Source organism: Schistocerca americana, chromosome 3 (assembly GCF_021461395.2).
Source record: "Schistocerca americana isolate TAMUIC-IGC-003095 chromosome 3, iqSchAmer2.1, whole genome shotgun sequence".
Lineage (NCBI taxonomy): Eukaryota > Metazoa > Arthropoda > Insecta > Orthoptera > Acrididae > Schistocerca > Schistocerca americana.
Genome location: NC_060121.1, coordinates 259218516 through 259290604, shown reverse-complemented (window position 1 = coordinate 259290604; position 72089 = coordinate 259218516). Strand labels below are relative to the sequence as shown.

At 43.3% G+C, this 72089-nt stretch overlaps 1 protein-coding gene across 1 annotated transcript; it reads left to right on the top strand.

The window, feature by feature from the left end:
* Positions 1-15847: 15847 nt before the first annotated feature.
* Positions 15848-42010, top strand: LOC124607170. Its single transcript, XM_047139384.1, has 3 exons — positions 15848-16706; positions 32408-32707; positions 41385-42010. The coding sequence occupies exons 1-3, from the start codon at positions 15874-15876 to the stop codon at positions 41521-41523; spliced, it is 1272 nt and encodes a 423-aa protein (XP_046995340.1). The 5' UTR covers positions 15848-15873; the 3' UTR covers positions 41524-42010.
* The last annotated feature ends 30079 nt before the right edge of the window (positions 42011-72089 follow it).

Here is a 72089-nt window from a genome sequence, read left to right as displayed (position 1 = left end):
TTCTTCTGTTACCCAAGGGTTTCTACTACCCCTCGTCTTTTTACCTATTTCATCCTCTGCTGCCTTCGCTATTTCATCCCTCAAAGCTAACCATTCTTCTTCTATTGTATTTCTTTCCCCCATTCCTGTCAATTGTTCCCTTATGCTCTCCCTGAAACTCTGTACAACCTCTGGTTCTTTCAGTTTATCCAGGTCCCATCTCCTTATATTCCCACCTTTTGGCAGTTTTTTAATCTACAGTTCATAACCAATAGATTGTGGTCAGAATCCACATCTGCCCCTGGAAATGTCTTACAATTTAAAACCTGGTTCCTAAATCTCTGTCTTACCATTATATAATCTATCTGATACCTTTTAGTATCTCCAGTGTTCTTCCATGTATACAACCTTCTTTCATGTTTCTTGAACCAAGTGTTAGCTATGATTAAGTTATGCTCTGCGCAAAATTCTACCAGGCGGCTTCCTCTTTCATTTCTTAGCCCCAATCCATATTCGCCTACTATGTTTCCTTCTCCCCTTTTCCTACTCTCGAATTCCAGTCACTCATGACTATTAAATTTTCGTCTCCCTTCACTACCTGAATAATTTCTTTTATCTCATCATACATTTCATCAATTTCTTCGTCATTTGCAGAGCTAGTTGGCATATAAACTTGTACTACTGTAGTAGACGTGGGCTTCGTGTCTATCTTGGCCACAATAATGCTTTCACTATGCTGTTTGTAGTAGCTTACCCGGACTCCTATTTTTTATTCATTATTAAGCCTACTCCTGCATTACCCCTATTTGATTTTGTATTTATAACCCTGTATTCACATGACCAAAAGTCTTGTTCCTCCTGCCACCGAACTTCACTAATTCCCACTATATCGTACTTTAACCTATCCATTTCCCTTTTTAAATTTTCTAACCTACCTGCCCGATTAAGGGATCTGACATTCCACGCTCCGGTCCATAGAACGCCAGTTTTCTTTCTCCTGATAACGACGTTCTCTTGAGTAGTCCCCGCCCGGAGATCCGAATGGGGGACTATTTTACCTCCGGAATATTTTACCCAAAAGGACGCCATCATCATTTAATCATACGGTAAAGCTGCATGCCCTCGGGAAAAATTACGGCTGTAGTTCCCCTTGCTTTCAGCCGTTCGCAGTATCAGAACAGCAAGGCCATTTTGAATAGTGTTACAAGGCCAGATCAGTCAGTCATCCAGACTGTTGCCCCTTCAACTACTGAAAAGGCTGCTGCCCCTCTTCAGTAACCACACGTTTGTCTGGCCTCTCAACAGATACCCCTCCGTTGTGGTTGCACCTACGGTACGGCTATCTGTATCGTTGAGGCACGCAAGCCTCCCCACCAACGTTAAGGTCCATGGTTCATGGGGGGGGGGGGGGATAATGACATAACATCATGTTAATGATGACATAGTAATTTCTATAAGCACTACCGATTTCTAACCAGAGGTCTGTGTAAGAAGAAACCACAATAGATAAGCTCCTGCACTATACTGTGTGACGTCGTAGTAAAATTTTGATGCTTCAAGCCAAAGATACTGTGTGTCTGTGTGTGCGTGTGTGTGCGCGCGCGTATGCGTGTGTGTGTGTGTGTGTGTGTGTGTGTGTGTGTGTGTGTGTGTGTGTGTGTGTGTGGGTGGGTGGGTGGGAGGCTGTGTGTATGTGTGTACACCACAGTGCTACAAAATACCCACCTAGAGGTAGAGCTGACCAGTATCTGCAATAGCTCCAGCAAAAAGCACGTCGCCTGCAAGATAGACTACCCCTTGAACTCCGACGTGTGAGTTATAGCTGCTATTACGAGCCTAGCAATGGCTGAGAAGATACACATTATTATAAGTGCAATCTTCTATAGACAGATGGCTGACACAGAAGTTAAAGATGCTATATCAATTCTGGCCAAGACATCTCCCACCCTCTGTAATAATGGATACACAAACAGATAACAAATGTACATCTAGATTACGAGGAATCCCCACTGCATTCACGTGTTGAACGAACAAAGTGAGACTCCAGTAGGGTATGGAAAACCTAGAGTGGCTGCAGCTGCCACCGATTTCCTGGCTGTGAACGAGAGAGCTTCACATGTCTGTCCAACACTAAGCCAGATCATTTCCTCAGGCACGGTAAAGAAATTTGCATTATTTAAAAAATATTTATGTCTGTTCGTCTCCGACTCAACTGAACTGGTGGCTGGCACAAATGGTACTCAGTCATTCAGTGCTGGAGCTTTCCAACACGACAAACCTGTCGTAACTCGCCGACGCCTTTACAGATAAATATTGCTAACAGTTTGAGCAATTAGCACTGCCCTCCCCTCCCTTTTCTCTCTGGACCAATGAGGAACAAGCTCGCCTCCCTCCCTAAACTACCACGCTTTAAAAACTTGCTCTTATGTGTGAACGACCCCATTTTCAGCTGGCAGGTGGATTGAAGACACGTAATTATACTTATGTATCTAAAGCATGCTACTTACAGTACCGCCGAAAGAACCATCAAGCGCATTACTGGACACAATGGTAACACAGACCAAATAATAAAGCTCATTATTGACCCACTACTGCCCACTATAACGAAAATCTTCAACCACTGTCCAGCCACAAGGGCCTTCCCTGAGGCCTGGAAACAGGGACTACACAGTCCACTACCGAAGAAGGCCATTGCCATAACCTACTCTGATTAGCGACCTAGAATACACAGTCCACGACCAGCTAAAAAAACTACCTAACTACAAACAACTACTACACGAATACAAATCAGGTTTCTGCAAACATCGCAGCACAACATCTGACATAATAAATTTAACAGATGATCTGAATCGTGCCATGGATGCACAAGAGTCAACTGTAATGTACTTCTTAGACTTCAACAAAGCCTTTGATACTGCAGACTTCGACATTTTAGTTGCGAAACTTAGTAGCCTAAAATTCTCACAAAGTGTAGTGCAATGGTTTCGCCCATATCTGATGTCTCGCCAGCTATGTACCATATCCGGTACTATAAAGTCACAATGGAGGCAGATAGCGTCTGGCTTCCCCAGTGTTCTGTATTAGGTCCTATACTCTTTTGATTGTACTGAAATATGTGTCATTAGGTTTGTCCTACTGCAAATACCACATGTAGGCTGATGACCTTCAGTTGTATCTAAATGCAAAACCAGTAAACCTGAAGGCAGCTATCAGAATCTCAATAACGACCAGCGTGCACTATCAATATGGGTGCTGGATGTGTGGTTAAATCTCAAGCCGTCCATAACCCAAACGGTACTCGCTGGTCATTCTAAGCTCATTAGCCCGAAATAACGGAAATCCCTACCATCTTTAACCCTAAACGGGACAAATATCAACTTCTCTCATTCAGCAAAAAGTTTAGGAGTAATAACACATTAAAATATAAATTCGACTGCACACCTAGCTGTGATGTGCAAGAAGGCGTCAGCATCTCTCCTTGTCCTACGGAAATGTAAATTTTGACCTGAAATAAACTTATATTAACATTTATGCTTCCAGTTACTGATTACATCGATGTTATTCTGTATGGTATTCTGGGGAACAACTTGGTAGAAACAACCATTCCAGTCAGAGCAAAATCCTTTATGTCCCACATCATCGTTCAGCCACTGTCTTCTCAGTAGGAGGAAGCTGACTCTAGAATAACCTCCTGCCATTATATTCCAGAACCGAATAACATCTCGAGCTTCAGAAGACACTTAATGACATGTCCACTAAAGCAACAATAACTACACTCCTGGAAATGGAAAAAAGAACACATTGACACCGGTGTGTCAGACCCACCATACTTGCTCCGGACACTGCGAGAGGGCTGTACAAGCAATGATCAAACGCACGGCACAGCGGACACACCAGGAACCGCGGTGTTGGCCGTCGAATGGCGCTAGCTGCGCAGTATTTGTGCACCGCCGCCGTCAGTGTCAGCCAGTTTGCCGTGGCATACGGAGCTCCATCGCAGTCTTTAACACTGGTAGCGTGCCGCGACAGCGTGGACGTGAACCGTATGTGCAGTTGACGGACTTTGAGCGAGGGCGTATAGTGGGCATGCGGGAGGCCGGGTGGACGTACCGCCGAATTGCTCAACACGTGGGGCGTGAGGTCTCCACAGTACATCGATGTTGTCGCCAGTGGTCGGCGGAAGGTGCACGTGCCCGTCGACCTGGGACCGGACCGCAGTGACGCACGGATGCACGCCAAGACCGTAGGATCCTACGCAGTGCCGTAGGGGACCGCACCGCCACTTCCCAGCAAATTAGGGACACTGTTGCTCCTGGGGTATCGGCGAGGACCATTCGCAACCGTCTCCATGAAGCTGGGCTACGGTCCCGCACACCGTTAGGCCGTCTTCCGCTCACGCCCCAACATCGTGCAGCCCGCCTCCAGTGGTGTCGCGACAGGCGTGAATGGAGGGACAAATGGAGACGTGTCGTCTTCAGCGATGAGAGTCGCTTCTGCCTTGGTGCCAATGATGGTCGTATGCGTGTTTGGCGCCGTGCAGGTGAGCGCCACAATCAGGACTGCATACGACCGAGGCACACAGGGCCAACACCCGGCATCATGGTGTGGGGAGCGATCTCCTACACTGGCCGTACACCACTGGTGATCGTCGAGGGGACACTGAATAGTGCACGGTACATCCAAACCGTCATCGAACCCATCGTTCTACCATTCCTAGACCGGCAAGGGAACTTGCTGTTCCAACAGGACAATGCACGTCCGCATGTATCCCGTGCCACCCAACGTGCTCTAGAAGGTGTAAGTCAACTACCCTGGCCAGCAAGATCTCCGGATCTGTCCCCCATTGAGCATGTTTGGGACTGGATGAAGCGTCGTCTCACGCGGTCTGCACGTCCAGCACGAACGCTGGTCCAACTGAGGCGCCAGGTGGAAATGGCATGGCAAGCCGTTCCACAGGGCTACATCCAGCATCTCTACGATCGTCTCCATGGGAGAATAGCAGCCTGCATTGCTGCGAAAGGTGGATATACACTGTACTAGTGCCGACATTGTGCATGCTCTGTTGCCTGTGTCTATGTGCCTGTGGTTCTGTCAGTGTGATCATGTGATGTATCTGACCCCAGGAATGTGTCAATAAAGTTTCCCATTCCTGGGACAATGAATTCACGGTGTTCTTATTTCAATTTCCAGGAGTGTATTATCATTGTCCTTGCACACACTCGTTACCTTTTTACGTTCTTCTTTCCAACCAGATATTCCCAATTTCCCGGTATTCTTAGCTGGTGCAGTCTCCTTAAATTTCCTTTCCCCAAAACTCGCTACATCAGGAAATGTCTATTTTGTACACCTATAAATTCTTTTTGTATCTGCCACTATCATTATGGATGTTATTATTGTGTTTGTGTATGTTTGGATCTTACGGGCGCTCAACGGCGAGGTCACCAGCGTCCTTAGACTTATCAAAACAAACGAATGTGGACATAAACTCTAAAGTTGTTGCACACTCATGTTTTTATTATTATTGTTACTATCACTATCAGTGAAAACAGCTGCAGCAGTACAAGAGACTTTATTAGATGACAGTCAGTATTATTTACACATGGTGTCACTTCAGCCACTCATACCATTTTAATACTATTTCTCATACTAAAATTGTTATTTCTTACGTAACTATGATGCAAGAAGAGGTGCTGTATGTGTGAAACCCTAGTCTGATGTAAGACAGCACCAGATGGTCCAAGTCAGACGAAGTGGCGCAGACGAATAGCAAAATTCTACATCACGCGCTGAAATGTCGGAACATCGATGCTGTCAATGAGCTTGAGTGGCTGTTTTCAGCTCAGCAGTGGTTTTGAGGTTATTTCTGTACGCCTTGTCTTTAACATAGCCTCACAAAAAGGAGTCGCATGTGTTCAGATCGGAAGAGTATGGCGGCCAAACGAGGCCCACGTCAGTGGCCCTTAGGTACCCCAGAGCCAGATCGCGGTCCCCAAAGTGCTTCATCTTGCATGAACCACATATTGTCGAAATCAGGGTCACTATGGATAATGGGCATGAAATCCTCTTCCAAAACCTTCACGTACCACTCCGCAGTCAGCGTTCCTTCAAGGAATATCGCACTGATAATTTTGTGACTGGACATTGCACACCACACAGTCACCTGTTGAGGGTGAAGAGACTTCTCGATCGAGAAACGCGGATTCTCAGTCCCCCAAATGCGCCAATTATGCTTATTGACGAACCCATCCAAATGAAAGTGGGCTTCGTCGCTAAACCAAACCATGCATGCCCCGTGGCCAGTCGCGCATTTTGAACGGCCCAACGCTAACCGTTCAGAAGTTACGACACCTCGAAATACACTGACGAAAAAAGCGCAACACCAAACTGTAATTAATGTAGAGTAATAAAATTTCAAGGCTACATTTGTCTAGGTAACATATTTAAGTGATTAACATTGCAAGATAACAGGTTAACGTAGGCGCGAGATACACCATTGCAAATGTCAAATTCTGGTACATTAATAACCAGCGTAAATGGCAGCGTTTCGGACGCAAGAATGGAAAGATGCATGCTTTTTGTCGTACAGATGCCGGATATCAGTTTGTGTATGGAGTTCTACGCCTGTTGCACTTGGTCAGTCAATACAAAATGGTTCAAATGGCTCTGAGCACTATGGGACTTAACAGCTATGGTCATCAGTCCCCTAGAACTTAGAACTACTTAAACCTAACTAACCTAAGGACAGCACACAACACCCAGATCACGAGGCAGAGAAAATCCTTGACCCGCCGGGAATCGAACCCGGGAACCCGGGCGTGGGAAGCGCGAACGCTACCGCACGACCACGAGCTGCGAACCAGTCAATACAGGGACGGTTAATGCTGCCTGTGGATAACGCTGCAGTTGTCGTCCGATGACGTCCCATATGTGCTCCACTGGCGGCCGATCTGGTGATCGAGCAAGACAAGGGTACATATCGATACTCTGCATAGCATGTTGGACAACAACAGTGGTATGGGGACGAGTGTTATCCAGCTGGAAAACACCCCCTGTAAAGCTGTTCACGAATGGCAGCACAACGGACCGAACCATTAGACTGATGTACAAAGTTGCAGTCAGTGTGTGTGAGATAACAACGACAGTGCCCCTGCTATCATACAAAACCACACACCGAATGATAACTCCAGGTGTTGGTCCAATGTGTCTAGCACGAAGACAGATTGGTTAGAGGCCCTCAGCCGGCCTCCTCCTAAACAACACACGGCCATCACTTGTACCGAGGCAGAACTAGCTTTCATCAGAAACCACATCGGAACTCCACCTTTCCCTCCAATGAGCTCTCGTTTGTCACCACTGAGGTCGGAAATGGCATTGGTTTGGGCTCATGGAATGCAAGCTTCAGGGCATCTGAATCGGAGCTATCCTATAAGCAACCGATTTGTAAGAGTTCGTTGTGTCAGTATGGTGTCAACTGCTGCTCAAATTACTGCTGGCGATGCAGTACGATGCGCCAGAGCCATACGCCGAACACCGACCGTCTGCATTTTCGATAGTGCGTGACTGACTGGAGTCCGGTCTTCTGTATTTCTCGTGACCACCGCTGCCAGCAGTCATATAAAGTGGCTACATTCCTGCCAAGTCTTGTTGCAGTATCGCAGAAGGAACATCCAACTTCTCGTAGCACTATTATACGACCTCGTTCAAACTCAGTGAGGTGTTGATAATGGTGTCTCTGTCACCTTAAAATCATTCTTGACTAACATCAACTCAGCAGGTCCGGTCTCAAAAGTAACTAAGGCTCACGACCGTTACAGCGTGTGTTTAAAGCAAACCTGATTTTCATCATCATAGTCGCTCTACTAGTGCTGCGCGACTGGAGTGACATTGGAATAGACATCATCTTTTCAGGTGCAGAAACACGCCTATCAACTGTCTTTTATGTCGCACAACTCCTTCTTGGTGTTGCGATTATTTTCCTACAATGAATTTACGCGTTCTGGATTTGCACGAAGTGGCCTGTTTTAGCTGCCAAATGTTGTACGTTTCTGTTTTATTAGACATTATCTCATTGACAGTTCATACCTACTGCAGGCAAACAAATGTATGCGTAGGTCCCTGCATCGGCCATCGTTGAGGTATCGCCTGGCTTCGTTTTCGACAAATAGGTGTCCTGTCAGTACCTGTAGCTACATTTATACTTCGCAGTCCACACTCCTGTGGCTCAAGGACAGAGTTTCATCTAATACTAACATTGCCCCCACTCCTGTACCATTCTTGTGAGGCGCATAGGGATAACCACTGTCTGTAAGTGCTCCATGAATTAGCGTTTTTCTAGTACGATTGTCATGCTCAGTTCGCAAAGTGTAGTTAAGAGAGAAGTAAAATGATGCTTGATTCTTTTCGGAACGTACGGTTTCGAAACTGCAACAGTAAAAACCTGTGTGTTCTTCACGTCAAAAAAAATGGTTCAATTGGCTCTGAGCACTATGGGACTTAAAAGCTGTGGTCATCAGACCCCTAGAACTTAGAACTACTTAAACCTAACTAACCTAAGGACCACACACATCCGTGCCCGAGGCAGGATTCGAACCTGCGACCGTAGCAGTCGCACGGTTCCGGACTGAGCGCCTAGAACCGCTCGGCCACCACGGCCGGCTCTTCACGTCACTTGTAGAACTTGCCACAGGAGTTAAGCATCTCCATGACGCTCCCGTGCAGACTAAATGAAGCCGCGAGGTAACGAGCCGCTTTTCTTTGGATCTCTTACAGTTCTCTTATTAAATCTACCTAGAAAAGTTTTCATATTTTCTTCCGCACTCAAGCATTCGTAAGTTTTCTCCCTGAATTACAATCAGGAGACAAAAGTCATGAGATAGAGATACGCACAAACAGGGTGATTTTTTTACACTGTGTTCAAACTCTAGAGATTGATCGATCAGAGGACTGTGGTCCAATAAGCACTGTATCATGCAGCCACAGTTACAGTATGTGCTAAAAATCATTTCCGCGTGCCTCAACGCATGCTTGTAGGCGCCGGAGCATGTTCTGTCTCACACGTTCACATCGGCCAGGATGCATCCGAAGTGTCAAAAGCAGCATGAATATGCTGCTCCAGTACCTCTACATCTACAAAGGGCTTTGCATATACTATACATCTGAGATGGCTCCATAACCAGAATTCACACGGGTTGTGATCCGATAAAGGAGCAGGCCATGTAACTTGACCCCTTCGTTGGATCCATCGGCCAGGGAAGACACGACTGCGATGAGTCCAGACGTTAACGGCGAAGTTAACCATCACGTAGAAGCCACATAGCCCTTCGAATTATCAGTGGCACTTCTTCCAGCAGCGGACACCTGCAAAAGGCGCCTATACTTCCGGCCTGTTGGGTGCGGTGGAAGACCAACGGCTTCACCGCAATGGTAACACGGGTTCCTGTTAGATCACCTCGGTTTGTGAGGCAAACTGAGGAGCTACTTGACTGAGAAGTCGAGGCTCCGGTCTCGTGCACTGACATACGGCCGGGAGAGCGGTGTGCTGACCACGTGCCCCTCCATAAACGCATCCAGCGACGCCTGTGGGCTGAGGATGACACGGCGGCCGGTCGGTATCATTGGGCCTTCATGGCTTGTTCGGGCGGAGTTTAGTTTAGTTTTTAGGCGACGTGGAAGGAAGACTGGTCTCAAAATACGGTCGCCTATTATCCTGGATCACACATACCGGCTGCACCGATGCTGATGGTTCGCTGTCACCACACCATGGGGGTTCTGCATATTATTCCTCAGATGACTGTTACGAAAGTTACCACTCCGCGTAAAGGTAGCGTCATCTGTGAGTAGGATAGATGATACAAATCCCAGAATCGTGGTTGCCTGGTGAAGAAGCCAGTGACAAAACTGATCCCGATGTACAAAGTCCGTCGCTAGGAAGCCCTGTACACACTTTATGTGTTGTCATAAAGAATGTTTCACATGGTAGCCTGGCTTACCCAGTACTGGCGGGGCAACTGCCTGATACTGACAGGGCGGTCGCCTTCCGCAGTTAATCACATTTTCTTCCAAGTCTGGTGCCCGAACATTTCGGGTACGTCCTCTATGATTACTGCTTCCTATTCTGCAAACACTGAATGCTGTGGTTGTTGTCGGCGAGGATAGGTCTCCTGAGACATCCTTGCTGCTCGCCGTCTGTTTCCATTTGTCTTTCCGTGTCGGAAAGCTCTCCATTCGAATACGGAACCATTGGGTACAACGCTGTATCGCATCCACTACAAGGTGAGTCAGCAAGAGAAATAAGTCGGACACAAACTTACCAATTACTATAGCAGGAGAGGTTGCTAGGGTATGACGTAAGAGAAAAAGTACCACCCTCTAAGAGGAAACCATACCTAATGTAACTGTGGCTGCATGGTACAGCGCGTATTAGACCGCAATCTCTCTAATAATGTGTGACTGAATGAATGGTCGCTAGCACAGAAACGATGCATTTCCGGACATAAGTTCAGTAGACCTTTTTCGTCCCGTATCCTCTCATCGATCAATCCCTAGAGTTTGTACGCGATGGAGAAAATCAGTCTGTATGCAAATAGCGGTACTATCGCGTAATGTATAAAGGGGCAGTGCGTTGACAGAGCTGTCTGTTGTACTCAGGTGATTTATGTGAAACTGTTTCCAACGTGAGTAAGGCCGTACGATGGAAGTAACAGACTATGAACGCGGAATAGGAGTTGGAGCTAGACGCACGGAACATTCCATTTAGGAAATCTTCAGTGAATTCAATATTTCGAGATCCATAGTGGCAAAAGTGTGCCGAGAGTATCACATTTCAGGCATTACCTCTCACCACGATCAGTGCAATGGCCGACGTCCTTCGCTTAGCGACCGAGAGCAGCGGCTTTTACGTAGAGTTGTCAGCGCTAACAGCCAAGCAACACTGCGTGAAATAACAGCAGAAATCAATGTGAAACGTACGACGAACGTATCCATTATCACAGTGCAACGAAATCTGGTCTTAATGGGCTATGACAGCAGACGCGACTGACGCGAGTGCCTTTGCTAACAATGAGACATCGACGGCAGCGCCCCTCCCGAGCTCGTGACCATATCGGTTGGACTGTAGACAACTGAAAAACCGTAGCCTGCTGACTCCCGATTTCAGGGCTGATGGGAGTGTTCGAATGTGGTGCATATGTCAGGGTGCCTTGGATGCAAGATGTCAACAAGGCACTGTGCAAGCTGGTGTGGCTCCATAACGGCGTGGGCTGTGTTCACATGAAATGGACTGTGCCCTTGTTACGTTACCGAGCGAAGTGGCGCTGTGGCTAGCACACTGGACTCGGATTCGGCAGGACGACGGCTCAATCCCGCGTCCGGCCATCCTGATTTAGGTTTTCAGTGATTTCCCTAAATCGCTCCAGGAAAATGCCGGGATGGTTCCTTTGAAAGGACACAGCTGACTTCCTTCCCCGTCCTTCCCTAATACTATGAGACCGATGACCTCGCTGTCTGGTCTCCTCCCCCAAACAACCCAATCCTTCTTATGTGCGCCTTCTTGGAGACCATTTGCAGCCATTCATGGACTTCACTTTCCCAAACAACGATGGAATGTTAATGGATGACAACAGTGCGCCATGTCACTGGACCATAGTTGTTCACGACTGGTTTGATGAACATTCTGAACAATTCGAGCGAATGATTTGGCCACTCAGATCGCCCGACATGAGTCTTATCAAACATTTATCGGACGTAATCGTGAGGCCACTTCATGCACAAAATCCTGCACCGGGAACCCTTTCGCAATTGACGACGGCTATAGAGACAGAATGGCTCATTCTTTCTGCAGGGGATACGCTGAGTCATGGCACATCTAGTTGCTGTCATACACCGGGCAAAAGGACGTTTGATACAATTTTAGGAGGTATCCCACGATTTTTGTCTCCTCAGTGTATACGAGGTTATAGATGACTGAAGCGATTTCATAAATTCGTTGTGGTTACATTAACTTGTATATTGTCACAAAACTCGGCACTCACATAGAAAAACTCATTTGTTTTTATCGTTGCAGCTGCACTTCAGATTTCTGCCATGAGGACACAGCAATGAGCAGTCAGACAACACGGCAACAGGTGCCTAGAAAACGTATGTTGTGTTTGAAATGCATTTATATCAGTTTCCTTCGGCCTGCAGAGAGTGGATAAACGGTTGATCATTCTCTCTCTGGACATATTGGAAAATTGACTCATGCCACAACTGGAGACAGACAGTGAGGGCTTCATCTGCCAACAGGATGGTGCTTCACCCTATTTCCATCATGATGTTCGTTAATTCCTAAACAGGAAATTGGAACATCGGTGGATCAGTCGTGGTGAGGTTGATGATCAGCAACTCATGTCATGTCCTCCACGCTTTCACGACCTAACCCCAACGCGAATTTGTTGTGTGGCGTTATGTGAAAGATTCAGAATTTACGCCACCTCTACCAACAAAATTACTAGACCTGTGAGCTCGCATCAACACTGCTTTTGCACAGACTGATAGGGACATGCTACGCGTAACGTGGGAAGAACTGATTAGCGATTTGATATCTGCGGAATCAGTAGGAGGGCACATTGGAGAATATGTCAAAAAGAGCTTTCTGGCTTTTTCAATCGGTGTGTGCAAAGCCTACGGCAACATGTCAAACGAAAGAGTTACCGCAAATCTGTGAAATCGCTTTACTCATTTACAACCAACTTGTACTTTCTTAGGGTTATTCCAATGAATTGGTATGGCACCTCTCTTTCCTACAACGTGCCAACGTGTACTACAAGCAATCTGTGGAGACCAACTTTTCTCATACATTGAACGTATCCAAATGGAACTCCTGCAGTCATCCTTTTCTCTGATGTCTCTAAAGTGTCTTGAGCGGAAGTTCACTTGTTGCGCTTCTACGGTGGTGGCCGTCTACCAATAACGAGGAGGTGGTTCTAGATAGCCTGGCAAAAGACTGGTGGTTTTTGTTGTTCAACATTTGAATCGGCCAGTAGTTTTCTGAACTGTGGTCCCTTTATCTCTTTTGTTGATGACTAGATATATGTTTTGTTCACTTGAAGAAGCGAAAAGTGATCTATAATTTCTAACCAGAAATCGTACGTGTTGAGATTCGCTGAAAGTATCGTTTCAAAAGTCGACACACATTAATGGGTGACAGTAGTCAAAAAAGAGTGAAACAGTGTTGTAGCCTATGGCGCAAGTTACTCAGTCTGTGAATCGAAACATCCGCTGTTGCGTCATCAGCCTCAAGCAGACCGTCGCAATCAACATAGGGGTATGCAGGCCAGCCACAGACTTAACTCTGCAGCGGAGCTCTGCAGTACAGTGAGGTGACAAAAGACGCGATATCTCCTAATGTCTCCTTTTTCTCGGCGTAGTACAGTAAGCAGGCGTGGAATGGACTCAACAGTTTGTTCGAAGCCCCCCGCAGAAAAATTGAGGCATGTTGCCCTCTATTGACATCAATAATTGTAGAAGTGTTGCCAGTGAAGGAGTTTTGTGCACGAACTGATCTCTCGATTATGCCCCATAAATGTTTGATTGCATTCATGTTGGACGACCTGGGTGGCAAAATCATACACTCGAATTGCCCAGAATGTTCTTCAAACCAGTCACGAACGATTATGACCCGGTGACATGGCGCATTGTCATCCATAAAAATTCCATTGTTGGTGGGAACATGAAGTCCATGAATGGCTGCAGATGGTCTCCAAGAAATCGAACATAACTGTTTCCGGTCAATGATCGGTTCAGTTGGGTCAGAGGACCCAGTCCTTTTCATGTAAACACAACCTACATCTTTATCGAGTCACCAACAGCTCGCACATTGCCTTGTTGACATCTTGGATCCATGGCTTGGTGCGGTCTGCGCCACACTCGAGCCCTACCATCAGCTCTTACTAACTCACATGACTAGACCACGGTTTTCCAATCGTCTAGGGTCCAACCAATATGGTCACGATCCAAAAAGAGGCAGCTGCAGCAGACGTCGTGCTGTTAGTAAAGCCCCTCGCGTCTGTCGTCTGCTGTCATAGTTCATTAACGCCAAATATCGACGCACTGTCCTAACGGATACACTCGTCGACAACCCATGTTGATTTCTGCGGTTATGTCACGCAGAGCTGCTTGTCTGTTCGCACTGACAACTCTACGCAAACGCCTCTCCTCTCGGTCGTTAAGTGAAGATCGTCGGGCACTGTGTTGTCCGTGGTGGGCGGTAATGCCTGAAATTTGGAATTCTCGGCACACTCTTGGTTGTGTGGATTTTGGGACATTGAATTCCTTAACGATTTCCGAAATGAAATGTGCCATGCGTCTAGCTCCAATTACAATTCTGCATTCAAAGTCTGTTAATTGCCGTCGAGTGGCCATAATCACGTCGGAAACCTTTTCACATCAGTCGTATGAGTACAAATGGAAGTTCCTCCAATGCACTGCCCTTTTTTACTTTGTGTACGCATTACCACCGCCATCTGTATATGTGCGTATCGTTATCCCATGACTTGTTACCTCAGTGTGATGGTGAAGTAGCATTTTGCACCACGACGTTCTACCCTTAGTGGTGGCCGAGACTGCTGCAAGCTGTACCATCAAGCAGCATGTCCACAGGCGACTACGTGACAGGAACCCAACTGCTGTCGCAATAAACCCAGATCCAATGAATATATACATGGCACATCACAACGCAGTTGAAAGTACGAGATATCAGAAGTAAAAAAAGGTCTCAGTAAACATAAGTCCGGAAACAAACCGTTTGCGAGATAATTGCAACCTTGTTGTTACCAGCCACTACCGACGTGATTCTGTTTAAACACTACAAGTCGATCTGTGGTGTAGTGTTTGTTAAAATTTTCTAGGAAACGGAATGTACACGACAGTATGGTACACAAAAGAATCAAAGACTTAGCTGCCAGTGAACATTGATTTATATCAGTGAGAAAAGTTGAATATCTGTTCCGGACTGGGATTCGAACCTCGGTCTCCTACTTATTAGGCAGATCCGGTGACCAATACGCCACCAGACACAGTGGTCGTCACAACCGCACGGACTAACCTAGCACGCCTACCGAAAAAACCCTGATTCCCAGCTTACTCTACACGCTACTGATGTAGTGCCCCTGCTCATTAGATTCTTTAGTCGTGGCAACTCGACGATTTTCCGTAAGAATTAGAGATTTGTGTGCATCTGCACTGAAGGGATCATTCGCCGTCATCTTGGTAACTATATATGTGGTGTTTGTTTTTTTCGGACAGAATTTCAAGATCGATGAGGAGCAAGGTTATTTAACCCGTAACGATGGGGCATAATGGCAGTGACGTACTACGGAGAAGATGGGTTCAAGTCGCTGTTCGGACTTACGCTCATAGATCTTCCGTTGCTTCTACAAATCTCCTGTCCTGAACGATTTGGACGCTTCCTTCAGTAACGTTGCCTTGCTCGATTATATCAAGTCTGTGATATAGAGATCCTTAGGAGTCAATCGTATGTTATAGTTTTATAAGCAATACAAACAAGATGAATGGCAGTCCTGAGATGGGAGTACTCCTCTGTTGAACTGTTGTCAAATAAAGCTGTTTCACCACATTCAGCGTTGGCTGTGGGCTACATTATCTTCTGTTACACAACGCTGTTCCCAGTTAGTAACACGTGCCACTGCACGACCTATTCCTGTTAATGCTCTCAGCTGTTATCTAATGTAAAGTCGTGTCGTGACACATGAATAGCAATGTGACCCCCGTATATCATCGTCCTCTGGGCATTCATTGGTTAGTCATTTCCAATGCCGTTCCATATAAAACAAGCTGTTTTGCGTTACTAGTGTCTACCAGTCTGCACAAGTCCCCGACAACACCGAACTCGCAAGAATGCCGAATACTCCACCAGTTTCGCAAGAAGAATGGGTGAAAGTAGTGAAAAACCGGCTGCACACCAATGGCTTCAGAATTACAGACATTTCTTTCTCAGAGCTGGAGAAGGAGAACAGAGGGTTCCTCGGAGAACATTACAAGGTCAAGGTAACAATCAGCAGAGGCGCCGAAGGAAATGATGAAACCAAAATATTGCGGTTTTTCTTGAAGAACTCCCCTCAAGAGGACGGCTCCCACGCAGACTTCGTTAGGGCAGGCAACGCATACCAGAAAGAAACTTTCTTCTTCGAGACACTGCGGCCACTTCTCAGCAAGCACTTGAAGGGCACACCAGAAGAGACGTCGACGCTGTTCTCCGTGATCAGCCCTTGCTACTACATCAGACCGGACCTACTGGTGCTGGAGGACCTCTCCCCGCAAGGGTACTTCCAGCTGGAGAAACGCACCCTGCTCAACTACGAGCAGTGCCTGGCCGTGGTGGAAGCCCTGGCGCGTTTCAACGCCGCGTCGCTCATCTTCGAGGAGAAGGAGTCCGCAGCAGGTGGGCGGCAGTGCCGCCTGGGAGACATGTTCCCCATCCTGCGAAAGGATACCTTCTTTGACCAGCCGGAAGACACAGTGTACGGCCAGGCGGTGGCGGCCGGCGTGACCTGTATGTCGGGCCTGATCGAGCTGTCCGCCAAGTATGGCCGCGGCACGCCGAACCACGAGCTCGTCCAGGGCCGGCTGGACGCCACCATGCGCAGCCTCTTCCTCCACTTGCGGCCGTCCGACAGCGAGCGGAACGTCCTCTGCCACCGAGACATGTGGCTAAACAACATTCTCTTCCGGTACGTATCGAATGCTCCCATCAGCAGCCAACAGTCATTGAGGCTAAATCCACATACTCTGTCTGATCAAAGGTATTCGGTCTCCCCTTGTTGTTGTTGTTGTGGTCTTCAGTCCTGAGACTGGTTTGATGCAGCTCTCCATGCTACTCTATCCCGTGCAAGCTTCTTCATCTCCCAGTACCTACCGCAACCTACATCCTTCTGAATCTGCTTAGTGTATTCATCTCTTGGTCTCCCTCTAGGATTTTTACCCTCCACGATGCCCTCCAATACTAAATTGGTGATCCCTTGATGCCTCAGAACATGTCCTACCAACCGATCCCTTCTTCTAGTCAAGTTGTGCCACAAACTTCTCTTCTCCCCAATCCTATTCAATACTTCCTCATTAGTTATGTGATCTACCCATCTAATCTTTAGCATTCTTATGTAGCACCACATTTCAAAAGCTTCTATTCTCTTCTTGTCCAAACTATTTATCGTCCACGTTTCACTTCCATACATGGCTACACTCCATACAAATACTTTCATAAATCACTTCCTAACACTTAAATCTATACTCGATGTTAACAAATTTCTCTTCTTCAGAAACGCTTTCCTTGCCATTGCCAGTCTACATTTTGTATCCTCTCTACTTCGACCATCATCAGTTATTTTGCTCCCCAAATAGCAAAATTCCTTTACTACCTTAAGTGTCTCATTTCCTAAACTAATTCCCTCAGCATCACCCGACTTAATTCGACTACATTCCATTATCCTCGTTTTGCTTTTGTTGATGTTCATCTTACATCCTCCTTTCAAGACACTATCCATTCCGTTCAACTGCTCTTCCAAGTCCTTTGCTGTTTCTGACAGAATTACAATGTCATCGGCGAACCTCAAAGTTTTTATTTCTTCTCCATGGATTTTAATACCTACTCCGAATTTTTCTTTTGTTTCCTTTAGTGCTTGCTCAATATACAGATTGAATAACATCGGGGAGAGACTACAACCCTGTCTCACTCCCTTCCCCACCACTGCTTCCCTTACATGTCCCTCGATTTTTATAACTGCCATCTGGTTTCTGTACAAATTGTAAATAGCCTTTCGCTCCCTGTATTTTACCCCTGCCACCTTCAGAACTTGCAAGAGAGTATTCCAGTCAACACTATCAAAAGCTTTCTGTAAGTCTACAAATGCTAGAAACGTAGGTTTGCCCTTCCTTAATCTAGCTTCTAAGATAAGTCGTAGGGTCACTAGTGCCTCTATGCCCATTGCCCTATGCAATGCATAACTGACCTTTAGATGTCTCGAGAGGCGGACACACTCCAGTAAAAAAGGAGTCGGGGACGGAGTTTTGTCGTACCAATAGAGAAGCAGAAACAGCAGAATGTTTTGGTCATGAGAGCTGAGTGACCTCGAACGTGGGCCAGTCACTGGATGCCACCAGATGAACAAATCCATCAGGGTCATTTTAGCATTTCTAAAGCTGTCCAGGTCGTCTGTTGTTGATGTGATTGTGAACTGGAAATGCGAAGGAACAACCACAGATTAACCAAGACCGAGCAGACATCATGTACAGACGGACAGAAACCGCAGGGCATTGTGGGGAGTGGAAGTAAAAAGATCACATGAAATCAGCAGAAGGAATAACTCGTGAGTTCCAAAATGTTACCAGCAATCCAGCTAGCACAGTGACTGTGTGTAGTGAGTTAAAACGAATGTGGTACAATGGTCGCGCAACCCCTCATAAGCCACATTTCTGCAAACAATGGTAACCGATGCTTGAGGTAGCACAAAACACGATAGATGACTGGAAACAAGTGATTTTGAGAGATGAATCAAGTTATACACTGTGGCCATCATTTTTAATGGCAACGGTGAAGCACGAGGGAGGTGGTGTATGGTACGGGTTTTTTCCGCGGTTAAGGTAGTATTCCCGTTGCCGCTCCTTAGGAAACGCTAATATGGAAGGATATGAACACATTTTACGTTATTTTGTACTACATACAGTAGAGGAATAGTTCGGAAATGGTGATTGCATCATCATGACAACGCGCCTTATCATAAAGCAGCATCTTCGAAGCAACGGTTTGTGGACAATGACGTTACTGAAGCAACTAGCCTACCCAAAGTACCGAAGAGAACATAATGGAACACTTTTGGGACGAATTACACGTCGACTTCGCTCACAGCATCCAGCATCACCACCTCTTCTGGTTTGGACTCATGAGTAAAAATGGGCTGCCATTCCGCGACAGACAATCGGGCACCAGACAGAAAGTGTCCCCAGCGGAGTCCAATCTGTCGAATGGACGACACACCCCTTGTTAATGTCCACTAATAGGTATCTGGATACATTTGATCAGATAGTGTATTCGTTTAACGAGTTTATATTCAGGAAAACATTGAAGTGAACGATCTTGAAATTTTTTTCAAAAACAGGATCAGTTCGATTTTGAGTATTGCAAGGAAGTTTTAAGTTCAGAGTGCCATCTAACCTGCTGTCATTAGAGAGATAGAACTAAGATTACTGTATAATAAAGTTCCTGGCAAGTTAAAACTGCGTGCCGGGCTGGAGCTCGATCCCAGGGCCTTGCCTCTCACGTGCACTGCTCTTACTGACGCATCAACGTCTCACTTCTGGCCGTACCTCATTGCTGCATACCTTGTGGGACTAGCATTACTGAAAAAAGTGGAGAAATGGTTTGACCGCCGCCTAGGCTAAGTTGTTTTCAGAATGAATCTTTCACTCTGCAGAGTGTGTACACCTTTTCCAAGCTGTCTAGCAGATTAAAATGGCTGCCGAGCGAGTACCCAAACCTGTTAATTTGGAAGGTAGTAAGGAGGTACTGGCATAAGTCAAGTTGTGGGCAGGTGTGAGTCACGCCTCTACAGCTCAGTCCGTAAGAGCACTGGGCACGGAAGGCAAGATACCGAGTTCGAGACTTAGTCCAACATATAGTTTGAATCTACCGTGAAAAGGGCGACATTCCACCGCAGAGTGAAATATTCATTCAGGATTATGGTTTAATGGACGGTCGATAATGAGGCCAGTAGTAACGGAGCACAAGCGAGGATTGGACGAAAGTGTAGAAGGAAATCGGCTTCTAGCTTCTGAGAGTGCCATCCTGGCATTTCCCTTAATAAAAACAGATGAACTGTGTGCAACCTAAATCAGTTTGGCCAATCACGCATTTGATCCCCGACCCCGTCGGATGGGAGCGTGGCTTAACCTCTACCCCATCTCGGTGAACAAGGATGGGAAATAATATCAACGAAGCACATGACTAAGATACATTAATATAGCAATCGTGTCAAGTCAATTAAGTAAAAATTTTAAATTAACTGACAAGGATTTTAATCGTGCTACTCCAGAGAAAAGCCGACAGAGGTAGCGCTGTTGTTAAGACAATGCACACGCGTTGAGGAGGAAAGCGGTTCGTAATTTCGTTTGACTTCCCTAAATCAGTCCACGCCAAGCTGGCTGATTTGAAATGGACACGTCCGATTTCACTCACTACACACAAGTACGGTCTGTTCGAGAACGCCTCAACAGGGCACAAGTAAATGCCAAGCAAAAATTATTTAACTGTCTATCAATATCTTAAATTCACAAGATAGGTATGTGTTTAATTTTATGACTGCATATCGTCCCTGCTTTATAACAGTCAGTTTAATTTTTAAATGATGGAAATCATTGTTAAAATGATGTTAGTATACATATTATATGAGGGATTGTAAAATATACATCAAATATAAAAGTACTGAACATTTTTGTGATCAGTTTACCAGCAAATTATTACTTTTATCTTCAATTTAATATAATTTAAATTTCTCCAAATTGATGTTGTGATTCATACAGTGAAATGTCTGAGGCAGATGGTTATGTTTCTGGTCAATTGGTAGCTAGTATTTTCAGCGGAAAGATCGTCCTTGGAAACACATTCTGCTTAACTCAGAATCTTAGTTTTCAAAAGAAGTTTAGTAATTCTTGTGTACATTATTTTTTCCAAAACTGTTGAGGAAGGTGTTAACATTGCACTTACTAAATTATTAAAATATACCATAATTCCTTAGGTATAAAGGGATTTATCAACAGCATGTTTCAATCTTTGTGGAAAAATACCTTGTGAATGCGATGTGTTTCATATATATCACTATATCGACTACGTCAGCAGAAACTGCTTTCATATTTCCATTCAAACATTATCGCCTTATGAGAGGTTCTTTTAAGGCATAATTTTTTTGTTAATTCGTTATGAAAATGTTGAATTAATAACAAAGTAGCTAAATCTACTTTCGGCATGTATTGCAATGCTTTTTCTCTTGAGCTGACTACCAGTTACCAGTTAAGTCATTAAGTCATTATTTTAAAAATGTTTGTTGTGTGTTTGGTCATTTCTTTCTTCGGTAACAAAAACATAGAGAGGGAGAGAGAGAGTGACAGGGAGGGAGAGCGAGAGAGAGAGAGAGAGAGAGAGAGAGAGAGAGAGAGAGAGAGACCATTCCTGTGCGAAAACATAATTTTCCAGCTTACGGAATATATGCTATGTTCGCTAATTGTGTCAAGTCAAAACTGGGAGCTTAACCCGTACCCAATCAGCTCCTGCCTTTTTTTTGCAAGCAATGGGCCACCACTCTGGTGGGCCATGCGAGCTCATATCAAGGATACACTCCAAGCTCCAACTTGTCTCTCGCTTCCTACGCTTTGGAGAAAGACGTGTGACCCGATATACAAGTTGTGAGAGAAAAGTAATGAGACTGATTTTTTATTGACCAAAGTTTTTATTTTTTTCACACAGCAATATTTGTCCCTTTCAAAGTAGTTCCCTTCAGCAGCTGTATACCAGCGGAGTAGTTATTCCAATCTTGGTAGCAGCATTGAAGGGTTCCACTGGTAGGATCTTGAACGGGTAGCTCATATTCTTGTGAATGTTCTCCAGTGTCCCGTAATGACACCTTTTTAAGACATTTTTCAGTTTCGGTAAAAGAAAAAAGACATACGAATTCAGGGCAGGTGAACAGAGGGATGTGTAACAATAGGAGAGCCTTTTGAGATCAAAAATTCCGTGATGCTGGCGGCCGTGTGACTTGGGGCGTTGTCATATTGCAGCATCAATTTGTCTGCAATATTCAGTCTCACTCGATTCATCCTTTTCTTGAGCCTTTCAAAGACATCTTCATAAAACACTTGGTTGACAGCTTTCCTCGAGGCACAAATTCTTAATGCACGATACCTCTACTATCAGAACAGCAAATCACCACTGTTTTGACCTTTGACTTGCTCATTCGAATTTGTTGTTGGTCGAGGAGGTGTCTCAGTCTGTCACTTCTCAGTTTGTGCCTACGTCTGAGGATCGTACTCAGGAAGCCAGATTCATCATTTATGATCACACGACTGAACCATTCGTGGTCATTGGCAATCGTCTCAAGTACGTGCACGTTTCGTTGATTGTCCTTCTGCTCAATTGCGTGGTTTTCTGGCACTTTTTGGCACAGACCTATCGCATGTGCAAAACGTCGGCCAAAATTTGATGCACGATGAAAGTGTTTCAGTTTAACACGTCAGCTATCATCCTTATTTTTAAACATCGGTCTGATTTCACAACAACACGGTCACTTTCGACGTTTTGGTCGGTTTTTGAACTGAAGGTTTCCTTGAGTGAGGATCGTCTTCCACGTGTTCTCATACTTCCAAAAATGATTTTTGCCAGAGAAAAACTTGTGCTCTTGGTAAGGAATGTTCCCCGTAGGCCTGTTTCAACTTCTGAAAGGTCACGCTCGCGGAATTCTCAAGTTTAGCACAAAACATGATGGCATAACGCTGCTCTAAATTTCGCTGTTCCATTTTCGTAACACACAACAAAAACCTGATTTCACTGATGGCCCTCTCTAAAATCGCGTGGTGTCCGTATGCAGCTGAAACTCGGGTTGAGCATCTGGAAGGGATGAACATAACGGTCTAGACAAGTAGAGTGACAAGCATCGGCAGATCGCTCGCAGTGTTGTCGACCTCATTACTTTTCACACACACCTTGTATTAGGGGTGGCTATTAGCGTTTGTCTAACACCCAAAATCGAAAAAAGCAACAGTAAATTTAACTGAGAGTAACTTATGGTGTCCCAAAGAAAGCAGGTGTTGACAGATGTGAAAATTACCAAACTATCAGTTTAATAATTTACAGCTGCAAAATACTAACGCGATTTCTTTACAGACGAATGGAAAAACTGGTAGAACCCGACCTCGGGGGAAACCTGTTTGGATTCCGTATAAATGTTGGAACGCGTGAGGCAATATTGACCTTACGACTTATCTGAGAAGAAAGATTAAGGGAAGGCAAACCTACGGTTTTAGCATTTGAAGATTTAGAGAAAGCTTTTGACGATGTTGACTGGAATACTCTCTTTCAAATTCTAAATTTGGTAGGAGTAAAATACAGGGAGCGAAAGGCTATTTACAACTTGTACATAAACCAGATGGCAGCTATAAGAGTCGAGAAGCATGAAACGGAAGTAGTGGTTGGGAAGGGAGTGAGACAGGGTTGTAGCCTCTCCCCGGTGCTATTCAATCTATATATTGACCAAGCAGTAAAGGAAACAAAAGAAAAATTCGGAGTAGGTATTAAAATCCATGGAGAAGAAAAAAAAACTTTGAGGTTCGCCGATGACATAGCAATTCTGTCAGAGACAGCAAAGGACTTGGAAGAGCAGTTGAACGGAATGGACAGTGTCTTGAAAGGAGGATATAAGATGAACATCAACAAAAGCAAAATGAGGATAATGGAATGTAGTCGAATTAGGTCGGGTGATGCTGGGGGAATTAGATTAGGAAATGAGACATTTAAAGTAGTATAGGAGTTTTACTACGGCTGGTCCTGGCGGAGGTTCGAGTTCTCCCTTGGGCATGGGTGTGTGTGTTTGTCCTTAGGATAATTTAGGTTACGTAGTGTGTAAGCTTAGGGACTGATGACCTTAGCAGTTAAGTCCCATAAGATTTCACACACATTTGAACCTTTTTTTTCTTTTTGAGTTTTGCTATTTGGGGAGCAAAATAACTGATGATGGTCGACGTAGAGAGGATATAAAATGTAGGCTGGCAATGGCAAGGAAAGCGTTTCTGAAGAAGAGAAATTTGTTAACATCGAGTACAGATTTAAGTGTCAGGAAGTCTTTTCTGAAAGTATTTGTATGAAGTGTAGCCATGTATGGAAGTGAAACGTGGACGATAAATATTTCGGACAAGAAGAGATCGAAATGTGGTGCTACAGAAGAATGCTGAATATTAGATGAGTAGATCACATAACTAATGAGGAGGTATTGAATAAAATTAGGAACAAGTTTGTGGCACAACTTGACAAGAAGAAGGGACCGGTTGGTAGGACATGTTCTGAGGCATCAAGGGATCACAAATTTAGCATTGGAGGGCAGCTTGGAGGGTAAAAATCCTAGAGGGAGACCAAGAAATGAATACACTAATCAGATTCAGAAGGATGTAGGTTGCAGTAAGTACTGGGAGATGAAGAAGCTTGTACAGGATAGAGTAACATGGAGAGCTGCATTAAACCAGTCTCAGGACTGAAGACCACAACAACCACAACAACAGCTTATGGTGCCCACCGGTATATAAGGAAGTTCTAAAACGAACTGCTTCTCTGACTGCTACACAGGATTAACGAAATTAATCTAGTGATGATATTAAATTGTGACTTTCCAATAGCTACATTAATCGCTGCAGAAGGTAAACCGTGAAAGTCATCAATTTAGGAATTCTTACAATGTGTAGTTTACGAATCCATCTTGTGGCATAATTAAACTATTTGACTTATCTTGTCTCACAACCACTATACCCACGTGTTCTTTCACGTGAGTCTGTGATATCTGTGTACGTGTTTGTGTACGAAGGATTGCTGGAGAGAAGAGAGAATGGGCTTAGGCAATTTATCACATATGTGAAAATGAATCAAGGCAGCGCGCATTCTTGCTCTTATCGGCCAGGTGCAGAGGGGTAAACAGTACTATCAGATGACACAACAAGGTGAAGGAACAATGGCCTCGCGAAGAATTACACCAACAAGAGGCAACCTTTTTGCTGTTTGATCATGCAAGAAGTTGAAGTGCAGTCAGCACTGCGGATGCTATTACATTACCTAATACTTCTATACTAATAAAAATCCTTGGAGCTATAGTCAACGGGCAACATAACTCTACCTCTAGTTCATCCTTTGCATATGCCATCACTGGATTGACAATACTGCAATAACATGCAATTAGCACATTAATATTTCGAATGTTAATTCAGGCCTACGAAACTGAAACCTCTTCTCTCCCCATCTCCAGTTGCACCAAGAAGCTAGTTGGACCTCGCTCAAGACCTTCTTGGGAGCACTGGGTCCTCCTTGTTGCTGATCGCTCAGACAGACAAGATGGTCCACTGAGTAGACATCTGAATTTCCTCCATTTGTCTGCTACAGGAAAGTAATACTATAATAAGATGTTGGTAACGAGAGGATCCTGTATGCTGACGAGACTTCGCTGTAGTTAAAGAAACGAAAGAATTGTAAATCCTCATTCATCCATCTTTCTTTGGCTTCTTTGATTCACTTCAGGCTAATACAGGGGCCATTGCTTTAATACGATCATGGTGGTAGACTTACATCATTTTTCCGAGTTCAGTTGTTGCTTTTAATGACCTCATTGTAGATAGGAGGTCGCATTCTAAACTTCCACTCTTATACCTTCCATCATATGAGTTAGTACAACAATTCACGTTTGTAATGGTATAAGCCCCATGTGCATCACAGTGGAAAAACACGTTCAATAACATACGCAACTTGAGAAAATGCGTGAGAAGTTCGTCAACAAAGTTTTACAGATGATGGTGAAATATCTAATTACACCCAGTTAAATACTTTACTGAAATAATTTCTGCTATGTAAAAGTGATACCGCCCTCGTGATACCCAAATATCTGAAAATGCGTCACTATTCATCCATAACTATCCACATTAAAATAATGGAAGAGATTGCTTATAGCTCCTAACATATGTAGCTATCAGTGTCAATAGCATCTACACTGAAGGGCCAAAGAAACTAGTATAAGCATGCAAACAGGCAGAATACGACGCTGCGGTAGGCAACGCCTATATAAGACAACAAGTGTCTGGTGCAGATGTTAGATTGTTTACTGCTGCTACAATGGCAGGTTCTCACATTTAAGGGAATTTCATCGTGATGTTATAGTCGGCGCACGGGCGATAGGACACAGCATCACCGAGGTAGCGATGAAGTGGGGATTTTCCCGTACGGCCATTTCACGAGTGTACCGTGAATAGCAGAATCAGGTAAAACATCAAATCTCCGACATCGCTGCGGCCGGAAAAAGATCCTGCAAGAATGAGACCAACGACGACTGAAGAGGATCGTTCAAAGTGACAGAATTGCAACCCTTCCGCAAATTGCTGCAGATATCAATGTTGGACCATCAACAAATGTCAGTATCCGAACCATTCAAGAAACATCATCGACATGGGCTTTCGGAGCCAAAGGCCCATTCGTGTACCCTTGCAGACCGCGACACATAGCTTTACGCCTCACCTGCGTCCATCAACAATCACACTGGACTGTTGATGACTGGAAACATGTTGCCTGGTCGAACGAGTCTCGTTTATAATTGCATCGAGCAGACGGGCATGTACTGATGTGGAGACAACCTCATGAATCCATGGACCCTGTATGTCAGCAAGTGGAGGCTCTGTAATGGTGTGATGTGTGTGCAGTTGGAGTTATATGGAGCCCCTGATACGTCTAGATACGACTCTGACAAGTTACACGTATATAAGCATCCTGTCTGATCACCTGCGTCCATTCATGCCCATTCTGCTTTCCGACGAACTTGGGCAATTCCAGCAGAACAATGTGACACCCCACACATCCAGAATTGCTACAAAGTGGCTCCAGGAACACTCTACTGAGTTTATTCTCTTCCGCAGGCTACCAAACTCCCCAGAAATACAGGTTATTGAGCAGATCTGGATACCTTACAACGTGCTGTTCAGAAGAGATCTCCACCGTCTCTTACTCTTACGGATTTATGGACAGTTCTGCAGGATTCATAGTGTCATTTCCCTACAGCACTACTTCAGACACTAGTGGAGTCCATGCCACGTCGTGTTGCGGCACTTCTGCGTGCTCGCCGAGGCCCCGTACGATATTAGGCAGGTGTACCAGTTTCTTTGGCTCTTCCGTGTGTGTACTTAAACGACAGATGTTGCGGAAAGTATTCGGATCCAAGATCCAAAATGGTATATGGATGTTATTATATTCAGAAGGTTTGAGTTCCATTGCACGGAAAAGAAGTATGAAATTTTACGGAAATATTGCGCGAATAGAGGACTCACGATTAACCAAGAAAATTTTCCATGTCATAGATAAGACCTGAATACCATAGTAGATGCTTAATTGACAGCTGCAATGACGATATGCAGACAGAAGCTTGACGCTCAACAAGTTTACATCCAAGCAACTAACAAAATGGAGTATTAAACGCAGAGAAAGACAACAAAACCATAGTGACCTGATGAAGAAGTCTTCGCAAGATAAGAAGATCAAGCAGACTACATCTTCCTAATGGTTCTGTGTGCTCTTAAAAATCCCAAACGATGTAACAATCATAATAATTATAATAAAAGCATAAAAGTCAGAAAAGCAATTAATAATAAAATTGATTGTTAGTTATGGTCAGATACAATTAAATACAAGCCTTCATCAGATCTGAAAAAAATTCTAGACTTAAGCCTTGTTGCCCTCTGCTTCTGTGCTGGTCTCTGTAAAACTCGTGTCACAACACCATCGACCCAACTTTTTATGATTTCTGTTTCCTCAATGGAGCTTTACTGGTTTGTAGGATTCAACAGAAGTCGATTCGGTGCTCGCGTAATGAATTGCTACTTGTTTAAATTTATAACAAGCAGTATGAGTGAAAATTATGAAGTACGCAATACTTACCACGTACCAAATGAGTCTGCCTACACTAACAATAAATATAACATTTGTTCCGAATAATAATACAAAAAAATTAAAAGCTCTGCGTCAATACTCGAAACCGTAACTGATCACACGTTCAGCATCCTTAACTTGCAGCACATCTTTTCCAAGAAATATGTTGAAACATCGTAGCTGGCCTTTGCCTTTAATGTTCCAGCACCTCAGTATGTTAAATAGATTTGAATTAACGTTGAATGACATATCTTTTAATGTGAATGAATTTATCTATAGATCTTAGCAATCAAGTACCCAACTTTAATAATTATGCATGCTTTCGATGCGTATTCAGAACAACTAGCAAGGTCCTTAGACAGCCACAAGGTTTAAGACTGATAAAGTTAGTTGCTACTCCAATAACATTTAACGAAGAACGAAGGGACTTCCAGCTTGCAGGTCTTCCTACAAGAAACGAAGGGTGCCACAAAGAGCCCATAGGTGGAAGTACACCAAATATCCCGACAGACTCAAGCCAGGGCCACAGTTATCTTGTCGTATCCCGCAGTCTCGAGCACTACGTTGCTGTGTCCTGCCAACTTCGGGAGAAGCCCATCGTTCGTGTATGCCAGGAACCAACTGGTGCATTTTTTTTCTGGGCACGTCCACGTGTAATGGTAATTTGTGATGGATGGAGGAAAGTTACTCAATGATAAATTTGGAGCAGCAAGGCTGTTACGCCGGCGACGAGCGGTTGATTCAGACCAGTTAAAAGTCATACGTATGCCGTCAGTCATTTGGCTCTTTCGGCCGCTATTACGTGGCTCGCGAACCTTGTATGTGTGCTCTTTGCATTACGATTTCAAGCGGACGTGGACCCTTTATGTCCAAATTAGTCGACCGAGCTGCAACCAAATTCAGCTCCATCTTCGTGTAAAGGTAAGCACGACTCATTGTTGTATTACAACTTTACGCGTACTCCACCATATTGTGATAGACACAATTCGTTAGACTGTGCTGGATGGCCATTTGTTTTTAAGGTTTGTTTCCTTTGTTAAATTGATTCTTTCCTTCCCTCCCTCTCTCTCTCTCTCTCTCTTTCTCTCTCTCTCTCTCTCCCTTTATCTCTCACGCGTGTGTTAGTGTTATTCAGTCAGTTCTATTTACTGCTCAAGCGGCTAGTGGATGAGCAACGACGACCTCACAATGGTAGTCCACTCTACATCGCTCTCTCCAATTCAGTGCCACTTCCTGAGTGGATGACCAGTATTTCAACGAGCTAGGGCGGGCTTCTTGACGAGGAGACACCCCAGATATCATGCATTCCACTTGTAGCAATGGTGCCAAAGTGTCCCGGGTGTGGTAGTACCATTGGTCAACGATCAGTCGGTTGTGCCGGTGTATCGAAACAAGCGTGGTGGCGAAAATCTGCCCTGACTGGTAATCAGTCAAGCAGCGCGATTATGGCTACAAGCACTGGTACAGCCGCATCCACTGCCGCACATGTCCTCGCAAGTAAGGCTCTTGTTAAAAGCTTTTATGTCTATATAATTTCCGTGGGTATACTTGCCTGAACGAGGGAGATTGCTTGTAGGCCCTAATGGTAAATATCATAGCCGGCCGCTGTGGCCGAGCGGTTCTAGGCGCTTCAGTCCGGAACCGCGCTGCTGCTGCGGTCGCAGGTTCGAATCCTGCCTCGGGCATGGATGTGTGTGATGTCCTTAGGTTAGTTAGCTTTAAATAGTTCTAAGTCTAGGGGACTGATGACCTCAGATATTAAGTCCCATAGTGCTCAGAGCCATTTGAACCATAAATATCATGATTTAATGTAAAAGACACACAGTCATTGCCTGCAACCAAGAGACTTCAACGCAGAGACTCTTAAGATTATAAACCAAAATAATATTAACAAATGCAAAACATTCTCTTCTTTCGTTCACTCCTTTAAATAATACTCCCTGCAGAAAGCAAACTGATGCGCCAAAATGTTATGACCACCTGCTTAATATCTTTTTTGTCCGTGCGTGTTTGGAACGAAATATATTACTGATTCTGCGTATCAAGGATCCGACAGTTTATAGGCAGGTTTGTTGAGGTATGTGACATTAGACGTCTACGCACAGGTCATGTAATTCGCATAAACAACGAGCCGCTGATTTCCGTACGCTGTGATGTCGCCCGACAGCGACCCATATGGGTTCCATAGGATTTACATGAAGTGAATTTTGTCGCCGAGACATCAACGTGCGTTCACTTTAACGCTCCTCAAACCACTGTAGCGCGGTTCTTGCTCTGAGACAGGACAATTATACTGCTGAAACATGATATCGCCGTCGGGGAAGATATCAAGCATGAAGGGATACAGGTGGTTCCAAGCTACAACAGGTTACTACAAGTTCCATGCAAGCGCAGGAGAATGTTTCCCATACCATAATACTGCTCCCACAGCCGACCGGAGTGGCCGAGCTGTTCTAGGCGCTTCAGTCTGGAACCGCGCGACCGCTACGGTCGCAGGTTCGAATCCTGCCTCGGGCATGGATGTGTGTGATATCCTTAGGTTAGTTAGGTTTAAGTAGTTCTAGGGGACTGATGACCTCAGATGTTAGGTCCCATAGTGCTCAGAGCCATTTGAACCATCTGAGTTGCCCCCACTACCTTGAGTCCGTGGCGCGCTGCACCTTTGGAGCAGCCGCTTACCTCGATGACGGCGTTTGTAGAGACAACCATCGACCTATTGTAGCAAAAACGTGATTCATCCAAAGAACTGACACGTTTCCATTGATCGACTCACGGATCCCGACGGTCCCGTGCGCACTGCAATCGTAAATGACGATGTCGTTGGGTGAACATGTGAACAGGTAGGGTTAGTCTGCTGCGGAGTTCCATGTTCAACAATATACGATGAACAATGTACTTCGAAACATTGTGCGTGCACTAGCATCGTGCTCTTTCTGCATATATGCCACAGATCAACATCTGGCCTGCTTTACAGAGCAGACAAGCTTCCGAACCCCAAGTTCTGCGAAGAGTCGTGGACTTCTAACCCTTTAGCGCCTAGTGGTAGTTTCACTGTCCTTCGGTCTCTTTCCGAAGAGTCTCGCGACAGTGGCAAGTGAACATTCGACCTGATCCGCCGTTTCTGAGATACTCGTTCACAGGCTCTGCCCTTTGTCAAAGTCCCTTATCTCAACTGATTTCCCCATTTGCTGACCAGATCTTCGCTGGGGTAATTTCCTGTCCGTGTCTGCTCTGCTTACATACACTACTGACCATTAAAATTGCTACACCACGAAGATGACGTGCTACAGACGCGAAATTTAACCGACAGGAAGAAGATGTTGTGATATGGAAATGATAAGCTTTTCAGAGCAATCAGACAACTTTGGCGCCGGTGGCTACACCTGCAGCGTGCTGACATGAGGGAAGTTTCCAACCGATATCTCATACACAAACAGCAGTTGACCGGCGTTGCCTGGTGAAACGTTGTTGTGATGCCTCGTGTAAGGAGGAGAAATGCGTACCATCAATTTTCCTACTTTGATAAAGATCGGATTGTAGCCTATCGCGCTTGCGGTTTATCGTACCGCGACATTGCTGCTCGCGTTGGTCGAGATCCAATGACTGTTAGCAGAATATGGAATCGGTGGGTTCAGGAGGGTAATACGGAACGCCGTGCTGGATCCCGACGGCCTCGTATCACTAGCAGTCGAGATGACAGGCATCTTATCCGCATGGCTGTAACGGATCGTGCAGCCACGTCTCGATCCCTGAGTCAACAGATGGGGAAGTTTACAAGACAACAACCATCTGCACGAACAGTTCGACGACACTTGCAGCAGCATGGACTATCAGGTCGGAGACCATGACTGCGGTTACCCTCGACGCTGCATCACAGACAGGAGCGCCTGCGATGGTGTACTCAACGACGGACCTGGGTGCACGAATGGCAAAACGTAATTTTTTGGGATGAATCCAGGTTCTGTTTACAGCATCATGATGGTCGCAATCGTGTTTGTCGACATTGCGGTGAACGCACATTGGAGGCGTGTATTCGCCATCGCCATACTGGCGTATCACCTCTTGTTCGCATTGACGGCACTTTGAACAGTGGACGTTACATTTCAGATGTGTTATGACCCGTGGCTCTACCCTTCATTTGATTCCTGCGAAACCCTACATTTCAACAGGATAATGCACGACCGCATGTTGCAGGTCCTGTACGGGCCTTTCTGGATACAGAAAATGTTCGACTGCTGCCCTGGTCAGCACATTCTTCAGATCTCTCACCAATTGAAAACGTCTGGTAATGGTGGCCGAGCAACTGGCTCGTCGCAATACGCTAGTCACTACTCTTGATGAACTGTGGTATCGTGTTGAACCTGCATGGGCAGCTGTACCTGTACACGCCATCCAAGCTCTGTTCGACTCAATGCCTAGGCGTATCAGGACCGTTATTACGGCCAGAGGTGGTTGTTCTGGGTACTGATTTCTCAGGATCTATGCACCCAAATTGCATGAAAATGTAATCACATGTCGGTTCTAGTATAATATATTTGTTCAATGAATAGCCGCTAATCATCTGCATTTCTTCTTGGTGTAGCAATTTTAATGGCCAGTAGTGTACTTTTGTTACCGCGTGACGTGCCCGCAACGCTAATAGGCGGTAGGCAGCGGTCGTAATCTTTTGGCGTATCAGTCTATACGACCGTCCCTGCCCACACTCATGACCATGTGCTCGGCCGGCAGGTGTGAGCAGGGCAGGCTGTCGTGCCGGCTGGTGGACATGCAGCTGATAACGTACTGCCCACCGACCACCGACCTGATGATGCTGCTCTACCTGACGACGACGCGCGCCTTCCGGCGGCAGTTCGAGGCGCCGCTGCTGGCCGCCTACCACGAGACGCTGTCCGCGCTGCTGCGCCGCCACGGCCTCGACGTGGACCGCGTGCTGCCCTGGTCGGCCTTCCAGCAGTCCTGCCGCAAGGCGCGCCGCGTCGGCGTCCTCATCGCCAGCTTCTACTGCCCAGTGTCCGCCTACTCCAAGTAGTAAGTCGCCAGCTCACGTGGTTCACAAATACAGAGGAAAAAGGTGCAATACATGAGGCCACAAAACTCATGGGATACCTTCTAATCGCCGGCCGGAGTGACCGAGCGGTTCTAGGAGCTGCAGTCTGGACCCGCGCGACTTCCACGGTCGCAGGTTCGAATCCTGCCTCGGGCATGGATGTGTGTGATGTCCTTGGGTTCGCTGGGTTTAAGTAGTTCTAAGTTCTAGGGGACTGATGACCTCAGCAGTTAAGTCCCATAGTGCTCAGAGCCATTTGAACCATACCTTCTAACAGTGTCGGATCCCCTTTTGCCTGACGTAGTACAGCAACTCGACGTGGCACGGACTCTACAAGTCATTGGAAGTCCCCTGCAGAAGTACTGAGATATGCTGCCTCTATAGCCGTCCATAATTGCGAAAGTGATGCCGGTGCAAGATTTTGTGCACGAACTGACCTCGAGGTTATGTCTCATAAATGTTCGATGGGATTAATATTGGGTGATCTTGACTGCCAAATCAGACGCTCAAACAGTGCAGAATGTTCTTCAAACCAATCGCGAACAACTGTGGCCGGTTACATGGCGCATTGTCATACATAAAAATTGCGTCGATATTTGAAAATGTGAAGTCCATGAATAGCTGCAGATGGTCTCCAGGTAGCTGAACATAGCCATTTCCAGTCAATAATCGGTTCAGCTGGGTCAGAGGACTCAGCCATTCCATTATGGAGCCACCACCAGCTTGCACAGTGCCTTGTTGACTACTTGGGTCCATAGCTTCGTGAGGTCTGCGCCACACTTTAACCATACGACCAGCTCTTAGCAACAGAAATGGTGACTCATCCGACCAGGCCATCATTTTTCAGTCGTCCAGGGTCCAACCGATATCGTCACGAGCCCAGGAGAGGAGCTGCTGGCGATATCGTTGCTGTTAGCAAATGTGCTCGCGTCGGTCTTCTGCTGCCATAGCTCATTAACGCCAAATTTTGCCGCACTGTCCTAATAAATAAGTTCGTCGTACGTCCCACACTGATTTCTGTGGCTGTTTCACGCAGTATTGTTTCTCTGTTAACACTGACAACTCTATACAAACGCCCCTGCACTCGGTCGTTAAGTGAAGGTGTGAGGTAACGCCTGAAATTTAGTATTCTGGGCTGACTCTTGTCTCTGTGGATCTCGAATACTGAATTCCTTAAAGATTTCGGAAATAGAATGTTCCATGCGTCCAGCTCCAACAACCATTCCGCACTAAAAGTAGCCTCCTGACGTGCGGCCACACTCAAGTCGAAAATCTTTCCAAGCGAATCACCCGAGTACAAATGACGGCTTCGCCAATAAACTGCTCTTCTATGCCTTGGGTATGCGATAAGTGTACTACCGCCATCTGTACATGTGCATATCGCTATCCCGTGACTTCTGTCACCTCAGTGTATTTCCACTGGTCATTCCATGGATTTAACTCCTTCCGAACAGACCATGAAGGCCCAACGGTACCGACCGGCCGCAGTGTCATCCACAACCCATAGGCGTCACTGGATGCGGATGTGGAGGGGTATGTGGTCAGCGCACCGCTCTCCCGGCCGTATGTCAGTTTCCGAGACCGGAGCCGCTACTTCTCAATCAAGCAGCTCCTCAGTTTGCCTCACAAGGGCTGAGTGCACCCCACTTGCCAACAGCGCTCAGTAGACCAGATGGTCACCCATCCACGTGCTAGGCCAGCCCGACAGTGCTTAACTTCGGTGATCTGACGGGAACCGGTATTGCCACTGCGGCAAGGCCGTATTCCATGGATTACGGTAAAGCCAAAATCCTGGTCACCGTCTCATCCTGCTACGATTCAGTTGTCATGAAAGCTGTGGGAATACAATTAGCAGACACCCTGCTGAACCAAGACGTTTCCACAAATCGTGTAAATCACTCATTTCGCGTCTATACTCTCAGAGGTGTTATTTTTCTGAGTTTTCGCTGCCTGGTATTCCAACAAGTGCCATCCATTTTATTAATTAACAACATAAATCATAAGCACTGTGGATTTGCTACCTCGGCGTTTGCCATGTTTTATTCTTAGACCCATAAAGTCTTTATCTATGACCTAACGCTCTTGCACCGTCTCTCTTATCTCTGACGCTCGCGTATTTACTCTACAGTATATCATCTTGTCAGATGATTTTAATTCAGTCACTGACTCGCCTCGCTTTCCTTTGCTCTTTGCCTTTCCATACATGGATTATTTATCAGCTCACCAAATTCTCCTTCCTCCTCGTCCACACTGAATATCTATGCATGTCCTACGCACCATGAAAACAAGGTAAATACTATAACAACATGTCCCCCTTAAAATATCGTCTAGAAACATATAGTTAATACGGTAAGTGTCAATCATCTTTCTGAGATTTGTGAAATTCATTTACATATTAAATATAAAATAAAATACGTAATTAAAGTGGCTTGTACTACACACACACACACAAACAAGCTAAAGGAAAACTGTACATTTGTACTAATATAAAATACACAACTGGGCATTAAAATTGAATGACCATGAAGGCATCATGCAACAAATGTCAAATTGGCGTGAAGTGTACTAAACGCTCTGACATGCAAGTTATTGAAATTTTAGCGTGACCTCTCAAAGACGGTAGGAGTAAGGCTATGTTCACTCTGTATCTAAGGAAAGATAACGCAGTAGGTTTCTCAATCAGAAATCGAATCTCACGTTGGTTTTTTTGTGAGAAGATTGTATTATGTCTCATCTTAGAAGCAGATAAGTTTGCCAGCCCATATCAGCATACGACAGCGGAAATATCTTCAGTTATTGCAACTGCGGTTTATCGATCCATGATACTGCTGTTCGCATTGGTCACGATTCTACGACTGTCATATGAATATTGAATCGGTGGGTTCAGTAGGGTCATGCTTCAGCGTGTACATTATAACACCCAGGATGACAGAATTATTGTTCAGCCTTGCACGCTCGTATACAATAACATCACGTTCCTTGATCGAAGAAATGGGCTTTTTGCAATGAGATAAGAACCCAAAAGGATAAAAAATATGATTGCCCAGAAGCATAAGCTTCAATTACCCAGTGCCACCAACGTCTAAACGTCAGGGCCGAGAAAAACTACCCCTTCCTACGATACCTATTCTCGAAAGAGGATCACGCTCTCTCACAGAGCCACATTCAATTTTTGCAGCCAGTACCCACAGGGACCATAGTGGTGAAGGTGCCATCTTGCTTGAATCACTCAACTTTGCTAGCTGTAAAGCGAGTAACACGTCGAAGCTGTAAAACATAGAAGGTTGCAGGTAGCAGTTGGCAGACCTAACCACTGTAGGACCCAAGGACTTCTAACCTCACCAGGTTTCGCCTGGCTACACCCAAGTTCCCATTTGGTTCTTAGCCATATGCCGAGTTACACGTAGTCCGAACTTGATTACTACTCGTCACAGCACAAGTAACCATGATGACGCTAACGTGCGTCCTCTATTGCAAGTCTCATACTGTCTGAGAACGCCATTTATCTTGAACACCAAGGATAGGATAGACCTGACAATTTTAGGGGTAACCACAGTGTGGTCTGCCAAGGGGCTCCATCATATCCCCCAAAACAACTCGGATACTGATGTATTCCATGTGTAGCTGACATCTCGGACGATTTTCCCAGCTGTTGCCCCATGTTTCCCTACCAAGAAGGAAGGTACTCATGTCAGCAGACTCACCTCACCACGGGTTAAGAGTCACTGTCATCCTCCACAACATCTCTAATTACATACTGTAGAACGCACGTTTCCTAAGCCACTGGTATCGTGCAGTTCCTGCCAGTTTTGCGAGTAAACATCATACAGTCTACCAAGGGATTGTATCATGGTCACACAGGGCCTGAAATACTAGGGAATCCCATCTCATAGCTTGATGTGTGTCCTAATGGGGTTCGTCCGTGTTGCATCATGATTTATTCCACATAGGCAGTGACACTAACCACTAGAAAGCCCCACATTAAAAAAATGTGGACAGACTCTTCATACGACGCTCCCAGCTGAATAACCTCTGTTCTGTTATCCTGTCCAGAGACACCTACTCAATATATTCAGCAGCAGACCCTAGTATAGAGTTAGATCCGTTGTTGCAGCCAGAGATGGCAGGTCTACTAAATTTCACATCCTATATACTGCAGTGGTCCAAGGGTGTAGGGCCACTTCTATGAAAGGTTGGGTCATGGTGGTGTGTGGATGTGATGGGGCAGGCAGGTGGTAGCTTAGACCAGCAACATCAAAAGGCAAAACGTTTTACCACCTCTCACGTGACTACTCTCACAGCATCTTTGTGGAAGCAGCAGCAATGTCCCCTCACAGCACATGATGAGAATGATGCATAGCACCAGCGAGCTGATCAATGTCTTGTCATTACATTGGTGCCCATGAATGCTGACTTCAGAAGTTTATGCAGCGGAGTGTGGCCCAGTTAGTGGTATACAGCTGCCCTGATGATTGCCAGGTAGTATGCAGGAGATGCCAGTGCCTGGTGGTAGACCTCACTCCTGTGAGTGATGACACGTGGTGCCCAGGCGCCTGCATCAGTATGGAGCGGTAGGTAGCTGTACTGCCAAAGACACACTCTGCTGCCCTCCAGAGCAGGAATGGGTTGGTTGGTTGATTGATTTGAGGGAGGGGACCAAACAGCGAGGTTATAGGACCCATTGGGTTAGGGGAGGACTGAGAAGGAAGTCGGCTGTGCCCTTTCAAAAGAACAATCCTGGCATTTGCATGAAGCGATTTAGGGAAATCATACAAAACCTAAATCAGGATGGCCAGACGCGGGTATGAACCATCATCCTCCCAGATGCGAGTCCAGTGTGCTAGGGCAAGAGTATGGCCCCTGTTGTGGTGGGCCAGAAGGCATCCCCTTCGTGAAGATGTTCCAAATCCAAGATGGAGGACTTGGCACTAGCAGATGCTGAAGCAGTGGAGTCCCGAACTTATAGCAGCTGCATGCTATTCCATATCGTTCGATAGTCCAACGTAGCCCTCTCACCCCTGGTGCTACAAAATTCTCAAGTCCATAAATTTCATCACATCCTTTTCTGGTGTTTCCAGTGTCAGCAGTGTATTTCAGTAAAGTCTCTTTTGATGGAGATATTATCATGGAAGGAATATATGAATCGCACTATGCAGAGCCCCTCGCCTGTGGGGAATTCTGCCACTATCTGCGATCAAAAGAGGACACTAACGGCTGGGTACTGACTGTTGGATCCACCATAGGCGGGTGCCGAGGAATAGGTGGTTGCTTGGACAGAAAGCAGTAATGATTGGAAGTACACGTTATCTGAATGGCACAATAACTTTAATTAACTTTAACAGCAAGTTCAAGAGAGCATCCATTAATCAGAGCCTAGCTGTCGTACGTAAACACCATCACATATAGATACCATAAACTATTGAGGCTTCGGCTGACACCACTCGTGGACTGTTAGTTGGCTGGACTGGCGTCCATGCAGTTTCTTATGCCGTCTCAGTCGTGGAGCTGAGTGCGTGTACAGCCAGAGACATGGTGGCTTCAAGACCGCGGATTGGCGAGGCCATCACATGGCTTGCTGCCAACCTTCTGCCTGTTGTGGTATCAGTATTGTACAACACCAAGCTGACAGCACTCAAGCTAAGAAAATCCTAAATGGTCAAACCACAGCTGACAGTGAGTGCATTGTGATGTGCGAGGAGGTTAAATGCGGACTCGTTTTCCGTAAGAATATCTGTTTATCTGTTTTTATTGCAGAATGGCCATAACTTCAGTGTTTGGCAGTTTCACACGTAAAATAAAAGCAGCTAAATAGTTGCTAATTATGAATTTCAGTTTGAGTTATATGTGTGAAACGATGCCTTTGAACTGATCATTGAATAACTGCCTCGATGAAAAGACCATCTGTTAACGAGAGCAGCGGTAATAACAGTGTTAATAAAAAATACGACTGTGGCAGAAAAATAAAAGTGGAGATGTTTCATGCCCGTTCACTTTCTGATGCCATAATACAACAGCGCAACTACATCACTCGAAATCACTTTCGAAGAGATGACAATGTGGACCGGCTGTTAGAGCCTAACACTTTGTGTGGGAGTTGCGGTTGGATGTGTATGAAATTCACGCACACGTCATAAAAATTCTGTTCACTCTCCTTGCATCTTGTAATACTTGTGTCCCTCTCTCAGAAGATCTTGCACAGTCGTGGGTCTGCTGATTACATCCTTAATGACTGTAACGAAGGTCGAGGATTCTCTAAATCTGCTGCATGATTCTTTAATTTTTAGGGAAATCAGAATAATTTCTTTCCATGATGTAATGTGATCTACCACACTTCATTGCAACAGCAAAGCAGGGATTACACACGAATTAAAAACTCAGTGTCACACTATGTACATGTCAGAGCGGCCTTATTGTCTTAACTCTCCTTCTTAACGTGAACATCCAAACTTAACTTTCAAGAAGAACTTCCAAACTTAACTGCTAAGGCTGAACTGACAAACTCAACTCCCAAAACAGGTTTCCAGCTATTCTGGCGTACGTGTTCCCCACTTTTAGCCAATCAGGGTCCAGGAAATGGAACGCTACCTTTCAATGGATATCCGTTGAGAGATGGGATAACTAGTTGCACTGTTCTTTCACGCACTCAACCACGCCCCTTCTTTGGCGTTTTAGGTATTATTCACGCACCCATTGCGTGATCAGGACGCAATATGTGTCGCCCAGCTGGATTTAAGCCATATTACACCCCATTGCGTTTTCCGCAACGGCAGTTGAGAGATAAATATTCCACGGCCATACGAAACTTGGGCTTCCAGAGCTACAGAAGTCGTATTTGCTTGATTTCTTTAGGAGGGAAACGGTTTCCTCAATTAGTGTGGCAAAATTCCTGCAGTTAAAAAAATTTCTGGGCACTTAAATAATACTAGCAGCCAACATAGAGGGATTAGGAGGGAAACGGTTTCTTCAATTACTGTGGCAAAATTCCTGCAGTTAAAAAGATTTCTGAGCGTTTAAATAATACTAGCAGTCAACATAGAGGGATTGGGCAAAAATTTGAAAACACTGCGAGTAAATGCGTGCTTGAGCATAAATTAAGATGCTAACCAAGCCTTTAAATAGCGTTGCTTTATATGACCACGATGCACAAGCCATATACAGGACAGTTTTTTGTGTAGTTCCGAACATAGGCAAAGAGTAAATGCGTGCTTGAACATAAATGAAGACACTAACCAAGCCTTTAGAGAGCGTTGCTTTATATGACCACGATGCACAACTCATATACAGGACAGTTTTTTGTGTAGTTCCGAACATAGGCAAATTGTTGATGCTCGTATGGTGTGTGATTCTATAATCAAGATAGCCGAAGTTTTTGATGTTTCAAGAGGCACCGTATCGAATATTTATACCACATGCAGGGATAGCGGAAAAACATCATGTGCAGAGTCATAACACACACGAATGTGCGTGGTACGTCATCGTGACGGATGGTCATGGAAGAGGAGTGTGACGAAAGGTAAGAGGTCGACAGCTGCAGAACTGTATGCCGCACTCGCGAATCCATTAGCAAAAAAACAACATGAAAGCAACTCTATGAGCAGGAAACTACAGAGCGATCTGGAATCCCAAAACTCAAAAAATAGCTCTGAGCACTATGGGACTTAACATCTATGGTCATCAGTCCCCTAGAACTTAGAACTACTTAAACCCAACTAACCTAAGGACAGCACACAACACCCAGTCATCACGGAATCCCAAAACTACTCATCAGTGTTGCAAATGCCCGTAACAGGATAACATGGCACCGAGCCATAAAATCTGGACTGTGGAGCAATGGCAGAATGTCATTTGGCCTGATACGCCTTGTTTCACACTGTTTCCCATTCTGGCCGAATTTGCGTCGTAAGAGTGACACTTGGCGGGGGTTCGGTGGTGATCTGGGCAGCTACGTCGTGATATTCATGGTCCCCATTGGTACTCTGCATAACCCTTGGCAGTAATGCTACCATTTTCGCTCTTGAGGTTCCGATACAGCATTTGTTCACGCAGCTCGTATTTCCCAGGAGTTGTATTGTGAGCACGACGGTGCAATTGTCACCTCTCCCCTGGCAACGCCAGTCACTAGATCTCAATATTATTGAGCCTTTGTGGTCTACTTCGGAGAGAAAGGTGTGTGATCGCTATCTACGTCCATCATCATCACTGTTTTGCAGGAAGAAGGATATAAGATTCTCTCGCAAATCCAAGACGACTGGAAGCTGTTTCTAATGCCAACGGTTTGGCTACTCCTTATTGAGCATGGTAATGTGTTGTGTTGGTGGTGTTCCCTAACTTTTGTACATCTCCCATAGAATCATAAACACAACTAATAACACAGCAAGCTCAGAGGCTATGTCCAGATTAAGACCAATGGCTGCGTCATGCGGAAATATCAATCAATATTCTTCGCATTAACGAAAAATAATCAATAACTTATACATCTCACACACCAGTATCAGTGCAGATCAAGCTTGTACAAAATAAGATACGGACAGCGCAGCTTAATTGCATGTTACTTCGCCGTTAGGTGATACATTGTAGCAATAGTTACTGAATGCTGTTACCCTAATAAGTATGCCTTCTCTGTTGCTTTGTTACTCACTATGAATGCATGGTTTGCAGCGCTGCTGAGTACGACATCTACGACTTCATAGTCCGCGATCGCACCCAGCAGACGCGGGAGGCCTACCTCACGGACGCACAGTACCGCTTCAGGGTCGACGAAGTCATCGAGGAGATGGTCGAAGACTACATCCTCTAAGCATCTCTTGTATAACCTGCTGCCGTTGTACTGATGGAATGGCGATCTGCCACAAGCAGTCAAGGGAAAGAAGAGACGCAAGAATCCATCATGAAACCACATTACTTCAAGTACGTGTGTAGAAACCTCTCGTAAAATGGCATTAGTCTGAGAGGAAAACAAATCTGTGATACCAGGTAACTGAGGAAATTCACGTGGATGTGGTTTCGGTTCTTAGAATAAGGCAGAAAGCATATAGAGCCATATAAACAAAGGAACTCTAATTCAGAGAGCCTTTGCAAGCCGCATCCGAAATGTCGCTATGGTGAGTTTCCTGAAACAAGGAGGTTTTAAAAAGGAACAAAAACTTTCATACGATGTGACTTGCTATAGAGTGCTATTGAAATACGGAACGGAAATCGAAGAGAAATTATTCAAGACATTTTCTGTTGGGGATGTGTATTTGTTTTGTACGCATTTGTAACAATAAAAGTGAAAAAGAAACGCATTAATTTATCAGTACAGCGTAACCTGGCAATACAAACCTCTACATCGTTCCCGCGTTTCTGTCAGGAGCGTAGATGCCCGATTATGGACACAGCTCTCGTTAGGTAAGTATTGGCGTGGTGGTCCATAGTACAGAGAACGGCAAAGCTAACACTATTTCGTTATTCCAGGTACCGTCGATATTTTCGACACTAGCATTTACACGAAAACGAAGGTGATTAATTCAAATGGGAGCTTGTATGCCCTTAATAATCTGTGAAGGATTGAAATCTGAAAATATTCTGATAAGATATTGTACTAGCCAACGTCACAACAACTTATAAAAGCGCAGACATAAGCCAGTGCTCTCATCTAAACCTGCGGCTATTGTTTGGAAATCTGGGCTTCTGTTGTAAATTGTACATGGCATAAAGGGTGTAAGTGTAAATAATTTTATATGTGGAATCTTACTGTGTACATAGATCAGTGTATTGTTTGTGTTTTCTTTGCGTCTAACAGTCATCCCACAAATGTGTCACAAGCTTTATGAGCTAATGTTTCTTTCATGGTCGTACTGCACCACTAATTGGAATAAGCCTGTCAGCATAGACTTACCATTTTGCGCCCGCGGATTGGAACTTCAGCACCTGACTTGCTGTCCGAGGTAAAATAACCATTAATGGTTTCCTCTCGCCACATGAACTTCGAGGTACTAACTAACTGAAAAACATACGACTTGTAATGGCTATAGCTATTCTTTTGCAAATGACGTAAATACTGATGAAGTGTTGTTCAGCACACCATCCTTAGTCACCAAGTGAAGTATCTGCATTTATACCCGTTACACCCTGTGTTTTGTGTCAGGCTAGAGGTAGCTGAAGTTTAAGACGAAGTTCTGTTTCTGTTTGCCCAGTCTGCGATAGCACATAACACGCATTACAATCATAAAAACTTCATTTCTTCTAAAAAGTGGCAACACAATCTCTCAACTTCCTTGACATACGATCGAAAATTTGACATGAAAGAGTCAGACCTCACAGGGAAATTGAACATTGAAGTTAGGAAGTAACATCTGCCTTTTAAAAGCATTGACGAAAAACAGAAGTCAATAACATCATTGGTCAATCACACATGCAATGAAGTACTCAGAAAAATCTGGTCACGTTTTGTTCATAACAAGTACTGCTTCAGCGTTTATTTAGTTCAGATTTTACTTGATGATACCAAGTTCACAAACTCTGAAAAGAGTTATGACTCTCTGGATGTTTCAAGTCTGACTTACCATCTTCTAAAGGCAATGGAGTAACAATTCGTCCCATTTTACTCTATATCATGCTTTACTCTTATTAGTTACGTTATAGTCTTGACATGTGAAACACACACTCACCGAATTCACTTCGCAAGGTCGAATCAACTGAGATGTGGCACTGATTGACAACTTCACAGTCCATATGTAATGTGATTCTGAATAGGTTAGGAACGTCTAAATATACCATATTTTTTAGATGACTCAGTAGCATCCCTTACTCTAGCTGCCACTAGCCACACCTGTAGCTCGAACACAGTCATTCGCTATTTGATGTATTAGTGTTATTATTATTACTGTTGCCACTGTTTTCTGTTCGAGAATAACTTGTAAGGTGCTGAAATGCAGAGTTCCAACTTTCTCTGTTTAAGTTAACGTTGTTGGTTTGCACACTGTGCACAATCTGGTGAAATGTTGCATGGGGGCTTAATTAAATATTGATTGAAAATATTTTTCAGTTTTTAGTTTTTAGTAGCTGTAAGTCCGATTACGCTATTCTCGTAAACGGTTGGCCCTGACTAGTATTATTACGCAATCTGACTGCATAGAATAACAACAAACAATCAAGGAAAATTTTCGTAAACACAGTTAATTAATTAAGTCCCCAGCAACTATAAAACCTACTAAACCAAAGCACAAGTATAACTGTTCTGTATGTGGGAGTGTGACTCAACGTACACATCTGGCACGGTTCTTTTCCAACAAGACGAGAATTTTTAAATACCAATTATACTTACCTGATAAAAGAAAATTACAAATACTACAATTGCGTAAGGAAACCAGAATTAAACTCTAATACAAGAACACACGCCAGATGCTTTGTTGACTGAACCTGTAATGACGCATTATTTAAAACATGGAATTAATGAAAAAACACGCAATATTTTACCTTCATATATATTGACGAAAGGCACTCTGATCGTTACAGTATTTCCATTAGAATAACATCTGCTATCTCTCCTATATATTGACGAAAGGCACTCTGATCGTTACAGTATTTCCATTAGAATAACATCTGCTATCTCTCCCATCAAATAACTGCAAAAAAACATGGAACAAGCACTCCTTACTACAACATCTCGACAAGCCTTGCCCACTCGCACATCTCAACACGAACTGTCTTCTACGAGCTCTGCCCACGCACTGACTTCTACGAGCTCTCAACAAGCACTGTGGAGGCGGCTTAATAGTACTCTTTGGCGCAATCTCTGGCGCAGTGGCTCAGTGTAGCCACCTTTCATATGCCCCTCCTCCACAGGCAAGAATTTGATGGTATTTTTGCCAGCATTGGTGGTGAAAATACCACCAAATTCGTTCACAAAAATACAGACAAAACAAAAGATAATATTAATACCTAAATATCACATAATTAGTTAAAATTTTGGCTTTGCACTGACCTTTCAATAACCTAATATATAAAATACAGTAGGCAATATAAATTCTTTCATACATGTGGCTTTACATAATAGTTTGCACAATACACAAAAAAATCAGTTTATACAAATGTTCAGATAAAATACTTTTAATTGTTCAAAAAAAAACAAATAGTTGATAATTCCAGCCCAGCAATGGTCAACAGGTGCAAACACCAACAAGTGACATCATTTCAGCAGAAACAGTCCATCAGTTGCACCCAGCAATGTTGAGCAGGTGCAGACACCGACAAGTGACATCATTTCAGTAGAAGCAGTCCATCAGTTGCACCCAGCAATGTCGAGCAGGTGCAGACACCAACAAGTGACATCATTTCAGTAGACGCAGTCCATCAGTTGCACCCAGCAATGTTGAGCAGGTGCAGACACCAACAAGTGACATCATTTCAGTAGAAGTAGTCCATCAGTTGCACCCAGCAACGTTGAGCAGGTGCAGACAGCAACAAGTGACTTCATTTCAGTAGAAACAGTCCATCAGTTGCACCCAGCAATGTTAAGAGCAGGTGCAGACACCAACAAGTGGCATCATTTCAGTAGAAGCAGTTCCATCTGTGGCACCCAGTAAAGTTGCAGAGGTACACACAGCAACAAGTCACATTAGTTCAATAGAAGCAGTTCATCAGTTGCACCCAGCAATGTTGAGCAGGTGCAGACACCGACAAGTGACATCATTTCAGCAGAAACAGTCCATCAGTTGCATTCAGCAATGTTGAGAGCAGTCCATGATATTCACTATCACTGATCACACAGTTCATCAGAGTATATTAGCAGAAATTAAACATGTCCTAGTGGCACCAATCATGTAGAAAAAGTACAAGTAACAGTCCATATTATTCACTATCACTGATCACACTGTTCATCAGCAGAAATTAAACATGTAGAAAAAGTACAAGTAACAGTCCATATTATTCACTATCACTGATCACACTGTTCATCAGCAGCATTACGTTGAAAAGTGCAGGTAACAGTCCATAATATTCACCTTCACTAATCTGACAGTTCAGACATGAACAATAGTTTGAAAACACATACAAATGCTTTTACAATGCTCTTACACTAAACATACAAATTCTAATAAACACACAAAAGATGTCAGATAATTGTCATATTAACTATTACAAATACTCAAATATCAGTAAACCTACAATATTTATGGGTGTCAGTGCAAGCCACTACAAACAAATACAATAATATTCAGGAGATAGGTGGGTACGATTAGGAAAGGTAAACACACAAAACACACTCACTCATCTTTCATCCACATTAAGTACTACTGTGTAATTGAATAGTGTTAACTGTGTAAATGCAATTCTGTCAAAATCTGATGTGCATCATGTGTATCAAGTAGTAATGGCAGCAATGTATCACAGTCAATAATAGTTAAGTCAACGTCATAGTCATCATATCAAGACCAATGTTTGCCAAGCCAGATCAAATGTACTGTTGTTGAACAACTGTCAGTGAGCCAAGATATGCAATTACTTCCTCTCTTCAAAAAAAAAGTATATACTGCTTAGTGATTTAACAAAGTGTGTGTATAGACTATCTTCCTTCTACTTTAGTGTTCTAGTCTGCTATCTTCATCCTCCTTGTTCCATTAAGACCAACAAAAAAAATATGCTCCTCACTTACTTTACCTCTTATACACCAAAACTCCAATAATCATCAGCATCACATAATCTCAATACTTCACTAATACTTCTTACGTCGATACATATAACTCTTATCATCAATATCATTTACCTTACCTCTTGTCCACAAAAACTCCAATAATCATCAACTTCATATAATCTCTATACCTCAATAATACCTCTTTAATACGTCGATAAATATGAACCTTATTGTCATCTCACTTCCGACACAACTCTTTCCTCTAGTCAGTCTCCTCGAACAAGTACAGATAAAATCCTAATGCAAACCTCATCATCCCATACAATCCGAAGACACATTGTCAACACACAACCTCTGTGTAATCCATCTGAGCCCAATCTTCTACTCATTATGAATTATAAACAAAGAAATGCATACATGACCTCGAACAGACTTAGTTCGAATAACTCTCAGTAATTAAGTACGATTACGGAGTGTGAATGATCATAATATTTCACAGTGTGTACACCACTTCAAGAATTATGGCAAACAGAAACAAACATGTGGAGTATTTCTTGTGTCAAGTGTCACTTCCTATTTCAATTGCTCACGAAAAATGCAGTGTAATAATTGTTACTGGTCTAAACCTAGTAATGGTATGTCATGTCTTTAGCCTCCTTCCTATTAGCATAAATTTATACAGCTTCCATAAAACCTCAGCTCATGTGACTTCAACGAAGTTCTTCGTACCAACGTCGTTCGTCGAATTATAGCAGTTCATTTTCTTATCTTAAAAATATAAGGCACTGAGCGTAAGCAAAACAAGCACTAGCGAGTAAATATACCAGTAGTGAACAGAATGTCAAAAGTGGATGCAGCACAAATCCTGCAACGAGGCTCTGCCAAGCGACCAATCTATAATTAATACAATAGTGTGACCTAAACTCTATGTTCATACACAGTATATCAGCATTTCTATACACCAAATTAAAGAGTAGTTATGACAACAAAACAGAAATGTGTAAATATGCAATCCATAAGCAAGGCAGCAAATATGTTATCTAACATAATAAACAGGTCTTTAGCATCATATCAGCATAAGCAAATAAATGTTCATATGTCATCTTAATAAGTAAACATGAAGGCGCAAGCAGATAAATCACAAAGTATAACTTACATACATAATCACATCAGCACAATTAATCAGGTGACAATTATAATTTAAATAAATAAGCACAGCAGGCACATAATAAAAAAATATGACATCAGTGAAAAAGCATAGCAGCCAAGCGATGCATAATATACACAAGTTACAACCCAGTTCATTAATAATCATTGTCAAAATCAGTTAACGTACGCAAGCACGTCGATTCACAAGTAAATTCATAGAACATGAAATTAGCACACAGTATGAATCACGTAATCGCGAGCAGCAAATTACGTCTAAGGTACGTACCTAAGTGGAAATATGTTACCTGAAAAATAAACTCAATTAATAGTTACCCTTTTTAGTTTATTAGTTTCTTCTTCGAAATTACATTCTTCTTGAAAATTTCTCGATAGTAAGTCCTCTTAACGTCGGAGACACACAGAATTTACCTGAAGTTCTTAAATATTTTATACAACCGTATCCTGAAAAATACTGAATGTTAATAACAGAATTCATGAAGTCACTATAGCTTTATACTGAATTTAATCGGAGAAATTAAACTGTGTATTTGTTTACGGCTGTCAGTGCATTCGCACTGAGCGCTCGATCAGCTGTAGGCGCGTGACGTAGGAAGCAATTGTTCGTGGTCAACGACTGCCTTGTGCGGCGCGCAGACTTGACTGTTGCTTTGAATATGTGCCGCCGCCAAAACACAGCGCGGTATCCTTGTACTCTCCGCATGTTTACATCTAGCTGTTGGTTTCTCAAAAGTATGTCATTCCACAAAAATTTTCACGTTGGATATATGATGTATTCCTTTAGAGCGTCGAGATTTAAGAGTTTCTACTTCGACAGTGTTATCATGTATAATTTTACGAATTCTATATGGACCGTTATAAAGCAGAAAAAATTTGCGACACAAGCCTTTCCCTTTGTGAGATAAACGATGAGACTTAATTAACACTTTTTGACCAACTGACAAGATTTTTGAACGACCAGGACGCTTAGCTGATTTCTCTCTTCTAGCAGCCGCAGATGCAATATTTCGTAGAGCCAGGTTGACAACTTCAGAATGCCGCAGTTTCCGTGAAGGCGGAAAAGGAACGATTTCAGATATGCGATTTGTCGGTGCTTTATTTTTTAATACCAGTATAGGCGGTAAAGAAGTTGAATCATTAGAGAGTTCATTCAGAATGTTTTGAAATATATGAAGATACTGATCCCACGTTCTGTGATTCTGATGACAATAAAGACGGCACAATTTATTGATTTCCTTCATCCATCTCTCTGAAGCGTTAGATTGTGGGTGAAAAAGTGAAATGAAGATTGGTTTAATTTTACGACGCTGTAGAGTACGAAGCCAAATTTTAGAGCGAAACTGTGATCCATTATCTGGTATAACCTTATCAACATGACCAACTTCTTTAAGAAAATGTTTGATGAAAGCGTTAGATACTGAACGAGCTGTTGCTTTGCGTAACGGTGTAAAACATACATATTTTGACGTCAATTCCACTGCTACGAAAATGTACGCAAAACCATTAGTAGATCGAACCACTGGACCGAACAAATCAACTGCAGCCATCTCCTTTAATTTCGCTGGAATGATAGGAAACAACGGTGCTCTGTGAGAAACTGTTGGCGGCTTAGCCTTTTGACATAATTTGCATTTGGCCAGAACAGATCGAATACGTTTTTCCATATTACTGAAATAACAATTTTCTCGTAATTTATGAAAGCATTTTCTGGGACCAAAGTGTGCATAACTGAAATGCGTATACCAAATCAATTTATTGACCCACTCATCAGGAATACAAACTAACCAAACGGAGTCATCGACCGATTTTCGTTTAAAAAGAATGTCATTACGGACTAAATAATGCTGTCTAATCGCCACGCTTTCCTTTCTCCTCCACTTCTCCTTAATGTCCTTCCAGATTGGATCCTTATTTTGCTCCTTAGCGATGTCCTGGAGCGAAGACGAAATAAAGTTCTCAAACGCAACACCTTGAATATACATCAAACAATAATTGTCTTCCTTGCAGTCCTCTTCAGCACTTTGTTTCAAACCCATAGGTGCACGTGACAAAGCATCGGCAACAATATTTGAAGAACCCTGTATGTAAACAATACTAAAATCAAATTCCTGTAGGTACAACGCCCATCGTGACAATCTGCCGTGAGTTAATTTTGTTGACATAAGAAATTCCAGAGCTCGATGATCGGTGTAAACCTTAGTATGTCTGCCAAACAAAAATGTGCGAAATTTTGTGAAAGCCCAAACAACAGCCAAAGCTTCAAGTTCCGTAATAGAATAATTCTTTTCTGATTTAGAAAGAACACGACTTCCAAATGCAATAGTTTTCTGGACTATAACGCCGTCTTTTTCTATTTCTTGAAATAAGTGTGCCCCTAGGCCCTTGTATGATGAGTCCGTCGCCAAACAAAATTCTTTAGATAAATCCGGATGTGAAAGAAGTGGAGCAGCAACTAAAGCATCACGAAGCTGTTCAAATTCTGACTGAGCTTCCTCATCCCAACACCAATTAGATTTCTTTCCAGATAGTTCACATAAACGAGGTGTGGCCAAATCGTCCAATCTAACAAAGCGTCTAAGAAAATTACAGACACCAAGGAAGCTACGAACATCACGTTTCGTGGTAGGAACAGCATAGTTACGAATAGCGTCTAATTTTTCTGGATCAGGAAGAATACCCTCTGTAGAAATAATGTGACCGAGAAATTTCACCTGAGAACGACCAAATTCAGATTTTTCTAAGTTCACTGTAATGCCAACTCTTGCAAATATACGTAACAATGAATCCGAAATTTTGTTGTGCTCACTCCAAGAATGTTTAGCAATAAGAATATCGTCAACATATGAAGTAATATTGTCACGGAGATAAACAGGTAAAATTTCGTTTAAGCTACGAATGAATGCTGCTGAAGATACAGTAAGTCCAAACGGTAATTTCCGAAACTGGTAACAGTTACCAAAGGCTAAAAAGGCAGAATATTTTCTACAATCAGGGTGGAGTTCTATTTGCCAAAAACTTGCGCGCATATCAATCGTGGATAGAACTTTGATTCCATGGAAATGTTGAAGAAGTTCATCTAAATTTTGTGGGCGGTCAGTTTCAGGAATGATGACATTATTTATCTGTCTGGAGTCCAAAACCAAACGAATTGACCCATCCTTTTTAAGAACAACGTGTAATGGACTGGTATAAGGACTGACTGCAGGCTCAATAATGCCCTGATCTAACATGTACTGAAGTTCATTCTTAACCTTGTCTCTGTAAGCCAAAGGAATAGCGTACGTTTTCCTCCGAAATGGTGTGTGTTCTCTTACTTTAAATAAATATTGTAAGCCTTGTATAGTTCCTGTGTGATGACTAAACACTGTAGCATGTGAAGTCAAAATGTGGTGCAGCTCTTCTCTTGCAACGTCATCTGGCACTTCAGCTTTCTTAACCTTTTCATTAATTAATTCTTCGCTATTAATTATATCATCCATCGCGTCCCTGTATCTATTGTCATTGTCATGAATGAACACATTGTCGTCATAATACTCAACGAAAACATCAGAAGTAAGAAACCTTAAACAATTTGTATCTGACTCAGATCTTGTTAAACACTCGAAAAATTTCAAACATTTCGGCATTCCAGCAACAGTCAAATTCACACTTCCTTCTTTAAAGTTCAAAATTGCCTTATGTGCGTTAAGAAACTCCATACCTAATATAATTTGTGTGTTGAGTAATGGAACAATAATAAAATTAGCAGAAAATTCGTATCCTTGACAAATGAAATTTAAGTTGGTCTGTTGTTTGACTTCCACACTTTTTCCAGAAATCGTTCCTCGAATTGTAGTTTTAGAAATAGGTAACACAGGACAAGCAATAGTTCTTACACATATACGAAAAACTGATTCACTAATGACATTCAATGGGCTCCCAGAATCTAATACTGCAGTGAACTTATTCTTACCCACACATACTTCAATAACAGGGTGTAAAAATGCGTCTACATTATTTTCCTTTGCGTCTAACAAAATGTCTCTCATGTCTTCCAGGCGTACGTAGTGTAAAGTCGTAGTGTCATTACTTTCTGAACCGTCTATATTGCTGCCAGAAGCCGAAGCTACAAGTCATTGTCGATTGTTTGCGTCTCGTCTTTGATTATTCGCGTCATTTCGCGGATCAATTTCAACGATTTGCACTTGTCTCTCTGAAGTTCTGTCACGTGGAGGGTGCCAATTAGGTCCCTCCTGTCTGTTAGATGCAAATTCTTGGCTGTGTCTGTTATTAAAATTTCTGTTTTCCTGTCTGTCTGCATAACTACTTCTTGTGTAATTTCGACTGTCACTTCTGAAATTATTGTTGTATCTACTACCCTGGTTATTTCTGTAGTAAGAATTTCTATTACTGTATGAATAATTTCTGTCCTGATGATACCGATTACTGTTTCCGTATGATTGATCATTCCGGTACGAATTACCGCTATTGTCTGTGTAATTTCTGTTAGAACGTCTGTTATTGTCATAAGGCTGGTATCTGTTCTCCTGTCTGTTACGTCTGTCATTCTCAAAATTACCGCTATAACGTGCGTTCCGACCACTATCGCTTTTCTCTGAAAATCTATTGTAATTACTGTTACTGAAAAAGTTACAAGAGGTCCCGTCATCGTTGTCATACTCAAGTTCTTGCAACAAAGTCTTAAAAGTCTCAATGTCGTCTTTACATCTTCCGGCTAAAGCAATTTGTCTTATGGATTGTGGCAGCTTAGTTAAACAAATGCGAATTAATTCAGTCGGGCTATAAGGGTTGGAAAGGAACTGATTCTTTCGAATCATGTCTTCAAAATATTCTGCCGGCGTGCGGAACTCAGACTGTTTGAAATTACGCTGCATAATCAGACTATGTTTGACTCTATCTTGCATGTTTTCGGACCAATATGCCGATAGAAATGCATGATAAAAATCATTCAGATTATTACAATCTCTAATGAGTGCGCGCATCCGCGTCGCCGGTTCGTTTTCTAAATATTCACACATAAATTCCAGTTTGTGACTTAGTGGCCAGTTTGGTGGAAGTGCGTACATAAATTGATCTAACCATGCACATGGATGTATGTCATTCTTAGAATTACGGAAGATCTTAAATTTCCGAACAGTCAAAAAGTGTTTATAGTCAAAGTTTTCGCCTCGTGGTGACAAAGACCTACCGCGTCTGTCCCAGTCCCAATGTCGATTATTGTCAAGTTCGCGCGCCTGGCGCTCTCTTGTTGCTTCTCGTAAATGAAATAAATTACATTCTTCATACCCCTCTGCTATCTGTGATTCTAAGTTTCTTCTACTGTCCTTTCCTACTATTTCGCCTTCAATTTGTGTGACTTGCTTTTTTAAAGCCTCAAATTCCCTTTTCACGCGTTCATTAAATTTTCCCTGATTTTCAACATGTTTATTTATGTTCTGATACTCTTCGGTTTCTGCAAATGGTAATGGAACTGTATCATCTGAATCTCTGTCCCCATGTAAACTAAGATTTGTCAATTTGTCTGAAATCTCCTCAACTCTTTCTGATAAATCACCTATTTGTTCTTTCTGTTTATTTACGACTTCCGTAAGTGTCGCGAATCGGGTTTCAGTATTAACACATTTAGTAGTTAATTGTTCATACTGTTGTGTTAGGTTATTTAATCTGTCATTCGGTACGGATTCCTCGATTCTCTCAAATATTTCTTCCTTATCTTTTGCATGTTGTAAATTTAACTCTGAAAATTTCTGTACTATCACGCGATCTCTTTCTTCCTGTTCTCTATCCTGTTCCCTTTGTCTAATCTCTACTGCAATTAATCTATTATTGTGAGAATTCAGAATCGGTTGTACTTCTTCTCTGATTTCTTTCTTTAATTCATCTTTCATGTTTTTGAAACATGTCCCAATTCGTGAATCTAACCGTGTTTCCAAAGTTCCCATCTCTGTTTTAATTGTTCCTATCTCTGTTTTTAATTCAGATCCTAACCGTGTTTCCATTGTTCCCATATCAGTTTTAATTGTTCCCATCTCAGTTTTAATTGTTCCCATCTCAGTTTTAATTGTTCCTATCTCTGTTTTTAATTCAGATCCTAACTGCTCCATTGTTCCCATTTGTGTTTTTAACTCAGATCCAAACCGTGTTTCCATTTTTAATATAGCACTCATCAACTGCCCCATAGTAACTGTTTCAAAATTATTTTCGCCCCTAACATTTCCCGCAAAACCAGTTTCCTTCGTCATAGCTGTAAAGCTATCTGTGTTCGATACCATTCCAGAATCTTCTATCGTTAATCTCGGATTCTGTGAATTATCTGATTGAGAAAAATTTTGAAATGGTTCCGGACTATTTTCCCGACTTATTACATTGTTTTCCCCTTCATTATCCATCATACTGTTTTCCTCTGTCGGCGAGTTCGCCATGATAACAATTTCGTCATTCTCACTATTCATCATTTTTGCCTTTTTCATTGATCGCGTAATCATTTACAAAACATAAAAAAAATTCGTCACTGTACGAAAATTACACACAATGACTCTTTATCTCCAACAATACCATTTACATGAAAAGTTTCCCTCAAACACGATTAATCGAACAATTGAAATAATTGCACTAAATTATCAAATCCGTAGACAAGACAACAAAAAAAATTAATTTTGAAAAATACCATTAGAAGAATGCCAATTACCAAATCTACACATGCAAAATAGACTACAATTACTAACTACAAATTACTGCAACAATACTACCATCTACTATTTTTACAATCAGAAGAATCCAAGGGACGATCCGAAGCAGCGGTCGCCACGTGCATGGGGGCTTAATTAAATATTGATTGAAAATATTTTTCAGTTTTTAGTTTTTAGTAGCTGTAAGTCCGATTACGCTATTCACGTAAACGGTTGGCCCTGACTAGTATTATTACGCAATCTGACTGCATAGAATAACAACAAACAATCAAGGAAAATTTTCGTAAACACAGTTAATTAATTAAGTCCCCAGCAACTATAAAACCTACTAAACCAAAGCACAAGTATAACTGTTCTGTATGTGGGAGTGTGACTCAGCGTACACATCTGGCACGGTTCTTTTCCAACAAGACGAGAATTTTTTAATACCAATTATACTGACCTGATAAAAGAAAATTACAAATACTACAATTGCGTAAGGAAACCAGAATTAAACTCTAATACAAGAACACACGCCAGATGCTTTGTTGACTGAACCTGTAATGACGCATTATTTAAAACATGGAATTAATGAAAAAACACGCAATATTTTACCTTCATATATATTGACGAAAGGCACTCTGATCGTTACAGTATTTCCATTAGAATAACATCTGCGATCTCTCCCATCAAATAACTGCAAAAAACATGGAACAAGCACTCCTTACTACAACATCTCGACAAGCCTTGCCCACTCGCACATCTCAACACGAACTGTCTTCTACGAGCTCTGCCCACGCACTGACTTCTACGAGCTCTCAACAAGCACTGTGGAGGCGGCTTAATAGTACTCTTTGGCGCAATCTCTGGCGCAGTGGCTCAGTGTAGCCACCTTTCAATGTTTCGGTATGACATGCATTTATTTACAATGGTTCGCAAGACAAGGAAAATAGTTTGTGAGTCCCAGTAGCTTACTTTGTAATATATGGAATACAAATTCAGAAGAATAAGGATTAGACGTAACCAATCTCAATATAGCATTTTCAAGAATCTGCAACAAATGACATGAAAGCGTCGCATTTAATGAGGAACAAATTACATTAGGGAAAGGTAATTTATAACACGACAAAATTGTTTTGCAGCATTTGCTTCTTTCGAAGCAGAAGAACCCATCATTTGCTTTACAAATCTTAAACCCATTGCCCCTACCAGTTTCTAAAGCGCAAATAAACTGTGAATAGGAAGAGCGTCCTTTAGACTGAATACATGTATTTTCTCCACTACATATCAAAAAGTTGCGTGTATTTAATTTATTGCTCATTTCCACACTATATATGTTATTAATAAGTTACGTTGAAGAACTCAGAACAGGAATAAAAAGCTAACACTTCTTTGCAAAGTAAGAAAACACATCTCATTTTTTTTCATTTCTACTTCATGCAGTGCATTACGTTTTAATATACTCTGAAAGATAGTGCTTACGGTTTTGTGTTGTCATTTTTGCACTGAGGTATCACATGGTGAAGTAAACACTGAGAGAAGTGTCACGATAACGATGATATTCGACAATACTGGACGTACCTTCATATGGGGAGAGGTGGAAACATATACCCAGGAACATTGTCAAATATAATCTTTTTGGGGATCGGGGTGCTATGATGCGGGGGGAGGCACAATGTTTTATGGGCGTACCTGTGGTATCGATAGCTACGATGCCACAACGTAGGTGCCCTCTGCAAGGTTGGCACTACGACATCGACACCGGCGACAGCGCCCTCTAGCCGGCGCTGTGCAGCTCTACGAGCGCCGCTCCAGATTCTACCCATTTTGATTCCGAGCATACGACCAACCAACATTGTTCTATTTTCATAGTGGGCAAGCCACTACAGATTTTGCCTTTGTACCTTCTAGCCGATGTTTGATTGATGTACAGCGTCGCACCTGCGTGCTCATCGATCAGCCAAAGTTAAGTAAAATAGTGAAACCACTTTCAAAAGCAGTACTGAAGCATTTCACCTTTTCCTGCTCCTTCCTACATTCGGCCTACTCTTCAGTTTACATGAGCAGACCCACGCGCCGCCTTCCAGGCGGGATACAGAAGTATCGATTTCCAAATCTTTGAAAACTGTACACTCACATATCAACGTTATTGTGACACTGTATTCCTTCCCCAAGGACGGCGTTCAGGGATGCTCTGGCGCTGGCTTCATTATCGTGGATGACAGTGCACGACCGCATCGAATAGCGCAATTTGAGGAGCTCTTGGAGCGAGAGGAAATTCGGCGAGTGGACTGGCCCGTTCCCACGACTTAAATCCCATCCGATATATGAGAGACGCATTGGGAGACGTATTGTAGCATGGCTACATGCATCAATGATGCAATGCCACAAATTCTTTCTCAGCCAATTTCTATTCAAAACATGTGGAATTTGTTGTGGTATTTCGTGGAATATTCTTGCTTCAGCCACTTTAGTTTCATGCAGTTCCAATAAGTGGCGGCACCATACGTAGCCTTCGAAGTGGAGTCTGTGACGGAAGTGCGTTCCAGAGAACTGATATTGAATTTCTTTTGGCGGAAAACTAGAGCATCGCAGATATTCATAAGCGCTTGTAGAATGTCTACGGAGAACTGGCAGTGAACAAAAGTACGGCGAGTCGTTGTGAGAGGCGTGTGTCATCATCGGAACAAGGTCGTACAAACGTGTCCAATCTCCCGCGTCTGGTCGACAGCAAATAGCTGTGATCCTGCAGTTTAGAACTGGCGGACACCGTCATTTATGGTGATCCATGGATCACAATCACACACCTGGCGGCAGAATTGGACGTCTCTCGTTGTAGTGCTGTCACACTCGTCCACGAGTTGGGGTACTCAAAGGTGTGTGTCGGCTCTATTCATCGCCAGCCTAACAGAAGACCATAAAGAGCACTGAAGGACCATTTGTGCAGAGTCACTTGTGCGTTACAAGGTTGATTGTGACAATTTTTGTCGAACATCGTGAAACATGGCTTCATAACTTCGAACCGCAAACAAAACGGCAATCCTTGGAGTGGCGCCTCACCACTTCTCCTAGGATGAAAAGTTCAAAGCCGCATCCCCAGCAGGGAAAAGTCGTGGTGATGATCTTATGGGACTCTGAAGATGCTATTCTGCTTGATATCCTCCCTTTTGGTGCAACGATCACCTCTGAAGTGTATTGTGTTATCTGCAGGAAGGTGAAGAAACGACTTTAGCATATTCGTCGCCACAAAGATGCGAACGAACTTCTCCTTCTCCATGACAACACTAGGCCCCAAACAAGTCTGCACGCCTGAGAAGAGCCCACAAAGCTTCACTGGACTTGTTCTTCTTCATCCACCGTACAGCCCGGATCCCGTCCCTTCCGACTTCCATGTGTTTGGCCCCATGAAGCATGCGCTCCTTGGGAAGCAGTATGTGAATAATGGGGATGTTATTGATATAGCAAGATGTTAGCTCTGACGTCGACCAGTGGGCATACAGGCCGTCCCAGCAGGATGCCGCAAGTCCTTCTCATTGAATCGAGATTATATTGAAAAATGGGTTTTGTAACCAAAAGAGTGGGAGTTCATATGGTGTACTGGAATCATGAATAAAACCAAAACTTGCTTTCAGAAAAAGGAACGTGTTGTATTACTTATTTAACGCCCCATGTATAGGGTTACTGCTCATCTAATCTCAACTGTTTCCTTAATTACCCTATCCCAACATTCTGGCGAAAAGTGACTTCGAGATGGGTTAACTTACCGGACAAACTTTCAGTTTATTATATGACGTTCAAAGTACACTTTCACGCTGAGCCGGATAACAACAACTGTTTCTGGAACAGAGCTCTCTCTTTGCATTTATGCTTTGAAATGATGGGCTGTCCTTCCGTCGAAATATCGCCGATAGTCGAAGACGGCAGCCAGCTGCATTCCCATTTGTTATTTCAATGTTTATGCTCCTAGAGCAACTTTCATTTTCGTATCCATTTTGCAGCATGTCCACTAAGCATCCTGGAAGTTACAACGTACTGAGCAAATATGTCTGCATACCTACATCAAAGTCCAAATAATTATACTACAGTTGACATCTAAGTATTCATAAAATTACGTTCAAACTGTCCCTCGACTGTTTCGCTCTCGATTAGCACTCGTGATAATGAACATAAATCTTTTCGTACGAGCTGTGATTGTTTTAATATTGTGGTCTTTTCTCCCTTCTACGTGGGAGTCAATAAGATATTCTGGTATTCGGAAGAGAAAGTTGGTGATCGCAATTTCGTGAAAAGATCTCACCGTGACGAAAACGATTTTTTTAATGACTACCACCCCAACTAGCTTATCTTATCCCTGAACTCTCTCCTATTTCGTGATAATAGGAAACAAGCTGCTCTTCTTTGAACTTTCTCGGTGCCCTCCGTCAGTTCTCTCTGGCAGGGATCGAGTACTGTTCAATAATACTGCAGGAGACGAGCGTAATACAGGCAGTCTCTTCGGCAGATTTGTTGCAACTTCTAAGTTTTCTAGTTGCACACCGCTGCTCGCTTATTGAGTCAGGACGAGGAAGGAGTGGGCAAATGGGAATTGAAACTCATTCGTTACAAGAAGCATACTAAATGTCATTTATTTCCAAATACAGATTCATTTAAAACCCAAAAGCACGTAATATACAAGACAATAACTTCCTTTTTGGATAAAAGAACAGCAAGTATTTTGATTAAGACAATAAGGTTGCATGAGCAGTCAGTTAAATTTAAACCAAACAGTAATTCTCCAAAGCAGCGAAGGCTGAATAATAAATTACTTAATCTCTGGAAGACACAAAACAGTTTAAACAGGAATTAATAACAAATACTTTGAATTCAAATTTCAAAATTAGTAAATGACATGAATTGAGCATTAAATACCGAGAACAATTCAGGAAATTGTCATGCTTAAATAACATCGGCTCTGACGTCACAGCGAAGAGGGACGCCTCACAGTAGCCCATCCGAAAAACTCTGATTAGATGCCTCTAAAATACACATGAAATACGATTTTGAAAACGAGAGAAAAGGTGCGCATAATCACGTAACTGCGGAGTGCCAAATCCATCCAGTTCCCCGCACGTTAAGTGAAGGAATCTACCTCTCCCTATGACAGTTCAAGCAACGAGAACAGTATGTGTACTAAGTAACAGTCGCAAACACAACACTTTCCATACATGAAGCAAGTAACGGCTACTGGGAATTATTCAGTAAACATTGCCTGCGCAGGTGGTTACAAGCACGTATTGAAATCCAAAAGCCTGGAGCAAGGGCCGTCTATAACACTTATCAAATTTTTAAACCACCACATACATTAATAAATACAGTCTGTTAAGTGAGATCGTGGTCTGGTTAATTAGTAGGAAAATATATTTGATTACAAACTGAAACATATACACACATCATATATGAATAAAAGAAGAACTGAATTACAGTTAATAATACGCGTAGTCACCCACAGCGTCGATAATTGCTTGACACCTCCGAGGCATGCTTGAAACCAAATTTTCGCATATTCACGTGTAAGAGACCACAAAATGAGTCGAATCTACGTTGATAGCTGTTTCAGAGTCAAGATCTTTTTTCCTTGCAACTTCTTTTTGATGTGCGGCCATATACACATCAAAAAAAGTTTTGCATCACCTCAGTTCCGAGAGTTCCGGAACCTGTACAGAAAATTGGAATAGAGATCAACATAAACAACATTTACGCCCTTTTTATTGCTCGTGAAAACCACACATTCCATGATGTTGTACCACCAAACAGCGAGTCCTTCAGAGGTGGTGGTCCAGATTGTTGTGCACACCGGTACCTCTATTACCCAGTAGGACGTCCTCCTGCATTGATGCATGCCAGTATTCGCCGTAGCATACTATCCACAAGTTCGTCAAGGACCTGTTGGTACAGATTGTCCCACTCCTCAACGGCGATTCGGCGTAGATCCCTCAGAGATGTTGGTGGGTCACGTCGTCCATAAACAGCCCTTTTCAATCTGTCCCAGGCATTTTCAATAGAGTTCATGTCTGGAGAATATGCTGACCACTCTAGTCGAGCGATGTCGTTATCCTGAAGGAAGTCATTCACAAGATGTACACGATGAGAGCGCGAATTGTTGTCCATGAAGACGAATGCCTCGCCAATATGCTGCCGATATGGTTCCACTATCGGTCGGAGGATGGCATTCACGTATCGTACAGCCGTTACGACGCCTTCCATGACCGCCAGCGGCGTACGTCGGCCCACATACTGCCACTTCAAAACATCAGGGAACCTCCACCTTGCTGGACAGTGCGTCTAAAGCGTTCAGCCTGACCGGGTTGCCTCCAAACACGTCTCCGACGATTGTCTGATTGAAGGCATATGTGACTCTCATCGGTGAAGAGAACTTGATGCCAATCCTGAGCGGTCCATTCGGCACGTTGTTGGGCCCATCTGTACCGCGCTGCATGGTGTCGTGGTTGCAAAGATGGACCTCCCCATGGACGTCGGGAGTGAAGTTGCGTCATGTAGCCTATTGTGCACAGTTTGAATCGCAACACGACGTCCTGTGACTGCACGAAAAGCATTATTCGACTTGGTGGCGTTGCTGTCAGGGTTCCTCCGAGCCATAATCCATAGGTAGCGGTCATCCACTACAGTAGTAGCCCTTGGGCGGCCTGAGCGAGGCATGTCATCGACAGTTCCTGTGTTTCTATATCTCCTCCATGTCCGAACATCACTTTGATTCACTCTGAGACACCTGGACGCTTCCCTTGTTGAGAGCCCTTCCTGGCACAGAGTAACAATGCAGACGCGATCGAACAGCGGTATTGACCGTCTAGGCATAGTTGAACTACAGACAACACGAGCCGTGAACCTCTTTCATGGTGGAATGACTATAACTGATCGGCTGTCGAACAACCTCCGTCTAATAAACGCTGCTCATGCATAGTTGTTTACATCTTTAGGCTGGTTAGTGACATCTTTGAACAGTAAAAGGGACTGTGTCTGTGATATAATATCCATATTCAGCGTCTATCTTCAGGAGTTCTGGGAACTGGGCTGATGCAAAACTTTTTTTATGTGTGTATTTTCGATAGAATTAGCGTCTGGCGAATGTGAGGGCCAATCCAGAACCTGCATTACTTTCTCCTTTTTCCAGTCGTTGCAGCCTGCTGCAATGTTTCGGATCGTGGTCCTCTTGGAGTAACCAATCTTCATTTTTGTCGATGAACCAATGTTTGGCAGTCGGCATCAAACATCTTTGATAAACGCGATGCGTAAGATGCGCTCACGTCTCTTCTTGAGTATCTCAGTCAAGGATCATAGTAAACTACTGTTTTATAGACATTTTATAGACATTGAAGGATAAAGGCTCCCTTTACTGGGTTGTGAAAAAACTAAGGCGATATCCTTTACAATCTGTGTGTAATGCCGAACACACTCGTACTTAAAAGACTGCATATCAAGATGACGGCATTTAATAAACAGCAAGTAGATACATCAGAAGAAACTTCCCGATGGGAGACTGAATTTAGACAAAAGAGGACTGCAGGCTACAGTAGCAATAGTGATGATTTAGCGCCAAAAAAACATTACTCGGCAGTAACGGCTACTGGTAATTTCTCAGTAAACAATTATCTCGCTAATGGTTACAAGCAAATAGTAAAATCCAAAAACAAAGGCCGCCAATAACGCTCATTAAATTTACATAGTCCCGAATACATTAATACACACGTAGGACAAGATGATGTCATTGAATAAACTACAGTAAAAACATCAGAAGGCTTTTCGTCTTGACAGACTGAGCATAGCTAGAACGAGAAGAGAGGTTAAGTCGCTATAGTGACAATTCGGCGCCTGAAGAGTTTACTCGGCAAACGCGATAAGCTAGCAGGTATGCTCTAGGCAACCATATAGCTGGGGCCGTACATGCGGAATTGCAGGACGTGCAAACAGTACTGGTAAAGACAACGCAGGTCGTCAGAATTCTAGTAAAGCATTCCAAAATTTGCTCACTCGGTGCCTTTAATGGTGACTCGTCAAGAGACTGCCTCCGACCTAAAGACGTCGAGTACTGTAACCCACTGCAGAATGCGCTCCTCAGGCCGCAACGGTGCACCTGTTACCAACGGGCGCCTCCCGGCTCCGCGTGGTCGCGCCAAACTGGTCCTTTAATTCACTTTCATATAACTTCCACCATACACGCTCCGCGTGCCCGACAGACCAGCACAGCGATGAACCCTGGACTCCTAGAACGGCCAACGCCACTCTGCACCACGTATCAGTCACAGGGCATACCGAGTTGCTTGCTTCCTGCTACCACTGATTCACTCCTTGCCGGTTCGACTTCGAGAGATCGAGTGTCCAGCGCCGCAGTTCACCAGGTGCGCGCCCTAAAGGACGTAAACGACACAGTATGTGATGGTATCTGTTCTTTCGGACATGCCGCGAGTATTGAGTATAATGGGCAGGGGCACTACAAACGTAGTGTGTGGACAGTGCGTTGGAGATGTAGGTCTCACGGGGAGCGTGCCATATATATGTCCCTGCAGTCGCTCGGTGGCTCAGACGGATAGAGCGTCTGCCATGTAAGCAAGAGATCCCGGTCGGGGCACTCATTTTCAACTGTACCCGTCGATATTTATCAACCCCTGTCCGCAGCTAAAGGTCTGTATTTCATTGTAATTTCATTCTTCGAGAGCTGCAAGATCTGTTCTTTCGGACATATCATAATGACTGGCAGGCCAATGGGAAAGCGCTATGTTCGTATAGCTGTTTTGTGTAGTGAAATCAGATAAAGTGTGTGTGCATGACTGGTCCTCGCGAAGGTTCGAGTCCTCCCTTGGGCATGCGTGTGTGTGTTTGTCCTTAGGATAATTTAGGTTAAGTAGTGTGTAAGCTTAGGGACTGGTGACCTTAGCAGTTAAGTCCCATAAGATTTCACACACTTCTTGTGTGTGTGTGTATGAAGCAAAATGTGGAACTTCTGGAATAGTTTCCATCAGAAATATTTTGTGTACTTTACAGCTGAATGTTAGTTAGCGCAGTGATTAAAAGAAGCAGTGTATCGTGAATGCTATCAAATGAGTGCCAAATAAATTACTTGAAGTGCAGTTATTCACACAGAGTATAAACGCATACCACTATGTATGGAAAATTGGTATTTCTAATAGTAATGTCTGATGCGGTATTCACACAGCATATCTACTGGATTTTGACGCATTTGTCGTATTTTTAAGTTTTGATTTAGATGTTTGGTTAAAAAATTATCTGTTGCGAAAGGTAGGATTTAGTCACGTAAACTGGACCTCCTAAGTTGCTTAAACTGCACCCCTTAGACTTTACTTTTAAAGTCTTACTGTATCAATACACACTCTTACTCTCCTGGAATTCTGTTGCTGATTCCAAGAGGGTAATATAGAGGGCTGGTCAAAGAAAGTGGGGCCCGTCTAAGATGCCTAAAAATATTGATGTAGTTCAAAAACAGGTGAGTCGAAATAAGCCCAGTGAACAGTTAATGTTCCAAAAACAACTCTTATGAGGCTGTCTAACAAGAAGTACAGTACACCTGAGAAAGTGGCAGACGTTCACTTTTTGGTAAAGATCTTGAAGAAAACTCGTTTAGTGTTGTCTTGCGATGGAAGCTTCTTTGTTCACGTTTATTTGCAATGACTTGTGACGAACGGCTATAAAACTGGCAAAGAGAAGTACCACTGACCACCGAATCAAAGATGATAATGCTGGGAAAATGTGAGTAGTTCTAAAACTACACAAGGCCAAACAGTCAGAAACAAATCCTATAGGAACATCCTATAAGAGGCCTGTTGGGTTCACCAAAGAAAACACAAAGAAATTCTATAACTTTCTCGAAGACTTTATGTCATATCTACTTTGGAACTAGATTATGTTTTCTCCGTTTTAAATCTACTTCTAATTTTGTTTAGTGTTATTCTGATTATTTGTACACGGAGTCCGATTTTGGCAGCTATTTTTGCAACTTGCTAAGTATAAAGTTTTTAAAGGTATTTTTTCATAATAACTTTTCGTTTGTTCCCTATTACTAAAATGTAAATGGCGAGTAACATTATAAAATAAAGATTACGTGCTTTCAAAATTCATTTTGCTGGTATTTTTCATTTCTTTAAAATAAAAACCGAAATTGGGGTCCGCTTTCAGAGATTTTTCTGTTAAATGTCATTGCTGATTGTTCACTCACAGCAACTTAAGCTGTAATCTTAGGTTGTTGCATAACCACAGACATGGAAATCGTGACTTAGTCGGAAGAAAACGTCAAATATTTCTGACAAGTAAGGATACAGATATCACTGCTGATCTCAGAATCCGTCACAAACGCGAAGATGAAAAAACAAAATGTTTCCTTACAAAAAGCCGGGATCCCGAAACCTTTGCCATGGTAGTAAGATACCTCGAACCGAACAGCCAGAGCAAGCTTTTGAATACGAGAAACAAAGTTATTTTTCATGTTAAGATCTCCCGATGACGTTTCCCGTGGATGCATCGTTAACTAATATTTAATTATAAGAAATCCTACCAAGACTGGTATGTATATGATAAATTTTGAATGCGATAAAAACATCTTTACTAAGAAAAAGAGAAACTTGCACGTGGGTTTAACATAGCGCTTTTCGACTTACCTTTCAGTTCTGACTTTTCACTGATCACTTGGTTAGAGCTGGAACGGCATTGTGGGGATAGCGCAAAACCCTGAGTCTTTTCCACTATCGCTGCGCGGCCTCTGGCCATGGAAATGCACACAAACAAGCCGGACGCTACTTATCGTCTCGTGACACAGCTCAGGTCTGGCAATAAAACACTGTCTTTGATTTGCCTTCCCCACAACATCTTCTGCCCTACAGTTCCAATTTTCGTTGTTCGTAATCATAATGCCAAGGTATTTAATTGAATCAAAAGCCTGTTTATGTGATTGATCGCGTAACCAAAACTTAACGAACGTTTTTACTACTTCTGTGGAGGACCTCACACTTTCTATCCTTCAAGGTCAACTGCTATTTTTCACAGCATGCAGATAACTTGTATAATTTACTATGTAATTCCTTTTGAAATTTTGATAACTTTACTAGACGATAAACGACAGCATCAGCCGGCCAGGGTGGCCGAGCGGTTCTAGGCGCTACAATCTGGAACCGCGCGACCGCTACGGTCGCAGGTTCAAATCCTGCCCCGGGCATGGATGTGTGTGATGTCCTTAGGTTAGTTAGGTTTAAGTAGTTCGAAGTTCTAGGGGACTGATGATCTCAGAAGTTAAGTCCCATAGTGCTCAGATATATTTGAACCATTTTTGACAGCATCATCTGCAAACATTTAAGGCCTAATTCACACAGAAATGGCGTAGCGCAGACTTCTGGCGCAGACGTCCGTTTGTCGCCAACAGGCGCACCTAAGGGACGTGTGGCAGATACGTCCGAGTGGCACCCTGCTTTTTTCATTAATTTCGCGTCATCCGATGTGCCACAAAAATTGTTTTATGGAGGTGAAGCGAAGCTACATCCGTCTCTGCAGACAGTTCCTCAGTAAAACTTTACTAAAAAATTAAAAATCCCTGTTTTGGGAATCGCACATGTTCTCCACCATTTAGTCTTCCTGATTCGATTCTGATGAAACTGTTCTCCAAAAAAACTGATTTTTCGACATCTTATGCTCAGACTTTGAGCTTGATAATGAATAGGATTTATTTTCGTTATTACTCGTAGTTCTTCTGATACCCCCAAATAAGTAAGATATTTTGAAATATTTCCAATGAAATATGTCGTTACTATTCAGTTTAAGTTAGTTGCGTTTTAGGACATAGGCTATTTCATAAGAGTATAGCTAACACATCGAAATTGTCTTTAAGGGTGGAAAGAGAGCGGAACCTCTTTCCAGTCCCGAGTAAATAAGTGATATGTATTGACGCTTGACCGCGCCGAGCTGTGGCACGCAACACTCGACGTTATGGCTGCGCGCTATGAGGATTTGTGGCTCGTGTTTCCCTTTCGTATGAGATTTATGAAATCAGTTACAATCACATTTAAGTGAATGCTGCATTAAGACATATTTTTATGACAAAACTATAGACAGAAAAGTGCAGATCCAGCAGCATAGTTTCTATATACTGTGTACATTTTTCTTGTGTACACTGTTTCATTCATGAAACATTTAGTAATCGCTTTCGTTCACATATTGTCGCCCATATGGCGTGTGTTGCAGCGAGCAATGACTGAGAAATGCAGTTTTACTATTGATCTAACTAAAGTATTCGATGTTCTGGATGTTTTATGCTCACCTATTTTATGCTTACATATTTGGGCTTTCTTAATCAGTGTAGATGTGGCAAACGCCATTTGCATATTTTTAAACAGTTATTACTCAATCACTTATGTTATCTTTGAATAAGTAGAATTATCTTTTTTATTTTCCTGGACGAAGAACAATAATCAGTGCAGTTACGACGTTGAGCTGCTGAAATATTTTGGTTTTTCTGTCTTACTTATTTCAGAGATAAAAACCCTTTTTCAGAAAGTGCAACAACATAGGCAAAAATACATAACGTTTATTGCAATACAAATCTGTACAAGCAGCAGGAGAATGTACGAAACAATTTAATACTCTTCCTGCTGCAATTACACTAAACATGTATAGCCATCATTACATATTCTGTCCTCAGTGAATGGGTTTTGCCAGACAGACGTGCAAATCCACTATTAACTAGGTAACTGCTCACAGAAATTCCGTTTTCCAGATGGGATGTCTTTCTTCCTGAAACGTTTTACTGCCAGAATTTTATCACACAAGATAGTGGAAACTGTAATGGGTCCCGGTGGAGGTTCGTATCCTCCCTCGGGCATGGGTGTGTGTGTTTGTCCTTAGGATAGTTTAGGTTAAGTAGTGTGTAAGCTTAGGGACTGATGACCTTAGCGGTTAAGTCCTATAAGATTTCACAAACAAACTGTAATGTTATCTAGCGGCAGATTTCGTTTCCCAGCACCTACCGGCTTGTTTGCAATACTTTGACAAGTGTACGGTTGCTGGATGTTATAACTTATCCTTATCCTTAGTGTAGTACGGTTGTCAGGTAAAATGTGTAGTCAAACACGCTCAAGTTATTTTGAGAGGGCCTCTGTGCAGCCGCCGGCCGAAGTGGCCGTGCGGTTCTAGGCGCTGCAGTCTGGAACCGCGAGACCGCTACGGTCGCAAGTTCGAATCCTGCCTCGGGCATGGATGTGTGTGATGTCCTTAGGTTGGTTAGGTTTAACTAGTTCTAAGTTCTAGGGGACTAATGACCTCAGAAGTTGAGTCCCATAGTACTCAGAGCCATTTGAACCATTTTTTTCTGTGCAGCCCGTGGTCTACTGCGCGAAGATACCAGAAATCTTCTGGTTCCATCCCACGCAGGAGGAATCCATTCTCCTTCGCGTTAGTAATGACTGGCTTCCTGTTTTCTGGGTGAAAGGATATTTTGCTCCCCCTATAAGATCAAAATCTGTATCACATGGCGGGAAACTATCTCCTTAACGAGGAATTCCTGATCTGTTGAAGTGACATATTTACGGATGATCAGATTTAGAAAAAGTGTGGAAATATTTGGAACATCTGTCACAAAAATCAGCAATGTTAGGCTTACGTTCAAATGAAAAGCAGAAATTATATCAAAACTTTACAGATGCGTTGCTTTTCTCTGAATGCTGTTTTTTAGTTTGTCTCAGGCGGTATAGAAACACTTTTTGAGACATTCTGTAAAAATGGTCGAAACGTTCAGGATACATGTTCAATTCTTTCATTACGTCGAATGCGCCGTATTCCTTACTTCCCCCCCCCCCCCCCCCCCCCCCCCCAACTATAAGGGATACACCAAATATCTTCTCTGCTGCGCAACATCTACGAGTTGCAAAAGGTCTATTGCGCCAGTGTCTTCGTCTGAGGAAGATGACATATTCTGGTTCATTCGTAGCACAACAGTTCCCTGTCTTTCTGACGGCGCCACTTCACTGTGGATTGCTCACGTTGTGTCTGCGCCATGTGTCTGAGTCACCGCCGCCAGGCGTCCGCGCCACGTCATTTCTGCGTAAATTCGGCCAAGAGGCCTTTCTGGCAGAAAAACGCAAATACTGTCTCACAGCTGGGATGAAAATTCATATGCTCGCATTTGATTAGAATCTACATGAAAGGAACGGTGTCAAAAGCCCTCTGGAAATCTATAAATATGAAATCAACTTGAGATCCACTGTCAACAGCATTCAATAGTTCCAGTAAATAACGAGCCAATTTTGTCTCACTAGAACGATATTTTCTGAATCCGTCCTGAATATGTGTCAATTAAGCGCTTTTTCTTCATAATGTTGTACCACAGTATGTTCTCCAGCATCCTAAAAGAAATCAATGACAATGATACGGGCCCACAATTCACTGGATTACATCGATTTCCATTCTTCTGTACTGGTGTGACCTGCATATGTTTCCCGTCTTAAGCTACGGAACTTCCGTCGAGCGAGCGGTTGTATGTGACTGCTAAAAATGAATTTGTTTCATCAGCATTCTCCGAAAGGAACCTAATTGTTAAACAATTTATATCGGAAGACTATGCTTTTATTATGCATCTGTAACCCATCGCCAGTTCTTTTACATCTGGCATGCGTTTTTAGTTGCTTCGGCAACAATGTCTGGACCTGTTCTATGTACCAAGGGCGCTCTGCTCCGTCTTTTACTTGGTGTAAAGGTTCAAATCACGGTCAACACTATTTGGTTGAATTTGAGTCACATTTAGTCTAAATTTACTTAGTGTGGAAGGACTGGTGAATGTCTCCTAGGAAGGAGTCAAGAGAATTTTATAGGCTTCTTTTTTAAATCGATATATTTCGCGTTCATTTTTGGTGGATTTAAAGGTTAAGGCATTCAGTCTCATTACAGTGACCCTATGGTCACAGTCCAGTGTCCATCATACGTTCTTTATTGGCCCAGAGTAGTTTGTGGTTAAGAGATCTCGTACATTATCACTATTGATTACTCAAGGCGCTGGTTCCTTAACTCAGTACTCAAAATAGTTTTCGGAGAAAGCATTTAGTACAATTTTGGACGATGTTTTATAAACAGGATACTGAAATCACCGCCAACTACAATTATATGAGCCAAGTATCCAATCGAAATGACACTTAAATTTTCCTTAAACCATTCACCAACTATATCATCTGATACGGATGTCGGTAAAAGAAATGAATTATTAACTTTTTTCGAATGACCAGTACAGTTTCTACCCATATATTAACTCGCAGCAATTATCTTCTAAAATTCCAGTACAAGATAAACCAGCCTACCAATGTAGCCGCCCCCTGTGTGTAGTGGATCCCTTATCTATTTAGCTGATCCCAACACCTCTCCACGCAACACCTCTCCTCTCCAATGGTGCAAGTCAAGAAATCTGCAGCCTAAACGTCCGCAGAAACGTCTCAGTCCCTGATTCAGACCCTCCGCGCCTGTGACAAGGGTCTGTAATCAGTCCTGTCAATGATTCTGCAGATGTGATCAGCCTTCTTATTGCAAGCAGTAGTACCACTTTAGATAACGGCCGGAAACCAGAGAGAATCTCTTCTGAACCGAAGCAACGAACACCGTTGTTACTGGCACTAATCTTGAACTACGCTGGCTGCATCCTGTGCTCCTCTTAGCATCCGAATGACCCATTCCACTTCAAGGGTGACTCCTCTAGTATGTACACAGAGTGTGCACTAGATTTATTCGTCTCCTTGGCAGCCATATTCCTAATATGCTCCACCACATGCCTAGCACTGGGGCTTCCTACCACAAATACACTACTGGCCATCAAAATTGCTACACCACGAAGATGACGTGCTACTGACGCGAAATTTAACCGACAGGAAGAATATGCTGTGATATGCAAATGATTAGCTTTTCAGAGCATTCACACAAGGTTGGCGCCGGTGGCGACACCTACAACGTGCTGACATGAGGAAAGTTTCCAACCGATTTCTGATACACAAACAGCAGTTGACCAGCGTTGCCTGGTGAAACGTTGTTGTGATGCTTCGTGTAAGGAGGAGAAATGCGTATCATCACGTTTCCGATTTTGGTAAAGGTCGGATTGTAGCCTATCGCGATTGCGGTTTATCGTATAGCGACATTGCTGCTCGCGTTGGTCGAGATCCAATGACTGTTAGCGGGTTTTGGAATCGGTGGCTTCAGGAGGGTAATATGGAACGCGGTGCTGGATCCCAACGGCCTCGTATCACTAGCAGTCGAGATGACAGGCATCTTATCCGCATGGCTGTAACGGATCGTGCAGCCTCGTCTCGATCCCTGAGTCAACAGATGGGGACGTTTGCAAGACAACAACCATCTGCACGAACAGTTCGACGACGTTTGCAGTAGCATGGACTATCAGCTCGGAGACCATGGCTGCGGTTACCCTTGAACGCTGCATCACAGACAGGAGCGTCTACGATGGTGTGCTCAACGACGAACCTGGGTGCACAAATGGCAAAACGCCACTTTTCGGATGAATCCAGGTTCTGTTTACAGCATCGTGATGGTCGCATCCGTGTTTGGCGTCATCGCGGTGAAAGCACATTGGATGCGAGTGTTTGTCATCGCCATACTGGCGTATCACCCTTCATGATGATATGGGATACCATTGGTTACACGTCTCGGTCACCTCTTGTTCGCATTGACGGCACTTTGAACAGTGGACGTTACATTTGAGATGTGTTACGACCCATGGCTCTACCCTTCATTCGATCCCTGCGAAACCCTACATTTCAGCAGGATAATGCACGACCGCATGTTGCAGGTCCTGTACGGGTCTTTCTGGACACAGAAAATGTTCGACTGCTACCCTGGCCAGCACATTCTCCAGATCTCTCACCAATTGAAAACGTCTGGTCAATGGTGGCCGAGCATCTGGCTCGACACAATACGCCAGTCACTACTCTTGATGAACTGTGGTATCGTGTTGAAGCTGCATGGGCAGCTGTACCTGTACACGCCATCCAAGCTCTGTTTTACTCACTGCCCAGGCGTATCAATGCCGTTATTACGGCCAGAGGTGGTTATTCTGGGTACTGATTTCTCCGGATCTCTGCACCCAAATTGCGTGAAAATGTAATCACATGTCAGTTCTATTATAATATATTTGTCCAATGAATACCCGTTTATCATCTGCATTTCTTGTTGGTGTAGCAATTTTAATGGCCAGTAGTGTAATAACACCCTCTGTGAATGCCTGGACCTTGCAGACCAAGAAGCTTCCTCTGAGACAGGGAACACAAGGAATTAATGCACGCCATGGGTCAAATAGCGCAACATATTCTTGTGCCCATTTCAGAGGAAGGAAACTGCCCGTTTTAATTACGCCTCACATGACGTATGCCCAAACAGTAAATATTGTTAGCAATAACTTGGATGAATTTTCTGCTATATCATCGATAGTAATTGTGGTAACTAAAACACATGAATGAGTACTATGTGGCATTCAACTCACAGGGTACTATTCGAGTTTATCGCAGCAAGCAGACATGGCCGCGTGTTGGACGCATTAGCAATGGATTCCACTGACTGCCATGATCGGCCTCTGTTAGAGCGTAGACTTCAACCATATTTTTTTGCGCAGTCTAATACTCCTATTAAAATGCTTTCTGTTACAGTGGAATCGTCAGCATATAAAGTGGAGCCTGTAGCATCAAATGATTCCTTTTTCAAACGGCGGACTTTATTGATGGTCAGGCACACGGGAAACGATATGAAAATGAAACCAGTTTTCTAGAATGAGTTATCCAACCTTGTGCATACTCTTCAGAAAAAAAGAAACTGTTTGATGGGGCTGATAACAGTCTACAAACGACTTCTCTGTTTGCGTTCACATCTATAAAGTTTAACTTT

Excerpts from the sequence above, each read along its gene's own strand:
- LOC124607170 (XM_047139384.1), top strand. The coding sequence starts at position 15,874 with ATGCCGAATACTCCACCAGTTTCGCAAGAAGAATGGGTGAAAGTAGTG. Across the intron at positions 16,707-32,407 it reads CTAAACAACATTCTCTTCCG|GTGTGAGCAGGGCAGGCTGT; the intron begins GTACGTATCGAA and ends CTCGGCCGGCAG. Across the intron at positions 32,708-41,384 it reads GTGTCCGCCTACTCCAAGTA|CGCTGCTGAGTACGACATCT; the intron begins GTAAGTCGCCAG and ends CATGGTTTGCAG.